The 72089-nt window shown below is 40.9% G+C and overlaps 1 non-coding gene across 1 annotated transcript; it reads left to right on the top strand.

The window, feature by feature from the left end:
- The first annotated feature begins 52327 nt into the window (after positions 1 to 52327).
- Positions 52328 to 52434, top strand: LOC148213166 (small nucleolar RNA R71). Its single transcript, XR_015793048.1, has one exon. It is a non-coding gene; the product is annotated as a small nucleolar RNA R71 (small nucleolar RNA).
- Positions 52435 to 72089: the final 19655 nt, after the last annotated feature.

The following is a 72089-nucleotide window of genomic DNA, read 5'->3' as shown; positions in this document are numbered from 1 at the left end:
AAATTCTTTTACAACAAACCCTCCAGGTTGTTCGATATATATTTATTCATCTAAATCTCAATTTAGAAATGCAGTTTTTACATCTGGTGTATTTCCAAATTTCATAAAGCTGCTATAGTAATTAACATCCTTATAGATGTAATCATCGTCACTAGAGAATAGGTATCAAATAAATCCAGCCCTTCTTTCTTACGATTGCCTTTAGCTACTAAACGAGCTTTATATTTATCAATAGTGTCATCAGATTTTAGCTTTCTTTTGAAAATTTATTTACTTCCAATTGGTTTACTTTCATGAGGTAAATCAACCAATACCCAGGTATTGTTCTGCAAAGTGGATTATGATAGCTTCTTTCCAATAAGGTGCATCCGGAGATGACACATCTTTTTGGAAATTTTGAGGCTCTCCTTCTATCATATAAGTTATGAAATAAGGTCTAAAGGAAGTAGCTTTCTTAGCTATTTTTCTTCTTATAGGTTCAATCTCAGTTTCTTTATCGTTTTGACCTTTCGAAGAGCTAGCCTCATGATTCCTTTTGGTATCATTACCTTTTGGTCTTTCTTCTTTAAAATGAAATACATCCTCAAAGAATTCAGCTTCAATAGATTCCATGACAGTATTATGATTAATATCAGGTATTTATGATTTAATCACTAGGTATTTATAAGCAGCACTATGCATAGCATAGACTATAAAGACACAATCAACGGTCTTAGTGCCAAGTTTTGTCATTTTTGGTAAATGAACTCATACTAAAACACCCCCACACTTTCAGTATTTTATATGAGGGTAACTTCTTTTCCGCACTTCATAAGGCTACTTATTAGTTTTCTTATGTGGAATTTTATTTAAGATAAAATTTGCTGCAAGCAAGTACTCCCTCCACAAATTATGGGGTAACCCTGAACTATTTAACATGAAATTGACTATGTCCTTCAAAGTTTGGTTCTTTATTTTAGCTACACCATTTTGTTATGGTGTATAAGATGTCGTAATTTGATGGATTATACCATTAACTCCACAAAATTAAGAAAGTGATGATGATTCATATTCACTACATCTATCTGATCTGAACACTTTTATTTTCCTCTGAAGTTGATTTTCAAGTTCTGTCTTCTATGTTTTGAAAATATCTAAGGGCTCATCCTTACTAAGTAATAAATATACATAGTAATATCTACTACAATCATCAATAAATGTGACAAAGTATCTCTTACTACCCCTTGTGGGAGTACTTTTTAAGTCACAGACATCACTGTGGACTAAATCAAGTAATTCATTACTTCTTTCCACGAATGAAAATGACTTTCTAGAAATCTTTGACTCAACAAAAACTTCACATCTGTGTCTATTATCAATGTTAAAATTAAGCAATAGTCCTAAACTTACCATTCTTTGTAAAGAATAATAATTGACATGCCCCAACCGATAATGCCATACATGACACAACTCAACAATATAAGCAGAAGAGTTGTTATTTTTTTTTTCTAGATTACCTAGGAGTCGACAGTCCTTTAGCCTTTATGCCCCTATACCTGGGGGTATGCACATTGTCCTCATCTCGTACATACGCAAGGAGTCATCGCTTGGTGGAAGTTGCATCCCATATGGCTTGAACCCAAGACCTCAAGATTATTCCTTGAGGCCCCAATTCACCCAAGTTATCCCCTGGGGACAACGGAAAAATTAATATTATTATTCCTATGCACTTGTGCTAGTACATTCAATTTGAACATGTCATCATTCAAATTGCATTGTCCCACATACATACCACCCTTAGTCATAATAAACTTATCTTACTCAAATACAAGTTTGAACCCATTTTTGTTGAGTAGGGTTCCTAACACAAGATTCTTTCGAATATCTAGCACATGGCACACATCAATGAGGGGAAGTATCTTTTCAGAAGTCCATTTCAACAGGAATTTTCCTCTGCCTTCCACTAAAGCTGTTGAAGCATTTCTGATGTATAGTTTATCACTCCCATCTAGCTTCTCATAACTGTTGAACAATGATTTGTCCCCATAAACATGCCTAGTAGCACTAGTATCAATCTACCAGCCTTCGGTATTAGAGGCCATATTTACCTCAGAGATGACAACAATTAGATTGTCATCTCTCACAATGTTAGCCTGGTTGTTGGAGCTTTGTCCTTTTTTGTGTCTACAGCTTGTAGCTATATGGGCACTATTGCCGCAAACCCAGCAGATTCCACCAATGCGCTTGTTAGCATCATTCCTTGGCCCAAGATTCACATTCTTCGTATCGGATTGATTCTTCTTGTGATGACGCCTTGAAGCTTCAACAAGATGTGCATTAGCTTCAACTTTATGTGGCTCTTTGTCTCCCTTTCTGTTGCCCTCTTCAATTCGGAGTTTCACAGTAAGATTCTCCGTGGACAACTCCTTTTCGCTTGTGTTTGAGATAACATTTGTATTCTCTCCAAGCAGGAGGCAATTTCTCAATCACAACAGCAACTTGGAATGGTTCCATTAATGACCAATCATTCACTTTGCAAATCACTAATGATAATTTGCAATTCTTCCAACTGATTGACTACCAACTTGGTATCAACCATTTTATAATCTAAGAATTTTCTAACAAGAAATTTCTTAGTAACAACATCTTCCAGCTTATACTTCTTGTCTAATGCCTCCCACAATTGCCTTGAAATATCAAAGGCATTGCAATAGAGATTGTACAAGGTGTCATCTAGGCAACTCAAGATGAGTTGCGACATAGAAAGTCAGAATGTAACCATGCTTGCTTGACAGCTTTAGTTCCAGGAGTGATTGCTTCTAGCGAAGTAGTCAGGCATACCTCCTTTAGGATGTAAGCAAGATTCAAGGCGGTGAGATAGAAGATCATCTTCTGTTGCCATCTTTTGAAGTTTTCTCCCTTGAACTTCTCTGGTTTTTCATAAGATTTGACAATGGTCGATCGCATCGTCGCATGAGCGTTGGTGGAAGTGTTTGCAACCATGTTTAATTGTCTTTAGATTGTTGGGTAAATATACGCTATATATATAAACTGAATAACACTAGCAAATAGATTATAACGTAACTAGCTGCAAACAATACAGATTCTGACAACTTGATGATGAACACCAAAAGTTGATAAATATAGTTGACGCATGCTTCAATAGCGCTGACCTAAAGACAATTATTTGCTCTGCACAAGTTGCTAGCAGACTATAACGATCTTCTCAGTAGATATAGCGACCAACTCCAGTAAAATAGTAACTTTAAACTACTTGAATCTGGCAAAACTCTTAGACACTTGCTCTTAACACAAACAATAACAACACCCCAAAAAGAAGAGATAATTCTTGTGAGAGGAGGAGAAACTCAAATGAGAAAACTTGATGTCTGAAATGAGAAAAACTACAAGTATATATAGTTCTCCAAGTAACTTAAACACATATGTAACATTTTCACCTAGGTTACTTATGTAACTTTAACAAAATAAAGAAATAACTTAAATTTTAATAAAATAAAGAAACAAAACCACTAAAATAATAAATAAAGAATAATATTCACAATGTATATGTGAATAATTTCTTTTAGGTTTCACCCTCTTCCGCACCTTAAAATCCAACAACAATTTTATATGTATAAAAATTTAGTACTTTATTTGTGACATACTAAGAAACTATATTTATTTCCTCACATTATTGTCATTTTTCATAGGAAATATTCAAGTCACTCCATTCTTATGCTAATCATTTTTTTTCTTGGCCGTTATACTATTGAAAATATGCATTATATCGAATTATTGGGCAAGTGCCACATAAGTTTAGGCGTAACCTTAATTATCTAATCTTCTTTAACTCGGCCCACGTGGCCCAATAAACTTGTGACATATGGCGTCTTGAATTTATGCATGGTATCTAATAAATTAAAACGATTCGTATACAACTAATCTATTACACAATTAGCTTAACTTCTTAACAATTTACATTATTGTCTAAAGATTGACACGTTATAGGTGGAATCCATTAGGAAAATTACTCATAAGTCCTGCTTTCTAATATATGTTAAATAAATATAAAAAAATCAAATCAAATACTGAATAAATTTAAAATTTGGCCGGATTCCTAATTTTTGTTTTGAAATCCCTAATATCGTGCTTTCATAAAATCCATAATTTTTGTTTTAAAACCTCTGAAATCCCTAAATCTCTAAAATCTCTAATTTGAAACCTAAAATTCCTCAAACACCACCATACTTAGAAGACTACAGTATTTCATTGATTTTTTTTTTTACAAATACTTGAAGGTATATATTATATAACTTAAAATATTTTGGTACATACCATTAAAAGTTTTACATTACATAATATTTTGAAGTGGTATATGTTTATCATACTATGAATTATGAGATAAAAATATATTATGTAATGGTAGCTCGAATATATTATTTCACATAATAGTATATAATAATAAAAACTATATATTATATAACCATTTAGGGAAGTATATGTTTATCATACTATTACAAAAAAAACGTGAAAAAAAGAAGCCAAAAAAAAACAAATTTGGTGATTAAAATGAAGAATTTGGTATTAATTGTGATATGAGAAAAATATGATAGTTTTTAGATTGGGTCTGTTTGGGGGAGAGAATACCCTGGACAGTGGAGGACGGCTATTGGTGTTCCAAGATGACTGAAGAGTCATGCCCAGCTCGAACTGCCGAGATTACCACCACTAGAGTTGACACGTGCTAAGTATGAGGGTCGAGGTGCGACCTGGTCAAGATCCGATCTACCGGGAAGCTCGGCGAGTCCGATGTGAGCAACTGTCAGCGGCGTGATTATCGGGTGTAACCGTTGGTCCCGAGATTACCGGGTGTAATCGTTGGTCCCGAGATCACCGGGTGTAACCGTCGCGAGATTAACGGGATTACCACCCATAAGTAGAGGACCTCACTCCACACTCAGGTATGATTTTAGACCTCGAACTAAACTAGGAATCCGACCTATATTTACTTGAGCGTCGGAGTGTTAACCTTTTTGTGCAGGTCCGCCCAAGTGTACAGATCGGTCTGGAGACCGAGTTCGAGCTACGATCAGAAAAACACTGTTGTGCATATTCGTGCATAAACATTTGGCGCCATCTGTGGGGATTACTATAATCTAAGTCATCCCAATTCTTTTAAACAAACACACGAGCGAAAATGGTTCAACCAGCAAACTCGACCAATACGGCAGATCGAAAAACTCTGGCTGCCAGCAACGCCCACCAGAGGGAGGACGGAGCAGCGGTGGTAGAGGGGCAAGGTCACGACGGCCTAGTAACAGAACCCCTCCGCAGGTCAGCACGAATCACCACGCCTGTTCTACCACCTACGCACCCAAGGACATCCAAGGCTAACCGTGGCCGAGGTGGGACCTCTAAGAAGGTCGCCCGGGGCCCAGCCCCGGCTCCAACGAGTGAGAACTTTGACGCACTCCAGAGAGAAATGGAGGCAATGCGCACGCAAATGCGATCCATGGAGGAAATGTATAACGAAATGATACGAGCTGCAGGCGCAGGGTCTCGATCTGAAAATTGAGTGACGCGCGTTGACATACGCGAACAAAGGGGTTCCCACCTCGGCCCAGTCGAGGAGGAACATCCCGAAGAAAATGAGAGTGAGGGATACACTCGCCAGAGGGTAGACCTCCGTGAGCATCTTAACAACAGGAGAGGCTCATCCCTCCGGAAAGGACAGTCACCATCCCGCTCACACAGAAGCTCCAACTAGCAAGCTGAATCCTCTCACCACCCAGCAACTCCCGCAGGGATGATCACAAGGGAGGAGTTTGACCAGCTGAGGGGCAAGCTCGATGCTCAATTCGAGGCCTTAAAGGCCAAATGTGAGCAGAAAGAAAGGCCACTGAATGATGGCGACGTGGGAGAATCGCCATTCACCTCGGACGTTTTGGAAGTACCGATCCCTCCGAAGTTCAAAGCTCGTACCGTGAAACCTTATGATGGGCGAAGGACCCTAAGGATTATGTTGAGGTCTTTGAGGGCCTCATGGATTTTCAAGCGGCATCAGACGCAATCAAATGCCGCGCCTTTCAAATCGCGCTTACTGGCAGCGCGCGTTTGTGGTATCGGAGACTGCCAGGCAGGTCGATCTCGACTTACAACGCCCGCGTTCGACCTCGAACCTTCCAAGTCAGACATCTAGTCTTATGGAAGGTCCAAACCCATGTGGGTACCGTTGACCCGACCTGGGAGGGGTCGTTTGAAGTCAAGGGAATAGTCTGACCTGGGACGTACATATTGGCCGATCTGAAAGGAGACGTCTTCGCGCACCCATGGAACGCGGAGCGCCTGAAGCGTTATTACCCTTGAAATGCCAAAATGGTTCTCAATGGACTGGTAAAAACTGTTTCAATAGGATTATGATCGGAATAGATGTGACGATTTAATTTCATGATTCCGAGTTCGACCAGAAATTAAATGGGGGCCACGGACTCCCACACGATCAAATTCCAGCAGTCGGTTACAATTCAACCCTCCAAAACCTAAGGTACGAGGTGCGATGCCAAAACCACTGATGAACTTAAAATTCAAACCTTCAAGGTAAAGGGACGATGTGAAAAGTTCAGAATTATCAAGCCCCTGAACCTGAGAGTACGAGGTGCGATATGAAGAACAGCTACGGACTTGGATTTTAGCTTTTTAACGTTTTTAAGTTAAGGGTGCGATGTAAAAAGTCCAGAGTTGGTGCAATGCATTGAATACTAGACAGAGATTCAAATTCAAAATTATAATAATTTTAATGGAAGGCGCGATCTCAAAGGTAAGAGGTGCGAGGTGACATTGGCTACAGTTTAAAGAAAAAGCAAAGAAAGGAGCGATGTTACCAACACCAAAGTAAAAACGAATAAGAGCTTCTTCATTGAATGGAGAGCAGAGCCAAGGCTTGTAGACCTTGCAGCTCTGCCCTAACGCTTACAAACAAAAAGAGAAGAGAAGAAAGATAGAGAAAGGCCTCATGAAGGGTGATCGCCTAAGAGCCTGTTTGAGGAGCGCCCTCCTGAGTGGTGCCGACCTGGTCCTCATCGAGATCGGAGTAGTCAGAGTACAGATCTCTGACGTACTTATCCACCAACGCTTGAGGGCCAGGGGTGCCGCTAGGCCCAGACACCCACTGCTCGGCATACCTCTTCTTCAGACCACTCAGATCGATCTGAAGGTCAGGCATGTCGGAAGTAAGACCCTTCATGAGAAACTTGAAGCCCGCGTCAGAAAAGTCTTTGACAAATCCATCGAAGTCAGGATGTTGCCTGAAAGATTCCTCCAACAGGGCTCCGTTGCTGAGACGCTCCGTCGCCGTCTCTAGCTCGGAAGTCGCGCGCTTCAGCTACTCATCCTTCGCTTCAAGCGCCTGGAGCATGTCGTCCTTCTCCTTGAGGAGTTAGAACTTCTCCTTCTCCAGGCCCTTGGTCATAGCATTGGCAGCTCGGAGCTAGGCCTTTCGTCTGTCCTCTTCCTTCTTCAGCAGCTCGGCCTTGGCCTCCACCTCGGCCTTCAGAATACCCACCTCAGAGTGAGCCCTTAGCAGCTCATCCTTCATGGTGGAGGAAGCAGCCTCGAAGGCAGCAGAGAACTCCTCTTTTTCCTCGCTGCCAGAACTTCCCTCCCATCCAGCTCGGCCTTTACAGCCACGGCCGATTGAATGGAAGCAACAAACACCTGAGAAAAACACCAAGAAGAAAATTAGACCGAGCTACCTGTTAGGTAAATTGAGCAAAAATGAAGAAACCAATCTTACATCAGCGGCGTAGTCAATGGTCCTCTGCAGAACGGACCCCGGTCACTTACAAATTTGGACGCTCTTCTGAGGCAAAGGTCCAAACTTGCAGCCAAGATGCGGGACACCTGGTCCCTCACCATAGAGCTTGACGATTCAATTCTGAACCGTGTTATCACATCGGACGTCCCGCCCATCCTGGCTTCAGGATCGTCCACCCGATCTGCGAAGCTCGCAGGCCCAGGGCCTCACGAGCTCCGACCTCAAAGGGGGAGGCCGTCTTCTTCTTCTTCTTCCTCCGCTTCAGAGGGGCCTCCTCCCTCACCTCATCGCCCAAGGGCGAGACGTCCACCGCCTCGGTCTGACCCCTTGGGCGCTTCTCCAGCGAAGGACCTCCAGAAAACTCCAGCTCGATCACTGGGGTTGGATCTTCTGAGGCTGGCCCTGCCACAGCGGGAGTTGCAGGTTCCGAACTCTGGGCGGCCTCGAGAGCATGGGCTCGGCCCTTGGACTTGCGTTTTACGTTACTCGCAAATTCGCAAACCATGGTTGCAAAACAAAGAACAGAAGTCAGCAAAAAGTTAGAGGAAAGGGGGGGGGGGGTAGCAAGCTCGGCATACCTAGTTATGAGTTCGGCCTTGAAGATTCAATGGGATGAACTGCAAGTTTGTAATCTAATAGCCCGGACTCAAGCAGCAGCTTGTCGGTCACTAAGGTTCCGACCTTCCAGCCCCTCGGAAAGTGCTCCTTGTAATATTTCAGTGTGTCGAAGGAGGCTTGAGTAAGCTCGGGGACTTGCCGGATTAATACTGCACAAGACAAAATCCGAGTTAGACCGGAATAACAAGAAAGAAAGCTTATCATAAAAAGCAAGAACTACTCCGTACCTAGGTTACCAAACCTAGTGGGAACGTCAAATAAGGAACGACCTGACTCGTCCTTTGCAAGCCATTCTTCAGAAGCGTAGAATCACTTCCTCACCCATCCTTTGATGGAGGTCGGCCCCTTAACTATACCTCCTGCGCCTTTCCTTGCGCACATATAGTACCGACCAAGCTTCTTAGCTATCCTTTTCGCTTCGAAGCACGCGAGGAGCTGGTCAACATCCAATAGCTTGGCCTCTTCATTGTCCCGAGCTCGTAACCAAAAAAGGATAGCCAACACAAAAATGACACCCCACCCATTGGGGGCCACTTGAGCCGGAGCCAGTCCAGTTCGGAAAAGAAACTCTTGGACGAAAGCGTGAAGGGGAAGTCTGAGACCGTACTCAAACATTTTGAAGTAGAGAGTGACCCATCCCTCTGGAGGATTGTCAGCTCTCTCCCCCTCTTCCGGAATGCTAAGGAGGATGTTTTCAGGGATAGCGAACCCCCTACGAAGGGATCCAAGGTAATGCTCGGGTATCCTAGAAGGGTATTCCAAACCCTGACCCGAGGTGGAAGCATCACTATCCTCCCCGTCGTCGGAGAACCTAAACTTTTCTATCTCCTCGAGCTCGGACTCTAACCTGCAAGCTAAATCCTCATCGGATCCTAAGTCGCTACTAAAAGAGGACGACATGGAAACTATGTTCGAAAGAGAAAGTGAGAGGGAAGAGACTGAGCTACCAAAGGTTCGAGCTGCCTTCAGACCGAACTGCAAGAATTCAGGAAGCGTAAGGTATGACCTGAAGGATTGGGGGTATTTATAGCTCATCGGAAAAACTTCCCCACCGTACACGTGTAATCAACGAGCGGCTAGGATCTTCCCGAAAATCCGAAGCGTCGGAATATTTGAATATTCCGACGATAAATGTACTGCAACAGTTATATTTTCCCACGAATAGGAAGTTGCCGCGTGTCCAAAGCGAGTCGAATGAACTTCTCTGCCAGGTCGAGATCGAACCAGACAGAGAGGGGGCCAATGTTTGGGGGAGAGAATACCCTGGACACGTGGAGGACGGCTATTGGTATTCCAAGATGACTCAAGAGTCATGCCCAGCTCGAACCGCCGAGATTACCACCACTAGCGTTGACAGGTGTTAAGTATGAGGGCCGAGGTGCGACCTGGTCAATATCCGATCTACCGGGAAGCTCGGCGGGTCCGATGTGAGCAACTGTCAGCGGCGTGATTATCAGGTGTAACCGTCGGTCCCGAGATCACCGGGTGTAACCGTCGCGAGATTAACGGGATTACCACCCATAAGTAGAGGACCTCACTCCACACTCAGGTATGATTTTAGACCTCGAACTAAACTAGGAATCCAACCTATACTGACTTGAGCGTCGGAGTGTTCACCTTTTTGTGCAGGTCCGCCCAAGTGTACAGATCGGTCCGGAGACCGAGTTCGAGCTACGATCAGAAAAACACTGTTGTGCATATCCGTGCATAAACTGGGTCAAATATTTGAAATCCAAATATGTAAGAGAAGGATAAAAATCAAATCTAATCATTTAAATAAAAAATAAATTTAATTAAATAAAATAGTAATAATTGAGGACAATCTTGAAATTAATGAAAATTTAAAATCTTAGAATCCAAATATGTAAAAATTTTAAAACGTAAGCTATTTTGTGAAATACAGTTTCTAAAATGACTCATTAAAAGATTCTCTAAATTAAATACCCCTGTGGACATTTTGGCCCACATGCCTTGATCTTCAAATTGTACACGAGGAAGGCTAAATATAAAAATTAGACAAAAACTTGTACTAACTTTATAATTTTGTCCCTACAAACTTTACGCATTAAATTTTTTTTCAATCAAATGTTATTTCCATTAAATATTTAAAAGAAATATGTTAAGCTAATTTTCAATGGCTCTTTAGATAAGATTGTTCGCTGCTAGTATAAAACCATTAGAATAGGTCCATTTTCTATAATTGCAAGAATATCCGTTTTGGACACGGCCTTCACGAATTTGCTTTTCATTGCAAAAAAAAATACTTCATACCAGTTGAGATAATTGTTTTCACCTATATACCATAGATCACCTGTATTTATTTTTATCTCTATTGAATGTAGAACTTTGTTTGTTTTCTTGACAATCATAACATAAAAACTAATGATATTGAAAGTTTTGAAAAATTAGATAATATTAGATGAAATTAGAAATGCCAAAAAATATTAGCGACTAAACTAAAAGTTTTGCTAAAAAGGAACCTTGTGTGGATCATGTATTAGCTTATCAAGTAAAATGAGTGGCATATTAATGGAAAAAAAAAAGATGAAAGCATTTGAAAATGGCAACAAATCTTTGTAGAATAAACAACAAAAGTTTGCTTTTGCATTTAAAAAATTTTCAAAAGCATTTTTTATTATGATACCGCACACCAATGAAAATTTAAAAAGTAATTTTTAACCGACTGAAAATACATTTCACAATTCTAAACGTCATACTAAACACACCTTATGATTTTTCTATTTCTACTCGTATTAAGGCTAAAAAGCTCTAATATAGTCATATGTTATCCATTAAAAAATTTCAAAATTTCTGTCATGAGGTCACCATGTTTAGGCTTAGAGAGTTAACGAATATCGTGGACTATCTAATTGTAACATGAATAAAAATGTGAGTACAATAAGAAGTACAGCCTATTTAATACAAGTAGAGGAATATTAGAGAAATAAAAACTTTATCCTAACTTTTCAATGCCTTTATAGTTTAATATTTTAAATTTGAATAATGTTGTTTATGCAAGGATATGCACAACATTGCATTTCTGATGGCAGCTCGAACTCGGCCTCCGGACCGATCTGAATACTTGGGCGGACCTGCACAAAAGGGTGAGCACTCCGACGATCAAGTCAGTATAGGTCAAATTCACAGTTTAGTTCGAGGTCAGAAATCATCGTACCTGATCGTGGAGTGAGGTCCTCTACTTATGGGTGGTAGTCCCGTTAATCTCGCGACGGTTACACCCGGTAATCTCGGGACCGTCGGTTACACCCGGTAATCTCGAGACCGACGGTTACACCCGATAATCACGCCATTGACAGCAGCTCACATCGGCCCCCACTGAGCTTCCCGGTAGCTCGGACCTTGGCCAAGTTCACCTCGGCCCTCATACATAGCATCTGTTAACGCTAGTGCTGGTGATCTCGGCGGTCCGAGCTGGGGCATGACTCATGGGTCACCTTGGAGCACCAATGGTTGTCCTCCACGTGTCCAGGGTATTCTTTCCCCCAAACATTGGCCCCCTCTCTGTCTGGTCCGATCTCGACCTGGCAGAGAAGTTCATTTGATTCGCTTCGGACACGTGACAACTTCCCATTTGTGGGAAAACATCACTGTTGCGGTGCATTTATCGTCGGAATATTCAAATATTCCGACGCTTCGGATTTTCGGGAGGATCCCAACCGCTCATTGATTACATGTGTACGGTGGGGAAATTGTTTCGATGAGCTATAAATACCCCCAATCCTTCAGGTCATACCTTACGTTTCCTGAATTCTTAGAGTTCGATCTGAAGGCAGCTCGAACCCTTGGTACGTCGGTCTCTGGCCGTGAAGGCCGAGTTGGATGGGAGGGAAGCTCTGAAGGCGAGGGAGAAAGAGGAGTTCTCTGCTGCCTTGGAGGCTGCCTCTTCCACCATGAAGGATGAGCTGCTGAAAGCTCACTCTGAGGTGAAAATTTTGAAGGCTGAGGTGGAGGCCAAGGCCGAGCTGCTGAAGAAAGAAGAGGACAGACGCAAGGCCCAGCTCCGAGCTGCCCATGCTATCACAAGGGCTTGGAGAAGGAGAAGTTCCAACTCCTCAAGGAGAAGGACGACATGCTCCAGGCGCTTGAAGCGAAGGAGGAGGAGCTGAAGCATGCGACTGTTGGGCTGGAGACGGTGAAAGAGCGTCGTAGCAATGGAGCCCTATTGGAGGAATCGTTCGGGCAACAACCTGACTTCGATGGATTTCCCAAAGACTTTTCTGACGCGGGCTTCAAGTTTCTCATGAAGGGCATTGCTACCGACATGCCTGACCTTCAGATCGATCTCGGTGGTCTGAAGAAGAGGTATGCTGAGCAGTGGGCGTCTTGGCCTAGCGGCACCCCTGGCCCCCAAACGTTGGTGGATAAGTACGTCAAAGATCTGGACTCTGACTACTCCGACCTCGAAGAGGATCAGGTCGGCACCACTTAGGAGGGCGCTCCTCAAGCAGGCTCTTAGGCGATCACCTTTCATGAGGCCTTTCTCTGTCTTTCTTCTCTTCTTTTGTTTGTAAGTGTTAGGGCAGAGCTGCAAGGTCTATAAGCCTTGGCTCTGCTTTTCATTCAATAAAGAGGCTTCTCATTTGTTTTTACTTTGTTGCCTTCTTTCTTCGTTTTTTCTTCAAGTTGAAGCCAATGTCACATCGCGCCTCGTACCTTTGAGGTCGCGCCATTAACTAAAATACTTGAAATTTTGAACTCGGATCGCTGTCTAGTATTCAATGATTTGCACCAACTCTGGACTTCTTAACATCACACCTTTAACTTAAAAACGTTAAAAGGCTAAAATCCTAAGTCCAGAACCGTTCTTCATATCGCACCTCGTACCCTCAGGTTCAAAGGCTTCATCATTCTGAACTTTTCACGTCGCCCCATTGCCTTGAAGGTTTGAATTTTAAGTTCACCAACGGTTTTGGCATCGCACTTCGTACCCTTAGGTTTTGGAGGATTGAATTTTAAGTTCACCAACGGTTTTGGCATCGCACCTCGTACCCTTAGGTTTTGGAGGATTGAATTTTAACCGACTGCTGGAATGTGATCGTGTGGGAGTTCGTGACCCCCATTTAATTTCTGGTCGAACTCGGAATCATGAAATTAAATCATCACATTTATTCCGATCATAATTCTTTTGAAACAGTTTTTACATATCCATTGAAAACCATTTTGGCATTTCAAGGATAATAACGCTTCAGGTGCTCCGCATTCCACGGGTGCGCGAGGACGTCTCCTTTCAAATCGGCCAATACGTACGTCCCAGGTCGGACTATTCCCTTGACCTCAAACGGCCCCTCCCAGGTCGGGTCAAGGGCACCCACATGGGTTTGGACCTTCCTTAAGACCAGATGTCCGACTTGGAAGGTCTGAGGTCGAACGCGGGCGTTGTAGTGTCTGGCCATTCTGCCCTGATATTCCGCCCGGCGTAGCTGAGCCATTGCTCTTCTTTCTTCCAACAAGTCGAGGTTGAGGAGTAGCTCTTCCTCATTTGCTGTAGGCTCGTAATGCTCTACTCTGTCAGATGACATGCCGATCTCAACCGGGACTACAGCTTCGGAGCCAAAGGCTAGGGGGAACGGGGTCTCACCCGTCGATTCTCTTTGGGTGGTCCGGTATGACCATAGAACCTCTGGTAGCTCCTCGGCCCACCTGCCTTTCTTGGAGTCCAGTCTAAGTTTGATGCCTCGCTTGATGATCTTGTTAACTACCTCCACCTGCCCATTTGCTTGCGGATGTGCGGGGGACGAGCTAAGGTGACTTATGCCAAGCTTGCTGCAAAAGTCTTTGAACTTTGCGTTGTCAAACTACTTCCAATTATCTGTCACAATGGCCTTCGGTATACCAAAGCGACATACGATATTTGTCCATACAAAGGACGTGACTCTGGATTCCGTTATGTGGGAGACTGCCTCGGCCTCGGCCCACTTTGTGAAGTAGTCCACAGCAACCACAGCGAACTTGGTCTGGCCTTTGCCCAAAGGGAAAGGACCAATGATAACTACCCCCCACTTCGCGAATGGCTACGGGGCCGAGATGGGGGTGAGCAACTCGGGAGGTTGGTGGATTATGTTTCCGTAGCGTTGACAATTGTCGCAAGTTTTAACGAACTTCTTGGCGTCCTGGCTGAGTGTCGGCCAATAGTATCCTTGTCGGATCACGTTGGCTGACAGCGACCGGGCGCCTGAGTGATTGCCGCACACTCCTTCGTGGATGTCTCTGAGGACGTATAGGCCCTCTTCAGGGGTTAGGCATTTCAATAGAGGTAGGGAAAAGTCGCGTCGGTACAACGCTCCACCTCGGACCACGAACCGAGCTGCTTGCCTTGCCAACTTTCTGCGCTCCCTGTGGTCTTCTGGTGAATTGCCCCTAATGAAGTCCACAATCGGGTCCATCCATGAGGGCTCTGGAGCGTCGATCTCTATCAGATCTGGCTCTGAGATTGAGGGATTATCTAAAATCTCGATGGTGACCGACCTGGCCAGGTCGGTCTCGTACACTGATGCTAACTTGGCCAAGGCGTCGGCATTAGAATTTTCTGCTCGGGGAACCCGGCTTACTTCGTAGGTTCGAAATTGGGCGAGGTACGATCTGACCTTGCCTAAATACTTCCCCATTCGGGGTTCCCTGGCTTGGTACTCTTCCGTGATCTGGCTCACAACCAGCTGGGAGTCGCTGAAGATCTTAACACAAGAGATCCCCAATGGTCTGGCGATTCGTAGACCGGCAATAATTGCTTCGTACTTAGCCTCGTTATTGGAAGTCCGGAAGCCGAACGTGAAGGCATATTCAAATTGCTCGCCTCCTGGTCCGAGCAAGAGGACCCCGGCCCCGCACCCCTTCTCATTGGAGGATCCGTCGACATAGATTGTCCACGGTAGGTAGGACTCGCCCAGCTCGGAGGGTGGTGTGCGCTCAGCTATGAAGTCTGCCACTACTTGCCCCTCCAACGCAGCTCTGGGTTCGAATTGGATGTCGTACTCACTTAGCTCCATTGCCCACTTCATCAGGCATCCAGAAGCTTATGGTTTATGGAAGATGTTTTTTAGGGGCAAGTTAGTGAGCACCACCACAGTATGGGCTTTGAAGTATGGTCTAAGCCATCGGGCTGAGGTGACTAAAGCGAGAGCCAACTTTTCCATCTAAGGGTATCTTGTCTCGGCTTCGGTCATAGCCTTGCTTTTGTAGTAGACCGGGTTTACGCTTCTTCTTGCCTGATTAGGGCCGAGCTGACGGCACTGTCAGACACTGCTAAGTACAACTGGAGCTTGTCCCCTGACAGGGGCTTGGCGAGCAAAGGTGCCGAAAAGAGGTAGCTCTTCAATTGCTGAAATGCTTGTTCGCACTCTGCTGTCCATTCAAACGGCCCTTTCTTTGGTAGGACTTTGAAGAAAGGGAGGCACTTATCTGTCGATCTTGAAACAAACCGGTTCAGGGCTGCAATCCTGCCATTGAGGCACTGAAGCTGTTTCAACGTTTTGGGTGCCTCAATCTCGAGCAGGGCTTTAATCTTTTCGGGGTTGGCCTCGATCCCCCGGTGGTTCACCATGAAGCCAAGGAATTTTCCCGAAGAGGCTCCAAAGGCACATTTAGCTGGGTTGAGCTTCATTTGATATGTCTTTAGAACCTCGAAGGCTTCGGTCAGATCGGAAAGATGCGACTTAGACCGCTTGCTCTTGACGAGCATGTCGTCCACATACAGTTCCATATTGCGGCCGATCTGCTTGGCGAACATTTTGTTCACCATTCTCTGGTAGGTCGCTCCTGCGTTCTTTAAACCGAAGGGCATGACCTTGTAACAGTATAGACCTTGGTCTGTTATGAATGCGGTATGATCTTGATCTGGGACATGCATCTTGATTTGGTTGTACCCAGAGTAGGCATCCATGAAGGTGAGCAGTTCGTGCCCGACTGTGGCGTCCACGAGCTGATCAATCCTCGGCAGTGGGAAGCAATCTTTCGGGCATGCCTTATTTAAGTTCGTAAAGTCTTCGCACATTCTCCACTTTCCGTTAGATTTTTTAACTAATACAACATTGGTGAGCCACTCGGAATACAAAATTTCTCTCATGTATTTAGCTTTCAAAAGTTTGCTAACTTCCTCAACAATTACATCACTCCTCTCCTTGTTTATAGGTCTTCTTTTTTGTTTTACAGGTCAGAATGACGAATCTATGCTGAGGCGATGCGTCATAATCTTCGGGTCAATATCAGGCATGTCCTCATGGGACCACGCAAAGACGTCCGAGTTGGATCTGAGGAAGTGGATTAGCTCCTCTCTGTCGGTGGCCCCCAGCTTAGTTCCTATGCTTACCTGCATCTCGGGACTCAGCAGAGGAACAAGCTCGAGCTCCTCAGTGGGTGCGGCAAACTCCCTCCTCGGCAGGTCGGCCTTGAACTCGAGCGTCCCATTCCTACTGGCGAGAGTTTCGAGGGCGCAGACCGATGAGCCTTTGAGTGCGGAGGCATAGCACTCCCTCGAAGCGGTCTGTTCTCCTTGGACCGTGCCCACGCCATTAGGGGTGGAATACTTCAAAACTTGATGAAGTGTCAAGGGAATGGCCCGAAATGAGTGGATGGTGGGTCTCCCAAAGATGGCGTTATAGGCCGATCTACCGTCAATTACGACGAACTCGGCCATTTGGGTGACCTGAGTTTGGTCCTGCCCAAGTGTGACCGGCAAGTTGATGCAACCCTCTGGGATGACCGATTCTCCAGAGAACCCAACTAGCGGTGTCGGGCTTTTCTTCAATTGCGACCTCGTCCATCCCAGGGCGAGCTAGGTCGGTAAGGACAGGATGTTGGCAGATGCGCCTCCGTCTACCAGTACCCTTCTGACCACCACATGATCGATCAAGGGAGCGATCACAAGTGCATCATTGTGGGGCAGGTGGACCTCCTCCAAGTCTGCACTGTCGAAGGTGATTGGGCAGGTCGGCCTCTGCTCCCTGATGATGCACACCTCGCGCCTGGCTGCACGAGCTAACTCCTTTCTTTTATGTCCAGACTGACCCCCGCTTGGCCCTCCGAAAATGGTATTGATGACCGCAGGTCGGTCAGTACGCCGGGGCGGCATCCTCGAACGCTTCCGCTTTTCCTTTTTCTCTGCCGAGCTGGTCCTGGGCTTTCCCACAAATTTCTTGAAGTAGCCATCTTGAATTAGATCCTCAATTTGGCACTTCAACTCCCAGCAGTCTAACGTGTTGTGGCCGTGCTCCCGATGGAAGCGACAATACTTGTCCTTGCTGCGCCTCTCTCGGGCTCCCCGAAGCTTCTCAGGACGTTTGAGTAGTTTTTCCATTCCAGACTCCTCGATGTTCGTTAGGATCTCAGAAATTGGAATCGTGGTTGGGGTGAAGCGTTCGTAAGGTCGGCTCCTGGTGGGTCCGTTCACCGCCCTTTGAAACTCAGCTCGGCCACTGGAGAAAGATCCCTTGTCCTTGGACTTGAGATCCGCCTTTTCATCTTTTCTACTTCTGCCCCGGTCGATCCCTCATTCTGGTCGGCCGATTTTGGTTCGGAGGAGCTCCTGTCCACCGTTGACGTTGACTTTCTTCGCCTTCTGTAGCACTTCGACGAAGGTGGCCGGGGCCTCCTCTCCAAGCTTCACCGTGAGGGCTTCGTCGGCTAGACTGGTGAGAAAGTAGCACATGGCCGAGTCATCAGAGCATTGTGCGACCTTCAATTGTTTCTCCTGGAACCTGGTGACATATTCCCGCAGTGTCTCACCTTCCTTTTGTCTGATGGTGGCGAGATGGGTCGCTGTCTTTTTGTCATAGTGCCGAGAAGAGAACTGGGCAAGGAACTCCATTCTCAGCTGAGCGTAGGTCGAGATCGACCTGGCTGGCAGTCTCCGATACCACAAACGCGCGCTGCCAGTAAGCGCGATCTGAAAGGCGCAGCATTTGATTGCGTCTGATGCCGCTTGAAAATCCATGAGGCCCTCAAAGACCTCAACATAATCCTTATGGTCCTTTGACCCATCATAAGGTTTCACAGTAGGAGCTTTGAACTTCGGAGGGATCGGCGCTTCCAAAACGTCCGAGGTGAATGGCGATTCTCTCAGGTCGCCATCGTTCAGTGGACCTTCTTTGTGCTCACACTTGGCCTTTAAGGCGTCAACCTGAGCATCGAGCTTGCCCCTCAGCTGGTCGAACTCCTCCCTTGTGATCACCCCTGCGGGAGTTGCTGGGTTGTGAGATGATTCAGCCTCCTGGTTGGAGCTCCTGTATGAGCGGGATGGTGACTGTCCTTTTCGGACAGATGAGCCTCTCTTTCTGTTGAGATGCTCACGGAGTTCTCCCCTCTGGCGAGTGTGTCCCTCGCTCTCGTTGTCTTCGGGACGTTCCTCCTCGACTGGGTCGAAGCGGGAACGCTATTGCTCGCATACGTCAATGCGCGTCACTCGATTTTCAGATCGGGACCCTGCACTGATTACGCTTGTTTACATGCGTAAAAAGAAGGTTTTAGATGCTGTTTTTACTATGTTTCAGCTTTGTTTCGGATTTTTCTCAGGCGTTTGAGTTCCAATTCATGCAAAATTCATATATTATGGTTTGTGGTTGGCTTATATTGTATTTATGACATTTTAGGACCATTTGGGAGTGCAAATTAATCAAAAGAAGCAAAAAGTCGGAAATACCTACATGGGAGGCGCCAGGCGCCTGGGAAGGCTGCTGAAAACAGTTTTTCTTCCAACTTTGCCCTTAATGAAACGCGTCTTCCCATGCGTTTTGGTGGTTCCAACCGATGCATACGTGTAGAAGAAGTGTTCCACTATCAGTTTGAGCACGATTTGGTCAGTCAAAAGAGTTGGAAATGGGTTATTCACCATCGTTTTAGGACCTACCTAACCAATTCTGCACAGCTATAAATTCCAGCAGCTTCTCCACCAAATTCATCAAGCCTTGCTTCCTTCTCTTGATCATTTTTAGTGTTTCTTTGGTGCTTTCTAAGTACTTTTGAGTTGCTTTCATTAGTTGCTTTTGGTTTTTAAATCCCGAGCACTTTACATTCCTTTATTGAGCTTTGTTTTGTTTCCATTTGTACTTAGTTATTTTCTACTTATTCAAATATATAAAAATCCAGCATTTTGCTTATCTTCCCTTTGCCTTTACTTTATTTTTAGTTAAGAGAGTTGTGTTTTTGGAGGAAAGAGCACGTGACACTCCCCCTTGCTTGAAAGAGAAGGGCGAAGCTCTCAATCCCGATAAAAACTCTTCGTTAGTTAACTTTTGTTTTTCACACATGCATTCCACATTCAACCATTTTTCTTGCTGTATTTTCTTCAATATGTCTTTCTAAATTCTCGTCTCTAGTACGGTTATGGATAGTTAGCCTTTTATTTCTAATAAGGGTTGCTAAGAAGTAGTGTTTTTGCTTCCCATTCATGGCTCAACATGTTTTCCCAAAAAGTTAGGATTTAGATAAGGCCACTGTACGTCTTAACAAGTCAATACTGAAAAGGTTGCTTATTTGCATTGTTGAGTGATTAAACCGAGGAGAGGAGCGCCTTAGACATAAGGGTTCCGCTTAAGTAGCCTAGACATAGGACCTTAACCCGAGGTTGCGACTATTTCCATCCTAAAACTAAGATATCTCTCGTAATAGACATATTAGGGAATGTCTTAGGACTTTGAACTTGCTTAGACATAAGTCAAGTGAAAAGCGTAGTCGTTGGTTTCTAAAGTAAAATGCATATTGTCCTTAGCATGTCCTTGATTCTTTGTTGGCTAACTTGAAGTAATTCGGGCTAGGTTTTATCATTATAAGTCCAAATCCCAAATCCAAAACCATTATTTGTGACCACTTCCCATTTTACAAGAATCACTCATTTCAACATTCACTATTCTTTAAAACTTTAGAGTTTGGAAATTATTTAGAAGTCCTCGAGGATCGATACTTGGATACTCCATCCATTTTATATTACTCTGACAGGTGTGCGCTTGCATCTATATAATTGTTACCACGCTTAGTGCGTGCGTTCAGCATAACCATCAGTCATGCACCTGCAACTAGTATCATTTCGTTAAACATTTCCTCCATGGACCGCATTTGTGTGCGCATTGCCTCTATTTCTCTCTGGAGTGCGTCAAAGTTCTCACCTGTTGGAGCCGGGGCTGAACCCTGGGCGCCCTTCTTGGAGGTCCCACCTCGGCCACGGGTGGCCTTGGATGTCTTTGGGTGCACAGGTGGTAGAACAGGCGCGGTGATTCGCGCCGACCTGCGGAGGGGTTCTGTTGCTAGGCCGTCGTGACCTTGCCCCTCTACCACTGCTGCTCCGACCTCCCTCTGGTGCGCATCGCTGGCAGCTAGGGTCCTTCGATCTGCCGTATTGGTCGAGTTTGCGGGTTGAACCATTTTCGCTTGCGTGTTGGTTTAACAGAATTGGGATGACTTAGATTGTCGAGTCCCCACAGACGGCGCCAAATGTTTATGCAAGGATATGCACAACAGTGTATTTCTGATTGCAGCTCGAACTCGGTCTCCGGCCCGACCTGAATACTTTGGCGGACCTGCACAAAAGGGTGAGCACTCCGACGATCAAGTCAGTATAGGTCGGATTCCCAGTTTAGTTCGAGGTCATAAATCATCGTACCTGATCGTGGAGTGAGACCCTCTACTTATGGGTGGTAGTCCCGCTAATCTCGCGACTGTTACACCCGGTAATCTCGGGACCGACGGTACACCCGATAATAACGCCGCTGACAGTAGCTCACATCGGCCCCCACTGAGCTTCCCGGTAGCTCGGACCTTGGCCAGGTTTACCTTGGCCCTCATACTTAGCATCTGTCAACGCTAGTGGTGGTGATCTCGGCGGTCCGAGTTGGGGCATGACTCATGGGTCACCTTGGAGTACCAATGGCTGTCCTCCACGTGTCGAGGGTATTCTTTCCCCCAAACAAATGTATAAATTAAAATGTAGTGGGTATCCAAGGTTTAATAGTTTATAATTTTGTGGGATATGTTTGGCATAAAATCAAAAGATCATGAGATCTTCGAGAGTGCGCATTTTGCATTACAAAAAGAAGCCTTTCTCTTTTCTATTTTTTCTTTTTCCATTTTCTAAAGTTACTTCCACTAAAGATTATCTAGGTAAAAGAATAAAAGGATTCATGCCTCCCAATTAAAGTACATAGTTTCAATTCATTCTAGTGAGATTATTTATTTATTTAAAAATACCAAATTGCGAAAATTTCATACTTTTAGAAACTAAATTTAATAAAAAAAAATTTGAAATTGATGTAGAATGATTATATAAGTTATATAATTTTTTTCTTTTTTTTTTAGTATTTTTTAGTTTGATAACATACAAGGTTTGAAATATCAATGTCAATGGAAATCGAGGTCCTGATTTTACGGAAATGTCGATGAAAATGTCGATGTTGACAGATATTTTGAGGAAAGTCATGAAAATTGATGGAAAATATTTTAATTAGTAAATAAAAATTTAATTGTAGCTTAATTAGGCTATAATTGTTCACTTTGAACTATCATATCTACAAATACGAGTAACTTATGAAAATATCAATATCAATATGTAAATGTAGGAACATAGAATAAAATTGATGGAAATTATTTTGAATGAGTAAATTAAAGTTCAAATGTTGTTGAAATGAATGCAAAAAAGTCATTTTATTTTTCTAAAAAGAAACAAACTGTCAAACTTTTGAGATTGTACAGTTCTCAATATTTTATAATTAAACACTATTAAATGATTGTTGGAGGGCAAACTTCTAGAGGCCGACCTAGTCGAAGAAAGTCACACATACCGCCCTAACAGATCGATACCCAGTACTAAAACTGTAACAACTCAAATTTTCCAATACAATCAGACTAACAATAATGCAGAAACGTAATTTTCAATAAACTTTAAGAACTAAAATTATTCAGTGGAAGCAATTTCCTTACATAATTTTTCTAAACTAACTTAACTAAGTAGGAAGATGACTTTCAAACTCATGCCAATACGCTAAACTCCACTTTCTACCAGAATGATCATTCAATCCTTCATCTGAAAAACATTTAGGAAAGCAAAGATGAGTACAAAAATACTCAATAAGTAATTTCCATATCAAATTTCGAAATTCATTTTCCTTTCAAAACATTCGTAAACAAAAAACGAACAGATCAAAACTTTTAAAGTCCTTCAATATTTAATACAATTTTCAAAACTTTCAATACAAACTAGATTTTCAGAAACAAAATCTTCAAATAAGATAAAATTTCCAATCAATCAAAACAAACTTTCATTATTTCAAAACAAACTTCCATTCATTCAAAACGAACTTCTAATGATTCAAAACAATCTTCCATTCATTCGAAACAAACTTTCATTCGGTCAAACTTCAAATCCTTCAAAACAAACTTTGTTTCAATCAAAACTTTCAAAGTTCCTTCTAAAACATTTGGTACAATTTTCAAACTTTCGAATAACTAAATCCTTCAAACATTCAAAACAATGTTACATTCATTCATACTTTCAAAATTAGAGTAAGAGGTTGCATTATTTGGGTAGCCTACAGAACATATGTAGTTACCCGTCGATAACACCAATCAATCAGAAGTTTCTATCAGAGTTGTCGAATTAATATCGACCAGAACAGAGTTGTCGAAATAATATCGGCCAGAAAAAACATAATGGTTACTTAAGTATGAGGCTATGTGAGTGAATAACACAGACATGAATCTTCATTCACAAGGAATGCCAAACTACAAAAGTGACTTCCCACAAATAAGCCAGAATAGAAATCCATTTATTCCAAATTAGGCTACTACCCCAAATAAGCAAAACGTTCCTCAAAACAAAATCATGCCATATCCGGATAGCTCTATCAAATCAATCAAAATATCTTTCAAATAAAATGCAGAACAAGTACTTACTTTCAATATTAAATTAATTCAAAACATTTAACTAATTTAAAACAAACTTTATCAATCCTCTAAAACATGATTTCAAATATTTCACAAATAAACAAAATATCAATTTCAAACCTTTAAATAAATTTAAACAAAACTTTATCAAATCATATAAGAATACTTAATCAAATCAATTGCCAAATTCGTTTTCAAATCCATAATAAAACTTCAATTTCATATGCAAGATATCAATTTCAAATCTTCCTATCAAATCCAAAATACATTTTAGTTTTTTAAGGGATATGACAAGTTACTTACAATACTTTTCGAAGGGATATGGTAAATCACTTACAATATTTTTCGAAGAGATATGGTAAATCATTTACCTCTTTCAGAAATCCAACGAATCTAATTAACTTTTTCACTGGATAGTTGTCGCACATAAATAACCAATATCCAAAATCAATCCTTAAATCCTATATAAGGATTTAAAATTCAACCAATTACTAACCAAATCTTATCTACCCAATTTTCACATTCAAAACATTTTTTTTTTGCAAAACAATTAGGAAAGTACGAATTTGGGGCTACAAAACCAGATCTGAAAACCGGGTTAGAAAGCCTCTAAATTCAACAGTAACAAACTTTAAAGTTACAACAATCGGTATAAATCAATATAGACTAAATTTACAAAAACTTTCTCAACAAATTAAGCTTAAAAACCTTCTAAACAATTGAAAATTTAGGGATTTTAAATGTGGAAAATTTTCTATTTTATAAAATAAAACTTCCAAGATTTTTCCATAAAACAATTAACAATTTACTGATTTTTATAGAAAAGTCAAATCTGAAAACTGTATAGAAAACCTTTAAAACTTGGTAAAAACATATAACTTTTAATGTAAAAATCAGAACAATAAACTATAGTTTTTAGGATACAAATAGGTAAACTTTTTATGAAAAAAAATCTCAAAATAGCCCAAAAACAGTATCATAAACAAAAAAAAAAATCAAACAAAAAATTCTGGAAAATTGTTAGGGTAAAAAGTCCTTAAAATCTTTTATTATAAAAACAAAGACCTCAAAGCTTTTTTCAATAAACTGAATTAAAGAACTACAGATCAAGAAAAAATAAAACTAAAACAATGAGGAAGAAAAACTTACCGATCTTTGAGAGAAAATACCAAACTCTTTTTCTTTTCTTTTTCTCTTGGAGAGAAAACTAGGTCTAGCAGTTTAAGAAAAATAAAACCTAGGGGTTAAGAGTTTTTATAACAAACCCTAAAGAAACCTTTTTTTTAGAAGGATAACATAAAAAGATAAAGATTTAATAAAACTCTTTCTTTTTATTTTATTTTTATTCTAAGAACAAATTATCTTTTAAAAAATAATTTCCAAAACAAAAAGGTTTATCTTTGAGAAAATAAAAGAAAACAACTAAAAATAAAAGAAAATAATTTCCAACCCGCACAGGGAAATACCCTGATGGGACAGGTAGCTAATCCTTTTACTACTATAAATACACCACCACTCCGCCAAGACAGGTATGAAAATTTGTCTGAAGTTGATCGGTCTAGGCTCGGATTACTAACTAACTTGGGCGTCGGAGTGACTTACCTGTCATTCCAGGTACCTCAAAGAAGCTCACTCCGGATAGCTTGCACCGACCTGCTAGGTCACTCTACAGGACTTAGGCAGATTTTGGCAGCAACAGTTAGCGTCGTATGTGGGAATGCTGTCATTGCCAGATCGCTCTGAACTATCAAGCCATGGGGAAAGATTCCCAACGTTTGAGTAACCAAGAACACGAAGGTCGGGGCCAATCTCTTGACCGCCGAGACCTAAAAGTGCCACCAGGTGCACACAAACCGCCAGCGGTTTGAAAACCAAAAACCAGGACGGATTCGTAGAGGTCGCAGTCCCGAATCCAGGTCGATGTAGCCATTGGCCTCCAGGATGAGATGAACACTATGAGAGCCCAAGTGGCAGCCCAAACTGAGGCCTTATAAATAGCGGGAGTACCGCTTCCCGAACTACCTGAGCTTGAAATCCAGCGTGACCCCGAAAGGGGAAAGGCCGAGGCAACTGGGAAGGACCCAGCGAGATGTGTACGACCAAATCAATCCAAGCTAATTTTGGGAGGGAATGACCGAGCTCGAGAGTGTGACGATCTACACTAGCATCTATCCTCGTCAAATAGTAAGGATCTCCAAGCACACTTGAATTAGAAACACTCAGCCAAGAAGGACGACAGGTGACCAAGTTAGGGTTATTTAACAACGAAGAGTTGTAGTTGCAGTTCGAGCAGCTAAAGAGGGAGTTGCGAGGGGAGATCAAGAATGACCTTAAGAATACCCATGGAAGGCCCCTGTCAGCTGACGACGAGCCTAGGAAGCCGCCTTTCACTCAAGCTATCTTAACCGCGCTGATCTTCTCTGAAGGGAAGCTCTTCAGTTTCAACAAATACGCTGGATCTACCGACCCGGTGGACCACATAGAAACATACGAGTCCCTGATGGACTTTCACGCATATCTGAATGTTATGAAATGTCGCGCGTTCTCCATCATGCTGCAAGGCTCAACCAGAAAGTGGTACCAACAGCTCCTGCCCCACTTCATTTTAATGGAGGCGGTTGCACAAAGCTTTCATCGCCCAATTCGTAGAATAGCAAGAGACCAAACACTCTGCAAGGTATCTCATCACTGACCGACAAGGAAAATAAGAGAGCCTCAGGAACAATGTGAGAGGATTCCTCACAGAGCATATCGGAGTCTCATGCAACGAGGAGTTCATCTGTTCAACGTTTGCCTCAAGAGTGAGGCACGAGAAATTGAAATGGTCATTGGCCAAGAAGCCCGAGCTGACTATGAAATCCAACATCGAGCGGGCAAGGAAATTCATGCAGGCTAGTGAGCTCATCCAATCTGAAGACGACTGACTTGTTCTGTCTAGCCCGTTGCGAGAAAGGAGAGCTCTCGACAACGCAGAAGGTACCCACCCCACCAGCGGTAGCATGACCACAACTCCAACCAAAGGCAGGATCAAAAGCACGATCGACCTGAGCGATTCGAGCGCTTCATGCCCTTGAATGTCTAGGTGGCCAAAATTCTCGCCAACATACAAGTCTCAAAGTTGATCTACTCACCGAATCGAGCCCCATGCGTCGAGACCCTAAAAAATGCACAGATCCAGATTCTACCACTTCCACAAAGATCACGGTCACGACACTTCTGACTGCTATGACCTGAAGAGGCAAATCGAAGGTCTCATTAAAAAGGGGTGTAACGCCCCGCGTTCTCTGACTCGTTTATTTTAAGAGATAAATAGTGTCTTTGGATTTTTCCCTAAGTTGATAACTTTAATTCTGAGATTTTATAATTTGTAAATTATAATTTTTGGCTAAATTAGAATTAAGTTTAATTTCATTGGATTAAGATAATTTAAGTTCCCGACCTGTGTAGGAGATTTTTAGTTAAATCTTAAATTCACAGTTTTTAGGATTTTTTTCCCTAAATTCTACTTTTTCTTTGGATTATTATTCTTGGGTTTTAGAGTTTCAATTAACTATGTTTTTTTTGAGTTGTTGTGGGTTTTATTTGATTTCTAAAGTATAATTATTGGGCTTATTGTTTTGGGTCATGTCTTATTTAGTTGGGCCTCCTTTAAGAATAAGGGATTGGGTTTTTAAGTTTTAAAACAAGTTAAAGAAAAGGAAATTAAAACAAAATAACCCTAGCCCCATCTTGTTCTCCTACCTCTTCTTCTTCCTCCCTTCCGTTTCTTGTTGAAGCCGCCAGCCCCCCCCCCCCAATTCGAATTTTTCTTCTCCGACGAAGCAGCACCGACAACGGCTCCCTCCGGCGACACCAGGTAACAGCAGCGGCTGCTCTTGATCCCATACGGCGACATAGCCCTCCATCGGCGGCACAATCCGTTCCATGTCGGCGAAGCTACACGAAGTAGCGGCAGCGTTCGATTGGTGGCAGAAGTGGCGACATTCTGGCTTCATTTTACTCAGTAGCAGCGTCCCACGGTGGTTTGAGTAGACCCGACGCTCCCACGGTGTTTCAGTGGCGGCGCTTCCCTCAGGTGGCTGTCCTGCAGTGCTAAGCGCGAGTCTGCAAAATTCCGTTAGTTGCCGACGTGATTCCGGCGAGCTTCTACAGCAACCCACGACCAGCAGCACTTTATTAGAATTTCAGCAAAGTTTCGATGCTTACCTACACCAAAACGAAGCTTGATTTGAGTTACCCACCCCCTTCGGCATTGATTCAACGTTGACCCACTCTTATTCGGACCTAAATCGGCATTACCCATCGCTTTTAGACATCGAATCAACAAGCTTAAGGCCTTTTGAACTCAGATTTAGGAGACTGAACCCCCTCGACGTCGACCCACTCCTAACCCAAGGGGTTTTAGTGTGAGTTAGTAGGTAACAACTCACTTATATTGGATTTTGATTTAATTAAAGTGGTTTTAGTTAGTTTCTAACTTAAGTTTAGTTGCCTATGGTTTAGGAAATCCTTTGGCCAACTTAGTAACGTGTCAGGGCACTTGTTTGTAAGTAGTTCTTACTTGGTGCTTCGAGGCACTGATTTGCTTTGCGTTGTTGGAATTGATGCTTAGTGGTACTTCTAAACGCATTATGGATTATGAATGGTTTTATCGTTGTATGGTTGTGTTCATAAAATCATACTGAAATAATATGGGAGAAATCTGTTGTGTTGCGCATGCATGTTGGACATGTCATTTCATTTTTAGCTTACTGTTTTTGGTTCCGGAAGCATGCTGGTTTTATTGTGAGTTGAGTGCTGCATGGGTCATGGCCTAGAAATTATGTAGTAGGACTCTGGTGAGAGTTTGGTCCTTAACGAAGTGAATGGGTTATGTTGTGTTCTGATTACTATAAATATGGATGTACATTTGCTTTTGAAACACAACATTTGATTAATGAAATTTCATATTGAGTTTAGTTTCTCTCAAGCTTTAAGCTTTCTTTGTATTCTTGTGTTTAGCATGCATGTTTAGAACATTCAATCTAGTTTGATCAATTAGGTTGTGGAGAGTTCGAAATCTTGAAGATAGGAACAAGTTCTCTTTTCTTCTTGATCTTTGATCATCTTTTCCAAGCACAAATCTATTTAGCTTTCTTGGGGTTGATTCATCATCTTCTTATTGGGTTATTTTTATTATTGTTGTGGGGGTTCCCTTGTATAAGGGAGTTCTCATGCATAATTGAGTTAGTTCCTTTATCATTTAGTATCAGAGCTTTGGCTCTAAAACAGATTATATCTATTTCGCTTGCCTTTGTTCTTCGTCTTTCTTTCTTTCTTCATCCAATCGTTACATCTAATTTCATTTTTCTTCTTCTAAACAAAGAGACTTATCATCTTTTATTGGCATTTCATATTTGATGCTAATTGTCTCTTGTTTTATGTACTAAAAAAAACAGAAAAAAATGGAAAAAAAAAGTGCCGATATAGCAAGTAGTGAAGCATTGTTTCTTTTGCATTACATGTGAAGATAGTTCCAATGTTTTATCTCTTATATCTATATATTTTCATCAAATCGTTCCTATTCATTTCCATCATATCATTCTTGAACCATTTTGCTTAAAATTCATTCCATTGCCTCTTTCAATGCTTGTTTTCTAAATGCTGGATTTTTGTTAACTTTTGACATTCTGGGATATTTTGAAGTGTTCTTGATTGATTCTCATAAGAATACTACAAGACTTGCTGAACTTTGAGAAATTATAAATCTTAGGGTATTTATACATTCTTTTTTTTTCTTGAGTGCAAACACGAGTGACCTTTCATATTCCAAGAGAGTAAACACGTGAGGGAGTGCTTGTAAAGTCCATTTTTACTTTGTGTTCGTTTTTGCAGCATGGCAAATGAAGAAAATTAAGGTAACATATCGGATGGTAGGATGAGAGAGACTCAACAAAGAGCTATGGAGCGAATGATTCGTATCATGGAAGACATATCGGAACGAATGCATAGGTTGGAGATTCAAAACCAAGCGCAGGAGAGGATACCACCACCACCACCACCACGTGTTATGGATGACCATCATTTATATCCAGAGAATGAAGCTGAGGAAGGTGGGTCTGATCAACTAGAGGATGACGAAGTTACCTTGTTAGCCGCACATAGAAGGGGAGATAGATGTGCTGGACATCGCTTGGATAGAGGGAGAGGTCGTGGAAGACAACACAATTATTAGAGAAGAGGCTCAAGTTGATCGTAATCTAGGGAGCATCAAATTGAAGATTCCAAAGTTCTTTTGCAAGACTAATCCAGAAGAATATCTCCAATGGGAGAAGAAGGTGGACTCGGTATTTGTGTGCCATAATTTCAATGAAGAAAAGAAGGTACAACTATTTGTCGCTCGATTTCAACAATATGCACAAACATGGTGGGATAAGCTAATGTCTCGTAGAAGAAGGAATCTTGAAGCACCAACTATTTTGTGGTACGAGTTCAAGGAGTCTTTGAGGAAGCGGTTTGTTCTAAAAATTTTGAAAGGGACATGGCACAAAAATGGCCAGCGTTGAGACGTGGAAACAAGTCAGTGGAGGACTATTACAATGAGATGGACACTTAAATGGATCGACTTGATCTAAATGAGGACATGGAGTAACTTATGGCGCATTTCTTAATGGCCTAAACAAGAAGATTGTTGACAAGGTTGATCTACAACCTTTCTTTGACATTGAGGAGATGTTGCATTTAGCAATCAAGATCGAGAGACAAATCCAACGGAAGTCCCAACGGTATTCTTCTAAACAATTTTCCATCTCTAGTGCTCCATGGAAAAAAGATAGTAAGAATAGTGATGTTTATCCTGGAAATCGATAGGGGAATGAGAAACCTAAGAGGAAAATTGAGAAAGGGGAGAGTTCAATGAAGGGGAAAGAAAATGTAGATAAACATAAGAATAGAACTAGGGATATTAAATGCTGGAAATGTCACGGGGTAAGGCATGTAAGTAGGGATTGTCCAAACAAAAGAACAATGATCATAAAAAATGGAGAGGTAGTAACTGAGGGTGAAGAAAGCAAAAATGAGGAGAATAAGGGAGAAATAATTTATTCGGAGGAGTCTAGTGATGGTAGCTATGAAGAACCAGTAGTAGGGGATGTGCTTGTATCTAGAAGAGCTTTAAGTACTCTAATTAAAGAGGACCTCGTTGAAGAGCAAAGGGAAACATTGTTTCATACCCGATGTCATGTGAATGGGAAGGCCTGTAGTGTGATAATTGATGGGGGAAGCTGTACTAATGTTATGAGTACATTACTTATCAAACGATTGGGATTGCCTACAACACCACATCCTAGACCAGACAAACTTCAATGGTTGAACAATTGTGGGGAAGTTAGAGTTAATAGACAATGCATTGTTCCATTTCCTATTGGAAGATATAAGGATGATGTTCAATGTGATGTTGCACCCATGCATGCTGGAGAAATTCTTTTGGGAAAATCATGGCAATTCAATAGAAAAACTGTGCATGATGGTTATCTTAATCGATACAAATTCACGAAGAATGGGAGAAAGATAATTCTTCTTCCTTTGTCAACCAATGATGTATTTGAAGAGCAATGTAAGTTAGAGAAAATGAGAGTGGAGGCCGAGGAAATAGTGCAAGAGAGTAAAAATATTTTGAGTGAAAAGAGCAAGAGAGAAAAGAACTTCAAAGAAAAAAATAGTGAGAAAAATAATTGTGGAAAAAAAAAAAGAAAGGAGCTTAGAGAGTGAGAAAGTGCTCAAAGAGATAAAAGTAATAAATGAAAGTTTGATAGCTAGAAAGAGTGAGGTTAGGAAAGCTTTGTTTTCAACAAAACCGATCTTTGTACTTTTGTGCAAAGGACCTTGTTTTCTAACTTATGACTTAGAAACTTCTTTGCCTAGTATTTTTATGAGTTTGTTGCAGGAATTCAAGGACATATTTCCTGAAGAACTACCAAGTGGATTGCAACCACTTAGGGGAATTGATCACCAAATTGATTTCATCCCTGGAGCAGCCATTCCGAATAGGCCAGCTTATCCAGCTAATCCTACTGAGTCAAAAGAGATTCAACAGCAAGTTGATGAGTTGCTTGCCAAAGGATATGTGAGGGAAAGTCTTAGTCCATGTTCAGTACCGGTCATTTTAGTTCTGAAGAAGGATGGTTCTTGGAGAATGTGCGTGGATTGTAGAGCCATCAACAAGATTACGGTAAAGTATCGTCATCCTATACCAAAACTTGATGATATGTTAGATGAATTACATGGGTCTATTTTATTTACTAAAATTGATCTCAAATCTGGATATCATCAAATTATGATGAAAGTTGTTGATGAGTGGAAAACTGCCTTTAAGACCAAACATGGATTGTATGAATGGTTAGTTATGCCTTTTGGTCTTACCAATGCACCTAGTGCGTTTATGCGTCTCATGAATCATGTTTTGCGTGAATTTTTAGGAAAATTTGTGGTAGTTTACTTTGATGATATTCTTGTTTATTCCAAGTCATTAGAAGAGCATGTCGAGCATGTTAGAAAGGTTTTGCTTACATTGAGGGAAGCTCAATTGTTTGCCAATTTGAAAAACTGTTCATTTTGTTTGGATAGGATTAATTTTCTTGGATTCGTTGTTTCTGCAAATGGTGTTGAAGTTGATATGGACAACGTTAAAGCTATTAAGGAATGACCACAACCTAAAAATGCTAGTGAAGTGAGATCATTTCATGGCTTGGCTAGTTTTTATAGGAGGTTCATTAAAGATTTTAGTACCATTGCTGCACCACTTAATGAAATCGTTAAAAATAATGTTCTTTTCAAATGGGGAGAATCTCAAGATGTAATGCCCCGCGTTACTCAGGTTAGCTTGCCTCGAGTTCCGGGAAATTTTTATAACAAAATAGATTTTTAATTTTTTAATTAATTAATTAATTAATTTCATTTTATTTTATTTGATTCATCAGTTATCTTTATTTAATTTAAGTGTGTCATCTCGGTTATTGTGTATTGCTACAGAATTAGTGGTGAGTTAGTCGCGTGTAGTTATTTATTAAATTATGGTTTAGTACGGATTCCGTTATGTGACACTTGTTTTGGGCCATTGGGCCAATTACGAAATTATATTATTGGCTTGTTTTAACAAGGAGGGGTTGGGTAAATGGGTCTTAAACAAAAGGAAAAGAACCCAAGCCCAAAGAAGTTAAAACTTTAAAACAAATAACCCTAGCTCTTGTTCTTTTTCCTCTTCTTCTTCCCCCCTTTCCCTCTCTTGTTGAAGCCGCCGGCCACCCCCCACTCGGATTCTTCTTTTTCGGCGAGCAGCTCCTTTCATGTGACGCGACGAACAGCGGCGGCATCGGAGAAGCAGGTGCGGCGTCGGGATAGCAGCACTGCAGCAGCAGCGTCAGGCTCGGGCAGCAGCAGGCGGCGTTGGGCAGCAGCTGGCGCGGGCGTCGGGCAGCAGCAGGCGGCGGTGCGTGGTCTCAGGAATAGCAGGTGCGACGGCGGCGCGTGGTGGCTATTCACGATGTTTTCCCTCGATTCGACAACTCCAACGACTCGAATAGCTTAGATCCGGGAAGCCCGGTAATTTTCTTTGACCCACCTTTGTTCGAAGTTAGATTTGGATTACCCACACCTAAACGAAATCGATTTGGAATACCCACACCTAAGCAAAATTGTTTTGTAGTAACGGACATCAAATCGAAGCCGTTGGAGGTCGTTTTGGGCGTTTTTCGCTGTTGTAAAAAAAACGTGGACAACAGTGTTTTGGGTGGTGTCCGGCGATCATCTTCATCTGTTCGAAGCCCGATTTACGCTACCCACCCTTTGCAAGTTAGATCTAATTTACCCACACCTACACGAAGTCGTTTTGCGGTAATGAGACCCTTTGAACCCTCTTAATGTTGTTTTCGAAGGCTGAACAGTACATTATATTGCTGTATTTTTCCGTTTTTTGTGCTTAGGTGTGAGTTCGACGCAAACTTAAGGATGTGGTTGAGTAAGTAGCACCATGGGGCGAGTGCGTGCGTTATTTAGCATTAACGGAATGGTTTTGATGCTGCTTTTTAGTTAAAATAATTTAATTGTGCATGTAGCGATTGTTAGTTTTGATTTGTGAACTTCTAGTGCTTTTGTTGCCGTCTTTCTATTATTGAACACTTATGAGGAAACATGCTTTCTATTCTTATTGTTGGAGGTGACTAGTAGATTCTGAATTGTTGTGGTTAAAAGTAACTGGCTCATGACGTATTGCAAACATGTTGTAAATCAAATGCTCGCGTTGTTAAACTGATAATTAGTTTATATTGTTTTAGTTGTGAGCTGTTGGGTGGTGACTTGTTTATTACAAAGAAAAGCATGCTTGTGAACTGTGCAGTGAATTGGAATGTGTGAAATATACTTGTAGGTGGTCTTGGGAGGGCTAGTGGGAGTGGTGAAGGGTGACGGGTGAAGGGACGGGTTGGCAGTCCGTTAAACTATGGGTGGTCTGAACTGAAAATGCATATAAATCGCATGGAGGTTCAAAGCCTTGAGTAGTTGCCTTGGGAATAAATGACAAGGCCGAACGTCAAATTTCTGTAAATGAGTATTTGGGTCTTGGGGATAAATGTCAAGAACCAATACGCTGGGAAGTCATCGGTACCTTGGGGATAAACGACAAGGACCGGTGCACAGTTCAGGCCTTGGGAATAAATGGCAAGGCCGAACATCAAGTTTTTGTAGATGAGTATTGAGGCCTTGGGGATAAATGTCAAAAGCCAATGCGACTTGAGGAGTTAGGCTTGAAAGACTAAAGTAGAGTGGTGCTTGCGAAGTAGTGGTGCTAGGCCTTGGGAATAAATGGCAAGGTCGAACATCAAGTACTGTAAAAGAAGGGGGGACGGTATCTTGGAAATAAATGTCAAGAGTCGTCATGCCTCGAGAAGTTAAACGGGGAGTATCACAGAGGGGTGTAGAGGGAGGTTTAGTACTGTGGGACAAGGGCTAGTGAATCATATGGTTGTAGTCTTGGTAGTTTCGACGCATGGTTGTTGTATGTAAATGTCAAGTTATTGTTTTTTTTTATCTCGCTGTCTATTTAATTGTCTTGCCATCGTTTTATTTTATATGCCGTGACTGTGAGCATGATTTTTGTGTTAGTTAGGAAGGGCTACTTACGGAGTACCTTATGTACTCACCCCCCTTTTTATCCTTATTTGTTTTCAGGTGTGAATAGGGCCGACCGTTGTGATGACGTGGAGGGGGCTTGACTGAGGAGGGATCACTAGTCGAGTTAGTGAGGATAGAGGGAAGGGTCATTTGGTACGAGTAGCATTTGGGATTTATTTTATTGCTAGGTGTGGACCCGAGGAGCGATTTTGTTTTCTTTAGAACTATTTCTTTTTTATGGATGTTATTGTTAAACGCGTCACTGTTGTCGTTGGAGTTTAGGTGTACGATTGTTTTATTTATTTAAGAATTTTAGCCACTGAGGTGGACATTAGATGTTTTTTTTTAAATTGCCCACAGAGAGCGAAGTTTTGACAGTTTATAAAATTGATATTTTTGGTGGAATTATGGGAGTCGAAGCTTTATTTTATTTAAATTATTTCCCAGGGAGTTGGTTATCTCGTGTTTAGAGTTAAGGCTACACATGTGGATTATTTAGCATTACCTTGGATGGTATATAACATATTGGGGCATTACTGTTGGTATCAGAGTCGAAACGTTCTTGTAGACTGAGTTAGTAGCTAGCATACTTAGGAGTAGTGATCTCGGTCGACCTCCTTGTCATCACCAGGTACGCTTCATGCTTGTCCTTCAGAACTTATACATTCCCCATGATTTACTTGTGCGCTGAATTTTTTTTTCTTTCATCAGTTTTTGTTGCCGCTCTGTTTCGCTAGGCATAAAGTGTTCACTAAGCGTACCAAATAGAATGTAGTGGACCTTTTACTACTATGGGAGTTTCAACTGCCACATTCCTGTTAGTCTATGCGTGGAGTATCGTGCTAACGTCTTGCTGAAATTTTGTGTCGTTCATCCAGACAATGCCTCCCCGTCGTAGTATGAGATTGTGACCTGACGCCAACCCCGCTCCCGGAGGTGAGAACGGAGCGGATCCACTGCCCCCTCCTGCTAGGAATCAGGTAGGAGTAGTCCCTCCATTTCCTCCAACAGCAGCTCGAGAGCGGGCATATCCTCTAGTTCCCCCAGCAGTTCGTCAGGTGAACCCCCAATTGGTGTTGCTTGTGGAGGCATTACAAGCAGTGATCAATAACGCAGCAGGGGTGGGCGGAGTCCAAGCTCAGCCACCCCAACATCTTCATACTCCCCAGAGCGAGGCTCGCTTCATCAAGGATTTCAAGCGTTACGGACCCCTAACCTTTGATGTTGAGAGTGAAAGAGCGACCGCAGCGGAAGAGTGGATCAGAGAGTTGGAAGCCCTTTACACGTATCTTGGTTGTGAGGACCAATTCAAGGTGAAGGGTGCGGTTTTAATGTTGAGGGGCGAGGCCCTGAACTTGTGGGACTCAATAGCAGTGGCAGAGGATCATGCAAATGTACCGATTCCGTGGACGAGGTTCAAGGACTTGTTGTACGACTACTACTATCCGGAAACTGTAAAAGACATGAAGGAGGCGGAATTCCTCCATCTAGTCCAAGGAACCTTATCGGTGGCACAGTATGAAAGAAAGTTCGCGGAACTCTCCTGTTTCGCTCTAGAGTTGATTCCCACTGAGGCATTGAAGATCAAGAGGTTTGTTAAAGGCTTGCGCAAGGGAATCAGAGGCCCGGTGGATCTTCAGTGACCCACCACCTATGCTGAAGCGGTTAGGGGCGCCTTGATTATGGATAAGGATGTCTCCAACAAGGCCTCACCCCTACCAGAGGTCGGATCATCTTCAGGTGTGAAAAGGAAGTTCCATCCGACTTATGCCGACCCGGTATTGAAAGCATCCCAGCGCCAGGCTCAGCACCAGGGCATGCCGCCAGTATGCCCCACCTGCCAGAAAAGACATATGGGGCAGTGCTGGACGGGAAGTAAGGGTTGTTTCAGGTGCGGAAGAGAGGGGCATTTTGCAAGGGAATGTCCCATGTCGGCCGCAAATACACAGAGGTTAGGCCAGAGGATTTCCCCATCAGTTTCAACGTAGGGAAATAACCAAAGGGCTCGTGTCTTCGCACTTACTCGCAAGGAAGCGGCGGATGCCAAAACCGTGGTCACAGGTATTTCTTCTCACTTTTTGGGTGTTGTGTGTGAGTGTATGTCCTTATCTTTGCGTTGTGATCCAGGTACCGTCTTAGTCCATGATGTGTCTGGGTATGTATTGTTTGATTCGGGGTCGAGCCATACTTTAATCTCTTCTGCGTTTGTTCGTCAGGCAACCCTCGAATTAGAGCCATTAGGGTTTTTGTTGTCGGTTTCTACACCATCAGGGTCAGTTTTGATTGCTAGTCAAAAGGTGAGGGCAGGTGAGTTATCTTTTGATAATCAGACCCTAAGGGCAAGATTGATCCAGCTGGACATGCAAGATTTTGACGTTATTTTGGGCATGGATTGGCTAGCTACAAACCAAGCCAACATTAATTGCTCGAGAAGAGAGGTCTCCTTCCAACTACCTTTGGGTCGGAACTTTACATTTAAAGGAGTTATGGGTAGAGTCCTAAGGACAGTATCGGCGTTGAAGGCAAAACGTCTGTTACGGAATGGAGCTTGGGGATATTTGACCAACGTCATCGACATTAGTAAGACTCCACCTAGTATTGACTCCGTTGATGTGGTCAGAGAGTTCCCAGACGTGTTCCCCGATAACCTTCCGGAGCTACCCCCCTGTTCGTGAACTGGATTTTTGCATCGACTTACCACCCGGGACAACCCCCATTTCGAAGGCACCGTACCGCATGGCTCCAGTGGAACTTAAGGAGCTTAAGGCTCAGCTGGAAAAGATCTTAGACAAAGGCTTCATCCGCCCGAGCGTGTCTCCTTGGGGTGCTCCCGTGCTGTTTGTGAAAAAGAAAGATGCATCTATGCGACTTTGTGTTGATTACCGGGAACCGAACAAGATGACAATAAAAAATAGGTACCTCCTTCCTCGCATCGATGACCTCTTTGATCAACTAAAAGGAGCAAGGGTGTTCTCGAAGATAGACTTACGATCGTACCACCAGTTGAGAATTAAAGACGCCGACATACCTAGAACAGCCTTCAGGACCAGGTATGGGCATTTTGAGTTTACCGTTATGTCTTTCGGACTCACTAATGCACCTGCGGCATTTATGGACCTCATGAATCGAGTTTTTAAGGAATTTTTGGACCTGTTTGTGATCGTGTTTATCGACGATATTTTAATTTACTTTAAGACAGAAGATCAGCACGAAGGACATCTGCGGCAGGTTCTTACCGCTTTGAGGAAAAATAGCCTGTACGCGAAGTTCTCGAAATGTGAGTTTTGGCTGGTTAAGGTGGCTTTCCTTGGCCACATAGTTACCAGGTAAGGTATTGTCGTGGACCCGGCCAAGGTGGAGGCGGTCAGTGGTTGGCCAAGGCCTCGCACAGTGACCGAAATCCGCAGTTTTCTCGGCCTAGCCGGCGATTATAGAAGGTTCGTCCAGGATTTCTCTCGGGTGGCGGCGCCGTTGACTCAGTTAACCCGCAAGAATGCCACGTTCACTTGGAGCGATGAATGTGAGAAAAGCTTCCAAGAACTGAAGGAGCGTTTGGTCACGGCCCCAATGTTAACAGTACCGGATGGGGCGGGAAGTTTAGTGGTGTACAGTGACGCTTCACGAAGGGTTTTAGGTTGCGTTCTGATGCAGCATGGGAAAGTCATTGCCTATGCCTCACGACAGTTAAAGGTACACCAGCTTAACTATCCCACCCATGATTTGGAGCTTGATGTGGTAGTGTTCGCCTTGAAGATATGGAGACACTACCTATATGGGGAAAAAATTCAAATCTTCACTGATCACCAAAGTTTGAAATATTTCTTCACTCAGAAAGAACTTAACCTAAGGCAGCGGAGGTGGTTAGAACTGGTAAAAGACTACGACTGCGAGATCAATTACCATCCGGGTAAGGCAAACGTGGTGGCCGATGCACTCAGTAGAAGAGCAGCAAGCGTAGCTCCTCTGGTAGTACCTCCTGGACCAGTGTTAGATGAGTTGGACCATTCTGAGGTGGAGTTAGCGGTAGAAGATGTCTCAACAGTGCTAGCTCAACTTTCGGTCGAACCCACCCTAAGACAGCGAATCATCGCTACACAAAGGGGAGGTTCCAGCCTGAACAAGGGTTTCGTTATGCTGGGCCAAGGAGATTTTTCCCTTTCGGAAGATAAGGCTCTACTCTATCAGGGGAGACTGTGTGTGCCAAGAGATTTTCCTTTAAGGAGGGATTTACTAACCGAGGCTCATAATACCCCATTCTCGGTGCATCCTGGGAGTACCAATGTATAGAGATCTTAAGAGACACTATTGGTGGCACAATATGAAGCGTGAGATTGCTCAGTTTGTTAGTAGCTGTTTGACGTGCCAACAGGTGAAAGCCTCCAGACAGAGGCCCACCGGGTTGTTGCAACCTTTAAGTATACCGGTGTGGAAGTGGGATGACGTAGCCATGGACTTCATTACAGGGTTGCCGAGGACGGCTAAAGGTTTCACAGTGATTTGTCGCTTAACAAAGTCTGTGCATTTTATACCAGGCAAAGCCATGTATTCAGTAGAAAGGTGGGCGAAACTTTATCTGCAAGAAATAGTTAGACTTCATGGCATACCAGTGACCATAGTGTCAGATCGGGACTCCCGTTTCAAGTCAACGTTTTGGCGGAGTTTGCATAAAGCACTGGGGACACGACTCGATTTCAGTACGGCGTTCCACCCCCAGACCAATGGCCAAACCGAGCATCTAAACCAGGTTCTGGAAGATATGTTGAGGGCTTGCACATTGGATTTCGGTGGTTCTTGGGACAAACACCTGTACTTAGCAGAGTTTGCATACAACAACAGTTATCAGGCGACCATTGACATGGCCCCATATGAAGCGTTATATGGGAGAAAGTGTAGGTTGCCGGTGCATTGGGATGAGGTCGGTGAGAGAGTCTTGTTGGGACCAAAATTGGTACAAGAAACTAATGGCGCCATCCAAAAGATTAGAGCAAGAATACAGACGGCCCAAAGCAGACAGAAGAGTTACACTGATGTTAGGCGAAGAGCATTGGAGTATGATGTCGGTGACCACGTTTTTCTTCGTGTGGCACCGGTGAAGGGAGTCCTACGTTTTGGTAAGAAGGGAAAACCCAGTCCAAGATTTATTGGTCCTTTTGAGATATTGGAGCGAATCGGCTGGGTCGCTGATCGGTTGGCTTTGCCATCGTCGTTGAGTGCAGTGCATAACGTGTTCCACGTGTCCATGTTGAGGAAATACGTCCATGACCCTTCCTACGTCTTGGATTACGAACCACTGCAGGTAGATGAAACATTGTGCAATAGGGAAGTACCCATTGGGATCATAGCGAGAGAGACCAAAGTGCTGCGGAACCGGGTGATTGACTTGGTGAAGGTCTTGTGGAGGAACCACCAAATAGAAGAGGCTACTTGGGAGAGAGAAGACGAAATCAGGGCCCAATATCCTGAATTGTTCGAGCAACGAACTTTCGAGAACGAAAGTTTTTGAAGGGGGGAAGTCTGTAACGCCCCGCGTTACTCAGGTTAGCTTGCCTCGAGTTCCGGGAAATTTTTATAACAAAATAGATTATTTATTTATTTCATTTTATTTCATTTTATTTTATTTGATTCATCAGTTATCTTTATTTAATTTAAGTGTGGCATCTCGGTTATTATGTATTGCTACATAATTAGTGGTGAGTTAGTCGCGTGTAGTTATTTATTAAATTATGGTTTAGTATGGATTCTGTTATGTGACAGTTGTTTTGGGCCATTGGGCCAATTACGAAATTATATTATTGGTTTGTTTTAACAAGGAGGGGTTGGGTAAGTGGGCCTTAAACAAAAGGAAAAGTGACTGAGGTTATGCTGAACGCACACACTAAGCGTGGTAACAATTCTATAGATGCAAACGCATACCTGTCAGAGTAATATAAAATGGATAGAGTATCCAAGTATCGATCCTCAAAGACTTCTAAATAATTTCCAAACTCTAAAGTTTTAATGAATAGTGAACATTGAAATGAGTGATTCTTTTAAAATGGGAAGTGGTCACAAATAATGGTTTTGGATTTGGGATTTGGTCTTATAATGGTAAAACCTAGCCCGAATTACTTCAAGTTAGCCAACAAAGAATCAAGGATACGCTAAGGACGATATGCATTTTACTTTAGGAACCAACGACTACGCTTTTCACTTGACTTATGTCAAAGCAAGTTCAAAGTCCTAAGACATTCCCTAATATGTCTATTATGAGAGATATCTTAGTTTTAGGATGGAAATAGTCGCAACCTCAGGTTAAGGTCCTATGTCTAGGCTACTTAACCGGAACCCTTATGTCTAAGGCGCTCCTCTCCTCGGTTTAACCACTCAACAATGCAAATAAGCAACATTTTCAGTATTGACTTGTTAAGACTTACAAAGGCCTTCTCTAAATCCTAACTTTTTGGGAAAACATGTTGAGCAATGAGTGGAAAGCAAAAACACTACTTCTAAGCAACCCTTTTTAGAAATAAAAGGCTAACTATCCATAACCAGGCTAGAGACCGGAATTTAGAAAGACATATTGAAGAAAATACAGCAAGTAAAATGGTTGAAATTGAAATGCATGTGTGAAAAACAAAAGTTAACTAACGGAGAGTTTTGCTCGGGATTGAGAGCTTCGCCCTTCTCTTTCAAGTAAGGGGGAGTGTCACGTGCTCTTGCCTCCAAAAACACAATTCTTTTAACTAAAAATAAAGTAAAGGCAAAGTAAAGATAAGCTAAGTGCTGATTTTTTTTTAAATTTGAATAGGTAAAAAATAACTAAGTAACAACGGAAACAAAACAAAGCTCAATAAAGGAATGTAAAGTGCTCGGGATTTAAAAACTAAAAGCAACTAATGAAAGCAACTCAAATGTACTTAGAAAACAACCAAGAAACACTAAGAATGATCAAGAGAAGGAAGCAAGGCTTGATGCATTTAGTGGAGAAGCTGCTGGAATTTATAGCTATGTAGAATTTGTTAGGTAGGTCCTAAAACGCTGGTGGATCACCCATTTCCAACTCCTTTGACTGACTAAATTGTGCTCAAACTGATAGTGGAACACTTCTTCTACACGTATGCATCGGTTGGAACCACCAAAACGCATTGGAAGACGCGTTCCATTAAGGGCAAAGTTGGAAGAAAACCAGTTTTCTCTGCAGCCTCCCAGGCGCCTGGCGCCTCCCATGTAGGTTTTTCCGTCTTTTTGCTTCTTTTGATTAATTTGCACTCACAAATGGTCCTAAAATGTCATAAATACAATATAAGACAACCACAAACCATCATATATGAATTTTGCATGAATTGGAACTCAAACGACCGAGAAAAAGTCTGAAACAAAGTTAAAACATAATAAAAACAGCATCTAAAACCTTCTTTTTACGCATGTAAAGAAGCGTAATCACACCCCCAAACTTAACTTTTTGCTTGTCCTCAAGCAAAACTTAGCAACTTTAATTAGCTTTCTAACACATGGACAAGGTAAAGCGAAAGCAACCGAGATGTTCAAGCATAAATTGTCTCAGGGAAAAGATGTCAAAGCCTACCATTCTATTGCCTTCGTAAGCTTAGTCACTATAAACCAAGTTTGAAATGATAAAAACTTTCTCTTTCAAAATCCTTTTTCCTTTCAAAAACAGAAAACGTTTTCAAATACCTCTAAGGAATCTGCACACTCCCCTTTTTACATTGAAACTTTTACATCTGAAAGACCGGCTACTAGCCCCTGAGGTTTCCACACACTAACATCGGTTTCAACCACAGATACTCGTAGAAAGACTTTGAAACTAACAGCTAGGTCATAAGACAACGACAATGAGAAACACGAAGTCACTTATCACCATCCTTACTGCTATTTTCAAAGTCAACACCCTACCTAAACTAAATGGGTGTCTACAGTAGGACTCGGAAATCATAAATACATTTTCTTTAACTCTCATTGTTTTTACCACTCTTTTCTTTCTAACACAAGTATTTTCCCCACTCTTATTTTCTCTCAACAAGACTCTTTTTACTCTTTTGCAACTTTTGTTTTTGTTTTTGTTTTTGTTTTGTTTTTGTTTTTTTTTTTTTTGTTTTTGTTTTTTTTTTTTAAAGAGAAGTGATTTTCAACACTTTCTTTCTTTCCATCTGACTCTTTTTCAAAAGAAAATAGCATGATTTTTCAAATATAAATAACACTTTATTTTTCTGAAACAATGACTGACACAACGACTGTCCCCCCCAAACTTAAGAGAGACAGTGTCCTCACTGGGAAAAGACTTTTTCATCTGATGAAAAAGGCTTAACAGTAAAAAGGACAAGGACTTCCTATATAAGGGCAAAGAAAAAGCTTAAAGTCTGTAAAGATCAAAAAGACATAAAAGAAAATGAGTTTATCACATAAACGAAGGAAATAGCTCAAAGCTTAGTCAGGCATAGAACATAAAACTAAAAAATCTCTTAGAATCATCATTGAAAATCACATGCACAGCACAGATGCTTCAAAGTAGGCATGTGAAAAGCTAAACTAAGGTTTAAGTGAAGGCATACTTTAAATGATCAGAAGATAAATGATACTAATTTATACATGCGTCAACTGAACTCGGAACATAATAAAACATGCGTAGTAAGGCTAGAATATGCAAACGACGTCATTAACCAAAAGAATAAAACACAAAAAATAGCAAAGAAGGAACCTCCCCTTCATGAAGTTGGAGGTTGTGGACTAGAATCAGTGTCAGTACTGGAAGATGGATGACCAAGGATAGCAGCTAGCGCTGGAGGCCATGAAGGTAAAACCGCAAAATCCAATGAAGCCCTCAAGTTGTAGATATGTTGCACGACTTCTCGAACCTGATCTCGCAGCTGTTGGTTCTCCTCTTGGAGACGACGAATCTCCGCTGTAGGAGACGTCCCAGTACCCTCCCTTCTTTGTAGCGCATGGGCCATAATTCTCCGAATATTCTTCTCTTCCACAACTGGTGCATCTCTCTTAATTTGATCCGCAGGGAGCTGCACACCTTGTCGCAAGCATAAAGAAGTGACCAAGCGTGGGTGATAAAGCTTACCACGTGTCCGGTGGGCACACTCATGGATACTAGTATTGATCAATTCTCCATAATTCACATCTATGACCTTTAGCATGGCATAAACTAGCAGTGCCCTATCCTGAGTGACATGCTCATCATGCTCCGTTGGCAGAATTCTGTTTTTGACTATATATAACCATCCTGCAGCAGCTAGTGAAACATCCTCAGGTTTTAGTCGTACCTTGCCATGAGTAGTCAAATCCCAAGTGGCAGAGGGCTTCCCAACACATTCTAGAGCCTCACCGAGTCGGAGTCACTAACATCTCATTTCCCACAGCATCTCTGATATTCTTAATGTTGAAGGTGTAGTTGATCTGAGTGGCATCAAACCTTATTTCCTGCCCATGCACTATGGCTATATGTGACTGGGGATGGACAGCAGCGTAGAACTCTCTGACTAACTCCAAAGCCTCACATTGTATGGGCTGAATGAGTGGTCTCCATTCTTTATCTCTAGCGGTCTCCCTCCAATCGTCAGGCACATCTCCTAGATTGAGGTAAAATCCCAATTCGGTCATAATCTTACGGGATTTCATTAATGAAGTGCGAGTGGCTAAATTCGCCGCGTTCCATTTCGTCTCGACCTCCTCTCCCTCAGACAAGTCTAGCTCGATTGTATCAATTGGCCCAGGTGCCACTACCTTCTTCTTAGCTTCAGCTGCTTTAGCTTTCGCATCTCTCATTTTAGGTTCATTCATGGGCACTGTCGGCTTCTTAGTCTGAACTGCACGACGTTTTGAACTCTTTTTCTCCCGCCTCTTGTATTAGAACATGTCCCTTAACGTCTGCGTGTCCTCAGGATCTTCTTCTCTAGTAGATTCTTGAGTACTATTCTCCCCAACCTTGGATCTACTTGTATCACACTCAATTGGGTTAACGGCATTAGAAGGAATAGCGTGAGCATCCCTTACCCTTGGTAGAGTAGCCATCGGTGTGATATACTCATCCGTTGCCAACGGAGTAGATCCAGTTGCCCTAGTAGGCAACTCTTGGTGACTACAAAATGCTCCGTTTGTAGGTGTATCCAATGGGGAAGGTTCCTGAGTATCTTTCCTTACCACTTCGTTCTCGGTAGCCTCCGTTTCCGACATATTTGAACAATTACCGCGTGAAACCAGTAGAAAATCATCATTACCATCTCCAGGTGTAATAATCAACGGAGATGAATAAAACTGCTCCTCATCCCTGTTTTCCATTGATGAACCCTTAGGCGTCAGACGCCTACTACTCCCATCTTCCTCAGTTTCTGGGTCCGTCATCACCTCCTTGCTCTTCCTCTTTTCCCCTATCGAAACCTCGGGCTCTAGCCTCTGGCTATGGCTCTTCTCTTGCTCTCTTTCATGCTCAATTTCTGTATCTATTGGCATATTGGTTGGGATTGGCATCATAAGAGGCTCTAAGGGTTTTAGTTGTCCCATGTTGAAGGTACTCAATATGTTAGGGTTCAATTGGGGTGCTTGAGGTCCTCTTTCTAAGAATGGAAGTTGAGGTGGTGGGGGAACCCTAGGTGAAATCATCCCATTATTGGTTGGAGGTACCCAATGACCCATTCCATAATAATGTGGAAGGCTAGGAAATAAAGTAGATGGGTTGGGCATTCCATAAGGATGAACACTAGCTGGACTTTGCATTTGGGACAAGGGAAAATGATAGGTAGGAACCGGGTTAAACATAAACGGTTGGTACATACCCGGATTGATCATTGTTTTGAGGTATATTAAGGGTGGGTAGCTGCTTAAAATTTACATAACCATGTGGACCCATCATGGGAGGTTGTGTAGGAGCTTGGGAAGGAGAAGTAGGGAGTGAAGTGTGTTGAGAAGAAGAAGCCATAGAAAGAAATAAAGGCTAGAAATTTCTGCTTCTTCTTGGTTGTGGCGAAATCGAAAACAATGGTGGTGAGGGAGTGGGTTTTCCGAAAAACAAAAAGGAGGAAGAGAGTTGTGTGGGTTTGTGTGGAGTTGTAAAGCTTAGGCAATGGGTCTATTTAAAGCTTTCCCCAAACTAAATCCTAAATGGAAAGGGATTGAGTTTTAAGTTCAAACTAGGTTTCCTAAACCTAAAAGGAAAAAATAAGTTTAAATTCCAAATAGGATTAGGGAAACAAAATTTGAAGTATTTTTGAGTTTAAGAAGAGATTTGAAACTTAAATCATAAAGGATTAATGTTTGACCCAAAATAAAACCCATAAAATTCGAAATTGAAACCCAAATCACGAAGGAAGCAGAATTTTCGAAATGCTGGAAAAACAGGGCAGGCGCCAGGCGCCTGCATAATTTCTTTTTTTTTTTCTTTTTTTCTTTCTTTTTTTTCAACGTTTTCAAAAACATTCTCTTAATAAGCAAAACTTTTTATAATTAAACCAAAAGAATGTAAGATACTAAAACTTCCTTCCTTTACTTTTGTTCTTTCAAAACGGATAAGAAGGAAAAACGTTTTTCGCAAACATTTATTGTCCTGAAAGTTGAATAGAGGTTTTTCCTCTATCCACTGGTTCCCCAAAATATGGCTTAAGTCTCTACCCATTTACTTTAAAAAAACTTCCCTTAGAATCAACTAGATCCACTGCCCCATATGGGTAGACTTTAAAAATTTTAAAGGGACCAGACCATTTAGACTTAAGTTTCCCAGGAAAAAGTTTCAACCTAGAATTGAATAACAGAACCAGATCACATTCTTGAAGATTGTTCGGTCGAAGACGCCTATCATGCCACTGTTTAGTTTTTTCCTTAAACAGCTTAGCATTCTCATAAGAAAATTGCCTGTGTTCTTCTAATTTCAACAATTGTAACGTCCTTGCTTCACCTGCAGCCGACAAATCAAAATTTAATTTCTTAGTAGCCCAAAATGCTTTATACTCTAGCTCAAGAGGCAAATGACATGCTTTTTCAAAGACTAGCCTATAGGGGGACATGTCGAGGGGAGTCTTAAATGTTGTTCTATATGCCCAAAGTGAATCATCAAGCTTCAAAGACCAATCCCTACGGTTAAGATTTACAGTTTTTTCTAAAATGTTTTTTATCTCCCTATTAGATATTTCGACTAACCCATTCGACTGAGGATGATATGCTGTTGCAACCCTATGACGCACATTGTATTCAGCCAGCAACTTTTGCATAGACCTATTCACAAAATAAGCCCCCCCATCGCTTATCAGACAACGCGGGGTTCCATAACGCGTAAAAATGTGCTTTTGCAGAAAACGAATGACAATTTTAGAATCATTGGTAGCAGTTGTAATGGCTTCTATCCATTTCGAAACATAATCTACTGCTACCAATATATAAAGCTTACCATTAGAAGATGGAAATGGACCCATAAAATCTATACCCCACACATCAAATATTTCAATCTCAAGGATCGGGGTTTGAGGCATTTCATGGCGTTTAGATATATTACCTGTACGTTGGCATTTGTCACAAACCTGGGCAAACTTATGTGCATCTTTGAACATAGTGGGCCAAAAGAACCCACTTTGCAAAACTTTGGCTGCGGTTTTGTGTCCTGCAAAATGTCCTCCATATGGAGACATATGACAAGCGTCTAATATCGCCTCATGCTTTTCTTCTACTACACACCTGCGTAAGATATTGTCAGGTTCTAGCTTATATAAAAAAGGTTCATCCCAACGATAAAATCGAACTTCATTTAGAAATTTCTTTACCTGTTGCTTGTTAAACTCATAAGGAACTATTCGACTTACTAAATAATTTGCTATATCGACATACCACGGAACTGAATCAACTCGCAAGAGTTGCTCGTCAATAAACTGTTCACGTATAACAGTTCCATCATCACAGAGCGGGGATTCCAATCTAGACAGGTGATCAGCAACTTGGTTTTCAGTACCCTTCCTGTCCCTAACTTCAATATCAAACTCTTGAAGTAACAAAATCCACCGTATCAAACGTGGTTTAGCATCTTTTTTAGCAAATAAATATTTTAGAGCAGAATGGTCAATAAAAACAATGACTTTTGTGCCGATCAAGTAAGACCTAAACTTATCAAAGGCGAACACAACTGCTAACAGTTCATTTTCAGTAGTAGTGTAATTGAGTTGTGCACCGGTCAGAGTCTTACTAGCATAATACACAGGATTCAAGATCTTGTTTTTACGTTGTCCTAACATAGCTCCTATTGCATAATCACTAGCATCACACATGAGCTCGAAAGGTAAATCACAATTAGGTTCGATAATTATAGGGGCTGAACTTAAAGCAACTTTCAACATTTCAAATGATTTTAAATAGTCATCATCAAAAACAAATGGTCTATCATGTTCTAACAATTGACACAAGGGTTTAGAAATTTTAGCAAAGTCTTTTATAAAGCGGCGGTAAAATCCCCCATGCCCTAAAAAATTTCTAATCCCTTTAACATTCGTGGGAGGAGGTAGCTTTGAAATGATGTCTATCTTAACGTGGTCTACCTCTATTCCTTGCTTGGAAATTTTGTGACCCAAAACAATACCCTCTTGTACCATGAAATGACACTTCTCCAAATTTAGGACTAGGTTTGTTTGTTCACATCTCTCCAATACTCTCCCCAAATTAACTAAACATGCGTCAAAAGAATTTCAAAAAACAGAAAAGTCATCCATAAAAACTTCTAGAATATTTTCTACCATGTCAGAGAAGATGGCCATCATACACCTCTGAAAAGTCGCGGGTGCATTGCATAATCCAAAGGGCATTCGCCTGAAAGCGAACGTACCAAACGGACACGTAAATGTTGTCTTCTCCTGGTCTTCTGGAGCAATAGTAATTTGATTATAACCCGAATATCCATCTAAGAAACAATAGCAATCCTTACCTGCCAGACGGTCGTGCATCTGGTCAATACACGGTAGAGGAAAATGGTCTTTCTTCATTACCTTGTTCAGTTTGCGATAGTCAATGCAAACTCTCCACCCACTCACAGTTCGAGTTGAGATGAGCTCATTCTTCTCGTTGGCCACCACGGTTATACCCCCTTTCTTTGGTACACACTGTACTGGGCTTACCCAGCTGCTGTCGGATATTGGGTATATAACACCTGCGTCAAGCCATTTAAGAATTTCTTACCTTACAACCTCTTTCATCTTCGGGTTCAACCGCCTTTGACTCTCAATAGAGTTCTTGGCATCTTCTTCCAATAAGATTTTGTGCATGCAAAAGGCCGGACTTATCCCTCGGATATCTGCTATCGTCCATCCAATGGCCTTTTTGTGCTTCTCCAAAATCTGCAATAAAGAATATTCATTAGTAGGTGATAAATTGGAAGCTATAATAACTGGTAAAGTGTGTTATCCCCTAGATACGCATATTTCAAATGCGACGGCAATGGCTTCTGCTCCAACGTGGGTGGTGATTACGCTTGTTTACATGCGTAAAAAGAAGGTTTTAGATGCTGTTTTTACAATGTTTCAGCTTTGTTTCGGATTTTTCTCGATCGTTTGAGTTCCAATTCATGCAAAATTCATATACTATGGTTTGTGGATGGCTTATATTGTATTTATGACATTTTAGGACCATTTGGGAGTGCAAATTAATCAAAAGAAGCGAAAAGACGAAAAAACACCTCAGGAGGCGCCAGGCGCCTGGGATGCCTGCAGAAAAACAGGTTTTCTTCCAACTTTGCCCTTAATGAAACGCGTCTTCCAATGCGTTTTGGTGGTTCCAACCGATGCATACGTGTAGAAGAAGTGTTCCACTATCAGTTTGAGCACGACTTGGTCAGTCAAAGGAGTTGGAAATGGGTGATTCACCATCGTTTTAGGACCTACCTAACCAATTCTGCACAGCTATAAATTCCAGCAACTTCTCCACCAAATTCATCAAGCCTTGCTTCCTTCTCTTGATCATTTTTAGTGTTTCTTTGTTGCTTTCTAAGTACTTTTGAGTTGCTTTCATTAGTTACTTTTGGTTTTTAAATCCCGAGCACTTTACATTCTTTTATTGAGCTTGTTTTGTTTCCATTTGTACTTAGTCATTTTTCTACTTATTCAAATATATAAAAATCTAGCACTTTGCTTATTCTCTCTTTGCCTTTACTTTATTTTTAGTTAAGAGAGTTGTGTTTTTGGAGGAAAGAGCACGTGACACTCTCCCTTGCTTGAAAGAGAAGGGCGAAGCTCTCAATCCCGATAAAAACTCTCCATTAGTTAACTTTTTTTTCACACATGCATTCCACATTCAACCATTTTACTTGCTGTATTTTCTTCAATATGTCTTTCTAAATTCCCGTCTCTAGCCCGGTTATGGATAGTTAGCCTTTTATGTCTAAAAAGGGTTGCTAAGAAGTAGTGTTTTTACTTTCTATTCATTGCTCAACATGTTTCCCAAAAAGTTAGGATTTAGAGAAGGCCACTGTAAGTCTTAACAAGTCAATACTGAAAAGGTTGCTTATTTGCATTGTTGAGTGATTAAACCGAGGAGAGGAGCGCCTTAGACATAAGGGTTCCGCTTAAGTAGCCTAGACATAGGACCTTAACCCGAGGTTGCGACTATTTCCATCCTAAAACTAAGATATATCTCATAATAGACATATTAGGGAATGTCTTAGAACTTTGAACTTGCTTAGACATAAGTAAAGTGAGAAGCGTAGTCGTTAGTTTCTAAAGTAAAATGCATATTATCCTTAGCATGTCCTTGATTCTTTGTTGGCTAACTTGAAGTAAATCGGGCTAGGTTTTATTATTATAAGTCCAAATCCCAAATCCAAAACCATTATTTGTGACCACTTCCCATTTTACAAGAATCACTCATTTCAACATTCACTATTCTTTAAAACTTCAGAGTTTGGAAATTATTTAGAAGTCCTTGAGGATCGATACTTGGATACTCCATCCATTTTATATTACTCTGACAGGTGTGCGCTTGCATCTATATAATTGTTACCACGCTTAGTGCGTGCGTTCAGCATAAACGCCCAGTCAGGTGGTTCCACTATGGACGAAAGTAACGACTTGCATTCTTCTTTTTGTATTTTTTCAATGGAATTAATCACATCTTCTAGTCCTTTTGCTATCTTATCAAGCTCTTCTTCGATCTCTGTAACTAACAAGTGATAAAACTCATCAAACATAACAGGATTCAAGCTAGTTATAGCAGAGCACTCTTCAAAGTCTCCTGGTAATTTCATGGCGTCTAGAACGTTAAATTTAACTTCTTCATTATTTACCCTCATTGTAATTTCTCCCTTCCTCACATTAAAAACTGTATCCCCAGTGGCTAGAAATGGTCTTCCTAAAATAATGGGAACGTCTAAGTCTGCCTCGCTATCTAGAATGATAAAGTCCGCAGGGAAAATAAATTTGTCCACCTGGACTAAAACATCTTCTATCTTTCCCTAGGTCTTATGATAGATCTATCTGCTAGTTGGAGGGTAACCGTAGTAGGTCTAGCTTCTCCTATGCATAATTATTTGAAAACTGATAATGGCATAAGATTAATGCTAGCGCCTAGATCACATAATGCCCTACCTAAGTTTTTCCCTCCTATGGAACATGGAATGGTAAAACTGCAAGGATCGTTACAGTTCATGGGTAGCGGGCTGCCTACAGCTTCACTACTACATTTTGTCATGGCTACCAGTTCATGCTCTCCTATCTTTTTCTTCCTAGAAACTATATCTTTCAAAAACATAGCATAATTTGGCATCTGTTCTAGAGCATCTACTAATGGTATATTTATATGCAATTGTTTTAAAATATCTAAAAATATTCTAAACTGGGAATCATTATTTTTCTTAACTAATCTTTGTGGAAACGGGGGAGTAGGGGTAAAAGAAGGTTGTACTTGTGGAGGAACACTCGGGGTGTCCTCATTACCTTTTCTAATATTTTCTTTTTCCGGTGTTGTTGGATTCTCTAGTATCTTTACAGTTGGTTCAGTGGACGGAATCTGTACATCTGTTGTTGGCATTGTTGGTCCATCATATGCCAGTCCACTCCTAAGGGTGACAGCTTTGCACTATTTTTTCCCTTCTCGTTTTGGTAATTCAGTATGGCCTGGAAAAGAATCTTGTGGTCTATTCTTCAATTTATTGGCGAGCTGTCCCAATTGGGTCTCGAAATTCCTCATTGATGCCGCTTGGGATTGTATCACTGCGTCGGTTCGGGCCATGTACTCCTTCATCATATTCTCAAGATTTGAATTGTTATTTTGAACTAGTGGAGTCTGTGTTCTCTGATTGTACTGTTGTTGCGGTGGCGGGATGTATTGCTGTGTAGGTGGAACATAGGGCTGCTTGTTCTGCTGGCTCTGCCCTTGATTAAGACCGCTCGAACCTCCTTGACCTCCCCATGAGAAATTAAGGTGGTGCCTCTGACCTGGGTTGTAGGTGTTCGAATATAGGTTAAAGTTCCTATTGTTCCAATATCCTACATAAAAAACGGAAGCAGGGTTATGTGGACAATTATCATAAATATGGTTTTCACTGCAAAATGAACAAATGAGATCGTTGACTTGGCAAACAGGGGCAGGAGTGTAATAATCCAACTGCAGAGGTTGTATCGGCGTGGCTAATGGATTTTTATTCCCAACGCCATCTCTTTCAGCCTCTGGTTCATTGTAACCATCTCTTTTTGCATCGAGGTCGCAATGTCCAATGCCAAAACTCCAGCTGGATCTTGCTTCTTTGGTGCTGCCCTAGATCTTTGCGAACACCATAGTTCGTTGTGTGAAGCTAAGTCATTTAGGATGTCGACTATCTCATTGAATGTCTTCTTTGTGAAGGCTCCGTTGGCAGCATTGTTTAGCATCATCTTAGTAGGATGATCTAAACCTCTAAAGAAATGTTCTATCTGGATGCATGCCGGCAAGCCATGGTTCGGACATTTCCTGATTAGTTCTTTAAATCTTTCCCACGCGTCGTGAACAGGTTCACGATCATACTGTCTAAAGGAGATGATCTCCTCTCTGATATCAGCGTGGCGAGTAGGTGGGAAGAAATTTGTTAAGAACTTCTCCACTAACGACCCCCATGTGGTGATGGATCCCGGTGGAAATACATTGAGCCATGCTTTAGCTTGGTCCTTCAAAGAAAATGGAAAAAGTGTTAGTCTAAGAGCATCGTCTGTTATACCAGATAATCGAAATGCATTTGCAATTTGAATGAATGATTTCAGATGATCATGTGGATCCTCATGTTCCTGCCCTCCAAAATGTCCAATTGTCTGCAACATTTGGAACATCATTGGTTTAAGCTCAAAGTTTGCGTAGGCTGGAATAGGGTTGACTATCCTTGAATCAAAGTTCTGAAAAGTCGTGGCGGCATATTCTCGCATTGCCACGTCTCTGTTGTCCGCCATCTGGATATGGTTGAATTCATTATTTCTTGCGTGATCCCTCATATTACCGTTAACAGCAGGTGGATCAACCGGATCACGAGGTGGAATATCTGCCATTGATGTGCTCGTACTCTCTACCTCACTTTCAGGACTGATTTCACCTTCTCTCTCTTTTTGCTTTTCTAGTTGTTTTCGAAGTCTTTCCTCCTTTCGAGTTTTTCGAAGGGTCCGCTCAATCTCAGGGTCAAGGGGTAGAAGAAAAGATCTTGTGCTCATGCACTTTAACTTACCCTTGTGAGATAAACGACCAAAAATATAGAACAAAAACGGTGGATGGAAATTACACCCAACAACAATTCACAAAAATAAAAACTAAAAGAATTTTAAAATAATTTTAAAATTAAAGTCCCCGGCAACGACGCCAAAAACTTGACTGAGGTTATGCTGAACGCACGAACTAAGCGTGGTAACAATTCTATAGATGCAAGCGCACACCTGTCAGAGTAATATAAAATGCATGAAGTATCAAAGTATCAATCCTCAAGGATTTCTAAATAATTTCCAAACTCTAAAGTTTTAATGAATAGTGAACGTTGAAATGAGTGATTCTTTTAAAATGGGAAGTGGTCACAAATAATGGTTTTGGATTTGGGATTTGGTATAATAATGGTAAAACCTAGCCCGAATTACTTCAAGTTAGCCAACAAAGAATCAAGGATACGCTAAGGACGATGCATTTTACTTTAGGAACCAACGACTACGCTTTTCACTTGACTTATGTCTAAGCAAGTTCAAAGTCCTAAGACATTCCCTAATATGTCTATTATGAGAGATATCTTAGTTTTAGGATGGAAATAGTCGCAACCTCAGGTTAAGGTCCTATGTCTAGGCTACTTAACCGGAACCCTTATGTCTAAGGCGCTCCTCTCCTCGGTTTAACCACTCAACAATGCAAATAAGCAACATTTTCAGTATTGACTTGTTAAGACTTACAGTGGCCTTCTCTAAATCCTAACTTTTTGGGAAAACATGTTGAGCAATGAGTGGAAAGCAAAAACACTACTTCTTAGCAACCGTTTTTAGAAATAAAAGGCTAACTATCCATAACCGGGCTAGAGACCGGAATTTAGAAAGACATATTGAAGAAAATACAGCAAGTAAAATGGTTGAAATTGAAATGCATGTGTGAAAAACAAAAGTTAACTAACGGAGAGTTTTGCTCGGGATTGAGAGCTTCGCCCTTCTCTTTCAAGCAAGAGGGAGTGTCACGTGCTCTTGCCTCCAAAAACACAATTCTTTTAACTAAAAATAAAGTAAAGGCAAAGTAAAGATAAGCTAAGTGCTGAATTTTTTTTAAATTTGAATAGGTAAAAAATAACTAAGTAACAACGGAAACAAAACAAAGCTCAATAAAGGAATGTAAAGTGCTCGGGATTTAAAAACTAAAAGCAACTAATGAAAGCAACTCAAAAGTACTTAGAAAGCAACCAAGAAACACTAAGAATGATCAAGAGAAGGAAGCAAGGCTTGATGCATTTAGTGGAGAAGCTGCTGGAATTTATAGCTGTGTAGAATTTGTTAGGTAGGTCCTAAAACGCTGGTGGATCACCCATTTCCAACTCCTTTGACTGACTAAATCGTGTTCAAACTGATAGTGGAACACTTCTTCTACACGTATGCATCGGTTGGAACCACCAAAACGGATTGGAAGACGCGTTCCATTAAGGGCAAAGTTGGAAGAAAACCAGTTTTTTCTGCAGCCTCCCAGGCGCCTGGCGCCTCCCATGTAGGTTTTTTCCGTCTTTTTGCTTCTTTTGATTAATTTGCACTCACAAATGGTTCTAAAATGTCATAAATACAATATAAGCCAACCACAAACCATCATATATGAATTTTGCATGAATTGGAACTCAAACGACCGAGAAAAAGTCTGAAACAAAGTTAAAACATAATAAAAACAGCATCTAAAACCTTCTTTTTACGCATGTAAACAAGCGTAATCAAAAAGAACCCAAGCCCAAAGGAGTTAAAAGTTTAAAACAAATAACCCTAGCCCTTGTTCTTTTTCCTCTTCTTCTTCCTCCCTTTCCCTCTCTTGTTGAAGCCGCCGGCCACCCCCCACTCGGATTCTTCTTCTCCGGCAAGCAGCTCCGTTCAGGCGATGCGACGAACAGCGGCGGCATCAGAGCAGCAGGTGCGGCATTGGGTCAGCAGCACGGCAGCAGCAGCATCGGGCTCGGGCAGCAGCAGGCAGCGTCGGGCAGCACCAGGCGGCGGCGCATGGTCTCGGGCAGCACCAGGTGCGGCAAATGCGAGTGGTGGCTGTTCGCGGTGTTTTCCCTCGATCCGACAAACTCCAACGACTCGAATAGCTTAAATCCCGGAAGCCCGGTAATTTTCTTTGACCCACCTTTGTTCGAAGTTAGATTTGGATTACCCACACCTAAACGAAATCGATTTGGAATACCCACACCTAAGCGAAATTGTTTTGTAGTAACGGACATCAAATCGAAGCCGTTGGAGGTCGTTTTGGGCGTTTTTCGCTGTTGTAAAAATAACGTGGACAGCAGTGTTTTGGGTGGTGTCCGGCGATCATCTTCATCCGTTCGAAGCCCGATTTACGCTACCACCCCTTTGCAATCTAGATCTAATTTACCCACACCTACACGAAGACGTTTTACGATAATGAGACCCTTTGAACCCTCTTAGAGTTGTTTTCGAAAGCTGAACAGTATGTTTATATTGCTGTACTTTTCCGTTTTTTGTGCTTAGGTGTGAGTTCGACGCAAACTTAAGGACGTGATTGAGTAAGTAGCACCAGGGGGCGAGTGCGTGCATTATTTAGCGTTAACGGAATGGTTTTGATGCTGCTTTTTAGTTAAAATAATTTAATTGTGCATATAGGGATTGTTAGTTTTGATTTGTGAACTTCTAGTGATTTTGTTGCCGTCTTTCTATTATTGAACACTTATGAGGAAACATGTTTTCTATTCTTATTGTTGGAGGTGACTAGTAGATTCTGAATTGTTGTGGTTAAAAGTAACTGGCTCATGACGTTTTGCAAACATGTTGTAAATGAAATGCTCGCGTTGTTAAACTGATAATTAGTTTATATTGTTTTAGTTGTGAGTTGTTGGGTGGTGACTTGTTTATTACAAAGAAAAATATGCTTGTGAACTGTGCAGTGAATTGGAATGTGTGAAATATACTTGTAGGTGGTCTTGGGAGGGCTAGTGGGACTGGTGAAGGGTGAAGGGTGAAGGGACGGGTTGGCAGTCCGTTAAACTATGGGTGGTCTGAACTGAAAATGCATATAAATTGCTTGGAGGCTCAAAGCCTTGAGTAGTTGCCTTGGTAATAAATGACAAGACCGAACGTCAAATTTCTGTAAATGAGTATTGGGTTCTTAGGGATAAATGTCAAGGACCAATACGCTGAGAAGTCATCAGTACCTTGGGGATAAACGGCAAGGACCGGTGCACAGTTCAGGCCTTGGGAATAAATGGCAAGGCCGAACATCAAGTTTGTGTAGAGGAGTATTGAGGCCTTGGGGATAAATGTCAAGGGCCAATACGACTCGAGGAGTTAGGCTTGAAGAACTAAAGTAGAGTGGTGCTTGCGAAGTAGTGGTGCTAGGCCTTGGGAATAAATGGCAAGGTCGAACATCAAGTACTGTAAAAGGAGGGGGTGGTATCTTGGGAATAAATGTCAAGAGTCGTCATGCCTCGAGAAGTTAAACGGGGAGTATCACAGGGGGGTGTAGAGGGAGGTTTAGTACTGTGGGACCAGGGCTAGTGAATCTTATGGTTGTAGTCTTGGTAGTTCCAACGCATGGTTGTTGTATGTAAATGTCAAGTTATTGTTTTTTTTTATCTCGCTGTCTATTTAATTGTCTTGCCATCGTTTTATTTTATATGACGTGACTGTGAGCATGATTTTTGTGTTAGTTAGGAAGGGCTACTTACGGAGTACCTTATGTACTCACCCCCCTTTTTATCCTTATTTGTTTTCAGGTGCGAATAGGGCCGACCGTGGTGATGACGTGGAGGGGGCTTGACCGAGGAGGAATCACTAGTCGAGTTAGTGAGGATAGAGGGAAGGGTCGTTTGGTACGAGTAGCGTTGGGATTTATTTTATTGCTAGGTGTGGACCCGAGGAGTGATTTTGTTTTCTTTAGAACTATTTCTTTTTTATGGATGTTATTGTTAAACGCATCACTGTTGTCGTTGGAGTTTAGGTGTACGATTGTTTTATTTATTTAAGAATTTTAGCCACTGAGGCGGACATGAGATGTTTTTTTTTTAAATTGCCCACGCAGAGCGAAGTTTTGACAGTTTATAAAATTGATATTTTTGGTGGAATTATGGGAGTCGAAGCTTTATTTTATTTAAATTATTTCCCAGGGAGTTGGTTATCTCGTGTTTAGAGTTAAGGCTAGACAGGTGGATTATTTAGCATTACCTAGGATGGTATATAACATCTTGGGGCGTTACACAAGAAAAGGCATTTGCTGTTTTAAAAGAAAAATTAAGTTTTGCACCTTTGTTGTCTTTGCCAAATTTTGAAAATACATTTTAAATTGAGTGTGATGCTAGTGGAATAGGAATTGGAGCAGTTTTAATGCAGGAACAAAAACCCATTATGTACTTTAGTGAGAAGTTGAATGGGGCTACTTTGAACTATCCAACATATGATAAAGAGCTGTATGCTTTGATAAAGAACTATCCAACTTACAAACTTGTCAGCATTACCTATGGCCAAAGGAGTTTGTGATCCATACTGACCATGAAAGCTTGAAGCATCTCAAGGGACAAGACAAGTTGAATCGACGTCATGCGAAGTGGGTTAAATTCATTGAATCCTTTTCATACGTTATAAGGTACAAAAGTGGTAAGTAGAATGTGGTTGCTAATGCATTGTCTAGAAGATATACCTTGTTTTCAACTTTATCTTCTAAATTGCTTGGATTTGAGTTTTTGAAAGAAATGTACAAAAATGATGATGATTTTGGTGAAATATTTTCTCAATGTGTGAAGGGAATTGAAGTCAATCACTTCTATATCTTTGATGGTTTCTTGTTTCGAAAAGATAAGCTTTGCATTCCTAAGGGTTTTTAGAGAGAATTACTTGTTAAGGAAGCACATGGGGGTGGACTCATGGGACATTTTGCTGAAAACAAGACTTATGTTTCTCTTAAAGATAATTTTTATTGGCCACACATGCATCATGATGTTCATAAAGTTTGCAGTACTTGCATTACATGTAGAGAGGCTAAATCAAAATCGAAACCACATGGATTGTACACTCCTTTACCCGTTCCGAATACACCTTGGACTGATTTGTCTATGGATTTTATTCTTAGATTGCCTAGATCAAGAAGGGGACATGATAGCATCTTTGTGGTTGTTGATAGATTTAGCAAAATTTCACATTTCATTGCTTGCCATAAGATTGATAATGCTAAAAACATTGCTGATTTATTCTTTAAGGATGTGGTAAGATTACATGGCATTCCTAGTTCTATTGTTAGTGATAGAGATGTCAAGTTTTTAAGTCATTTTTGGAAGGTTTTATGGGGAAAGTTGGGAACTAAGTTGTTTTTTTCTACCACATGTCACCCACACACTGATGGTCAAACAGAGGTTGTTAATAGGACATTAATCACTTTACTTAGGGCAACTCTTGATAAAAATCTTCGAATGTGGGAAGAAATGTTGCCTTTTGTTGAGTTTGCTTATAATAGGGCTGCTCACGGCACAACAAAGTGTTCACCTTTTGAGATTGTTTATGGTTTTAATCTTATGACCCCTCTTGATTTATTGCCTTTGCCACCTACCAAATTTGTTCACCATGATGCTAATTCAAAAGTTGAGTTTGTCAGGAAGCTTCATACGCAGGAAAAAGAAATAATTGATAAGCATAATGAAAAAGTTGCAAAAAGAGTGAATCGGGGAAGGAAGCCTCTAATTTTAAAACCTGGAGATTGGGTTTGGATTCACTTCCGAAAGGAACGTTTTCCAAACCAAAGAAAGTCCAAGCTTCATCCAAGGGGAGTTGGACCATTTCAAGTTTTGGAAAAGATCAATGACAATGCATACAAGATTGATCTTCCTGGTAAGTACAATGTGAGTGCTACCTTTAATGTTGCTGATTTATCCCTTTTTGATGTAGGTGATTTGGATTCTAGGATGAATCATTTCGGAAGTTTCTCTCAAGCTTTTGAATAGGGATGTACATTTGCTTTTGAAACACAATATTTGATTAATGAAATTTCATATTGAGTTTAGTTTCTCTCAAGCTTTAAGCTTTCTTTGTATTCTTGTGTTTAGAATGCATGTTTAGAACTTTCAATCTAGTTTGATCAATTAGGTTGTGGAGAGTTTGAAATCTTGAAGATAGGAATAAGTTCTCTTTTCTTCTTGATCTTAGATCATCTTTTCCAAGCACAAATCTTTTTAGCTTTCTTGAGGTTGATTCATCATCTTGTTATTGGGGTTATTCTTATAATTGTTGTAGGGTTCACCTTCTATAAGGGAGTTCTCATGCATAATTGAGTTAGAGGATATTTATCAGTATAATACATTTGTTCAAGTTGAACTTGAGTTAACTTTTACTTCTCTACTATTTGTGAAAGTTAGATGCGTGTAGTGGATGGTTTACGATTAGTGAAGATTTCATTGAGAAGTTTTATAAGGTTAGATTGTTATTAAATTATTAACTGTGAAGGATTTGAGTTTCGCTAGAACATTAGTAGTGTTTGGGTTGTTTAGTGCAAGTTTTTTGTAAGTGTTATTATTCAGAGTAGTGTAGCGGAAGCTTGGTGAGAGTTTGTCATAGTTTATACGTCTAGTGTTTTAAATTCTCTAGTACGAGTGGGACTTTTTAGGTGGCTTTTAGTAATGGTCCCCGTTGAGATGTTGAAAATCCTTGGGCGTTACAAGGGGTATTTCAAAAAGCATGTTGGGTGAGCACTCAGTGGAGAAGTTAATGAAGTGGGAGCCTCAAGAAGCGAGAAAACCAAAAGGGAAAAGACTCGATCTCCCCCTAAGCGTGCAGATTGGCCTACCATCATCAACATGATCTTCGAAGGTCCGAGTGGGAGCCAAACGGGAAACAAGTGCAAGGTGCTAGCCCGAGAAGCACACAACAACGTGTGCGCAGGCTACACGTAGTTCACCCTTCAATAAATTATGTTCACGGAGAAGGACCTGGAGGGTGTACACACCCCGCACAACAACGCGCTGATCATAGGGATCATCATTTGATTTGTATGAGTGAGAATGACCCGGGTTGCCGACTTAATAATCCTACCATTTTGGGGATAACACCGAGTCGGAAGTTGGGAACATAACTATACAAGATGAAATTCACTTCTTCCCGACTTTAGAGAAGTAGATGAGTGTTCCCTTACATGCTGACTCCAAGACTTGAACAAAGGACCCCACCCTCTCATTGGTCCGAGAGAAACTTCCGATGATTGGTCGAATCATAACGGGGTTGTTCATTAGAATAGCAATGTTATTTAAAGAGCATGATGTAACTTATGGGTAAAACGGTAATTTGACCCAACTAGAGTTGCGATCACTCCAGAAGGATTGACTTACTTGTCATTCATGGTCGTACATCTGTGGACACAAAAATATTATGTAGTGAGAAAACTGCAGTTGCAGATCTTTAATGTAGTAACCCGCAGTTAACGAATGTTGATTAACTCAGTTAATGAGTTTGACTGATTAATCTCGCATCGTTAGAGCTTCTGATCTGTATGTTCTTTAGATCCTATTACTAGCTTACAATAAATAAAATTAGGATCAAGAATTATGAAAGAATTTGAAATGTTCAAATTATATAAGGGAATCTATATAATGTATATTGATACATTATATAAATATATGTTAATTTTCGATAAAGATTCAAAATTAATACTATGTATTTTGAGAGTGTAGGCTAATGTTATGGACGAGAAAAATCCCCATTTTCTACATTTTGAATTCGCTTTTTGAATTCCGTTTAGAGATTCAAAAGAAGAAGATATTCCGATGGTTTTAGGATTTTCCCTAGATTCAGTAGAAGATATCTTATATCCAAAAGGATAAGATATTCTGTTAGTCTTAGCATTTTCCCTCTATAAATATAATAGTGAGTTAAACCCCAGAGGAACGCTAAAAAAAATCTCTCAACTCTCTTACTCTCTCAATATCTTGCAATTGGATCCCACAATCCGGATTCTCGACCAAGAGATTTAGCGAGGAAGATCAAGTAGTGTTATCTTATTGGGTTTACATGAAAAAGAGTTTTCAAAGGTAAAATCCAACGTTCTTTCCTGTTTTATATTTTTATGTGTTTTAAATTTCAAAAGAAATTCAATAACGTGTTCTATTGATTCCGTTCCGGGGTTCACATCCCTTCATAAGCGACCTGGAAGGGAAGTAACTCCAACACTCGTGGAACGTCGAGTACCTATGCATTTACTACCATTAAGTGATCCTAATCGACCTGTGTAGAAATACCTGTGTAAATTTACTTGAGTAAGCAAAAAATGTTAATGCACCTCTTGTATTCTAATTCTACCAAGCTATATTTAAATGGGGGCATGAATCATGCCCAAATGTAAAGGCGCGAGAAAGTCACGCAGACCGACCTGACAGGTCAGTACCCGATACTCAGATGCGGATATGGACACCTCAAGCGCCCCATCTTGAAGGCAGGGTTGGATTCGGAAGCCAGTATGGACCGATGGTCCTTGGCATGACACTGATCCAAACATGGAAATACCCTGATGAGACAAGTAGCTGACTCTTTCAATACTATAAATACACTACCACTTCACCAAGCCAGGTATGAAAATCTGTTTGAAATTGATATGTCTAAGTTCGGATTGCTAACTAACTTGGGCGTCGGAGTGCCTTATCTATCTTTGTAGATACCTAGGGGAAGCTAGCTCCAGACAGCTCGCATTGTCAACCAATGATACCTAGGACTTCAGCAAATTTTGGCATCAACAATGATGAAAATTTTTATATTCTAACATTTTTAATATAAAATCAAGTGTTTTTTAACAGAAAAACATATTCAAGATGTTTATTTCTCCTGATTATGATTGCATCAATACAATTACTAAAAGAAAAAAAAATCTTCCACATGCTAATTTTATATATGTTATAGATTACGAACTAATTTTGGGTTTTGGATCGTAGTTTTTAGAAAACAGCTTGTTTTCTAATCAATTTAATTTTTTTGCTTCTTGCTTTCTTAAAATCGTTTTTGAAATCCTTAGAGAAAAAAAAAAAAAAAAAACAGGTTTCTATTTTTTTTCTTCTAATGCTCAACTTTCTTTCTTTTCTTCTTCTGTTTTTTTTTTTCATTGACATACTTCTCTAGAATAATTTTTTTCTAGCTCCTAAATATTTTGGGGAAGTTGCAATAATGGAAAAATAAAATTAAAGAAAATGACAAAGTTTAGAATCTACAATTTAGTTTTGCAATTATAATTTTTTTTTTTTGGAAAACGTGGAGGTTCAAATAATAAAAAGTCAAATTTATCTCCGTAACACTAATATATCTTGATTATTAATTTTCCACTGATATACTTGATATACCTCTAATTTACTACTGATATACCATTGATATACAACTGATATACCACTGATATAACTATGATATTTAGTGACATAACTTCTTTTATGATTGTATGATTTACTATTTATTGATTTACCACTTATATATGTGTATTATATATTTGATATACCTATAATATACCGCTTATGTAATATTGATATACAATTTATTTAATTTTGATATAACAATGATATTTGCTGATATAACTTATAATATGATTTACGCCATTGGGTTACCACTAATATATGTATGATATAACTATGATTTCTATTGATATAAGTTCTTATATGATTAGATGATTTGCCATAGTGGATTCAGTTGTAGGGCTCGATTTCGGCGTTTTCTGAATGGTTTTTTTTATTGTTCATTTGCTGATTTTGTTTGCAGATGTGGTTAAGTGTTCATTTAGAGATTTAGGGATTGTGATTTCTGTGGAACAAATACGATAATGGTTCATTTGTGTGTGGGTCTGTGTAGGTCTTTGTCAGATTTGAGATTTGTATGTTTTTTGACCGTGGAATATTGGTTTCGTTAAGGGTTTTTGGCCGAGGAAGCTCGAGGTTTGCGTTATGTCGAGATTTTTGGTATCAAACGCGGTCGTGGTGCGACCGTGAATTGTGAAAGAATGAAGTTGCGTTCTGCCATAATTCTCGGTCACGTTAACGTCCGGGGTGAGACTGAGAATTGCAACAGACAAAGAATTTCGAGCAATTTGGCACGAGAATTGCTTTATGTCCAAATTCTCGGTTACGACCACGACCACGGTCTTTATTGAGAATTTCGACGAAGATATGGTTTCAAGGTTTTTTTTCTTGTTTTTTTGTTATCGTTCCTTCTTTTGTTTGGCATATGTATTTGTGGTTAGTTGTTTACTCAGTTTTACATATTCTTATTTTATTTCAGGTTTATAAAATTTTGATGGTACCTAAGATCCCTCTCTCTAGCTATCGTTCCGCCAATTTGACCTGTTTATCCCACTTAAGGAGCACGGTCAAGGCTATTAAGAGTAAACTAACCCCTAAGCAACTTAGTATGTATAGGAATAACATTTTTGGTCATTTGCTAGATGTGGACCTCGTACTTAACAGGCCATTTATAAACAATCTATTGCTTAAGGAGGTGGAGGATAGTAGACACGACGTGCTTGGTAATACGGTATCTTTTGGGTTGAGGGAATTTAATCTGATTACAAGCCTAAAATATGGTAGGTGGCTGATTCGTAAGGTCACTTTTCCCACGAGGCTTAGGACACTATATTTCGACGACAAAGTTGACATTTTACTAAGTGAGTTGGAGACGAAGTACCTACTACTGTAGTTTGAGAATGACTTGGATGCTTTGAAGGTATTGATGACATTGTTTGTAGACCTCGTGTTGCTTGAGAGAGAGAGAGAGAAGTCTTAAGTTTGACATGAGCATGTTAGGAATTGTGGATGACCTAGAAGTGTGTTGTAACTATGACTGGGCTGAGATGCTTTTCGAGAAGACTATAAAAAGTCTAAATCGTGCCCTGGCTAAGAAGGGGAAAGATGAGGGATTTAGGAAAACATACAGTATGTACAGTTTTCCATGGGCGTTCCAGGTATTTGCACTTATTGTTCACATTTTACTTTATATTATATTTTGTTCATTCCATGTGACGTTGTACAGTCATTGGTACAGGTGTGGGGATACGAAACGATGTCCTCATCGATCGGACAGGTTGTGCATCCTGTAAAACCGGATGCTGTCCTACATATACTTAACTGGAACTGCAGACATTCACCTGCGTGGGTTGTTATGGAGAATGAGATATTTCAGTCCACATCTATAAGATTTGGACACAAAAATATATACTCATCTCGTATTTATTTTTCATATAAGGTGCCCTCACTCGTACACCTATGTGCAGGCTAAAGTGGCTGTCAGACTGTTCAAGATGGAAGCAGAGCAAAGGTTCATGGAAAGGGTATTCGACCCACCATCTGCTAACGATTATATTGATGAGGAACAAACATGCGACCAAGTGTTGCCTCCAATGGAAGGTCGTGACATGCAGCATGATGCCACCCATGTTGATCCTGATGTCCTGACGATGCATGCAGAGGTAAAGGGGAAGATGAAGACGACAAATGGCTAGAAGCGTCGGTGTAAATGCAAGTCCAGTTTTAGGATCTTACTGAGTAAGTGGCTGCTATGGATACGCGGCTTGCCAGTGTAGAGAGGTAGTCTCTTCTATGGATGATCGTGTTGTTGGCATGGAAGGTGATTTGAAAAGCCTTCGGAAGTTCTTGAATCGTCTAGTTAAGGTGCGTACTGTAGTAATACTTTCTATATGTAAATTAGTTTTGCTCTGACATTATGTTTGCTGCATATAGGGTCTACCAATTGATACTTCGGTTATTAGAAAAAACATTGGTGAAGATAGAGATGGCAATGGTGACGGAGATGCTGCAAGAGCTGGAGGTGCTAGTAAGAGTCTGACAAATAAGACGGACATGTAGTGGTGAAAATGAGGTGCAGCAAGATACCTACTTAATGGAAACGGAGCCTACCAAGCGAAGAGGTGAGGTGGGGGATGCTTCGAATGAATTGAAGGCTATAGAAGCATATGGAGATATTGGTGGGAATTTGAATGAAACGAAGCCTGTGGATGCGAAGCAGTCTAATGCTGTGGAAGCAGCATATGCATTAATAGTGGACGCTATTGAATCAGTTGGCGAGGTGCAGGGGGTTGCCGTAGATCCCGATGTCGAGGGATAGTGCATGAGGTACCACTTCCATGGACACCCAAGGTAAATACGAATTATAGTGTTTTTATGTATTTCATTTATGAACGAGGGTTTAACTTACTAACTATATTGTTTTCAGGACCAAGTCATGGAAGACTTATCGGACACGGAGTTGGATGAGCTCCTCGTAGTCTAGTCACAATTGCCAGAGAGCTCATCGAACATGGCACACAATGATTCACATGACGTGTGCATTCTGTCCCAACCGTTTCATCCCCCTCCATCTCGTCGAGGGAAATGGAAGAGGAAAACACAATAGAAGCTTCGAGGGTCCTTCGAAGTTAAGGTGGGCGGTAAACAAAAAAAGGTCATGGTTTACAATTCGCTAGTCGAGATCCCGAAGGAACAAGACTCAAAATTTCAAAAGTGGCTAGATGACGCCAGTAACTCGTGTTCAACACAGAAGACATGTTATGCAAACCAAGGAAAACAATAGTTTCGGGATATTCGAACACCACAAAAATGGTGTTCGTGCGAGGTACGATCGTTTTCCATACTATATATACCGTATCGTACTAGCGATAGATATATGAATGTTCGTACCTTAAATTTCACTGAACATAAATATGTGATTGGTCTTCATAGGTAATCAATTTGTTGATCATGTTCGTGCATAAGAAGCTCGAATTGTGACCGGACTTATGTCGTCGCAAGTTCACCACTGATGACTTAGTACTTGCGGTAAGTTTTCTTATTCAGTAGTTGTTCAATAAATATATGTCTGCCTTTTATTTAATTGTCATACTGGTTACAGAATTTCCTTAGACGAACAGACAGTGTCTATGTCTGCATGCAATCTCATAACGCCATTGCTTCGAGGGTTGCATTGGATTATAATTGGGAGGGAAGAGTGAAGACTATGCTCATCTACATAGATGGTACTCACTCAGACTACGAGACATGGTGGATGGATGTCGATGTCGTATATCTACCCTACAATATCGGTGGAATGCATTGGATAATGGTTTACATCGACTTTGACAAGGGTGGGCTTATCGTGTGGGACTCCTTCATGGCCATGACACCACTACCAAAGTTGGAAGAGGAGTTGAAGCTCATGATAACTATCATCCCGACCCTTATTTGTAGGTCCGGCGTTCTGATAGAGAAGACTGACATATCACTCACACCATGGCGCATCCGTAGAGTTTCATCAGCACCCAACAAGAGGGAGATGATGACTGTGGTATCTTATGTGTAAAATACTTCGAATATGATATGAATGAGTATAGCTTGAATACATTAACACAGGCTAGGATGCCTACTTTTGGAGGCAATTCGACGTGCAGCTTTGGGTAAACAAATCCATTTTTTGAACGGTACAATTGTAATAGTTCAACGCACTTTGTTTCGTACATTTCAATGCTACTATTGTAATCGTTGAACCATTTGTTAAATGGTAGTATTGTGATGAATTGAAATCATTCGACCATTTTTGTTTCGTTTGGGCTGATGTTTGATGCTATTTCTTTTAGTGTGATGAAGTAGATGTACTAATGATTATCATATTTCATATATTTCATGCCTAGTCTTTGAGATACCTAAAATTTGATGAAAAAATACTGGAAAGACGTTCGAAGTTGTTGAAAAATACAGAAACCCCCCGCCGAAGTATACACATACCCCCGCCGTGAATCATTCTTATAAGTTCCATGACCTGTGCAACCCCGACCGTGGTCGAACAAATTCACGACCGTGCATTTTTACAGAATACCCACTTTCTTGCGTATACACCCCGGTCGTGGTACGAAAATTCATGGCCGTGTATTTTTATAGAATACCAATTTCCCTTAGTACCACCCCGGTCGTGGTCAAAAGTATTCACGACGGTGTTTTTTTTTCAGAATACCAAATTCGTTGCGTATCCACCCCGACCGTGATCGAAATAATTCACGACCGTGTTTTTTCCAGAACATGTTCATTCAGCCCTAATTTCGACCCCAAGCATGTTGAAATATATTTCGACCGTGTTATTTTGCAGAAGTGAGGAATGAAATATATCTTAACTGATTCTTTTGATTCATACAAAAGTGATAACAGTACAACATTGTACAAAGCTAACTTTTACATGTCTCCACCTGATCGCCAGTTATGATATTTTGCATTGGATGGAAAACTACTCCCTTTAACTCTTGTATGCGACTCATTAATAGGTTGACCTTCATTCTCAAAATGGTTTTCAAGCACATCCTCGTTCTCAAACTATACTCCAATATCCTCATCCTCAACCTCATCCTCAGTATGATATTCATCATAATCATACTCATCATCGCTCTGAAGCTTGTACTCAACCTCATTCTCATACAATTGTCCATAGTATGGAGATTCGTCGTCGCCTAGGTTACATGGGACAACCGGGTGGGGGGGGGGGGGGATCCTACAAAGGAGAGTGAATAGAAATTTAAGGGTCAACTCCATGAAGTACACTATGGTTACTTTGACTACATCATCATCGTTCTCAAATAGTGCTTCTACATACATTGTCTCCAATTGTGACATTTGGAGATCAACTTTGTCCTTGAAGTATAAACTCCTAAGCCTAACAAGGGACGATGCTCACCTAATAGACCTCCTTCCATACTTCAATCTAGTGATGAGGTTAAATTCCTCCGAACCGAACGAGACCTTATTTCCGAATAGGTCTATACTAATAAAGTCTGGTCTACTATCCTCTAACTCTCTCAATAAAAGATGGTGAATCAGGGGCTCATTTAATACGAGCTGTACGTCTAGTAAGTGGCCGAAACATGTCTTCCTAAACATACTATTCGACGGGGGACTAAGTTTATCCTTAATAATCTTGACTGAAGCCCCTATGTGAGACATACATGTTAGATTGGCACAATAGAATGGGGACTCTTTGGTACCATTTCCATAGCTTGGTAGTATGCAAAAAAAAAAAAAACAACAACAACGTACATAGATACATATTCAAACAAATAAGCACAAAGTAAAAAACTAACAAAACTGCAAATTTTAAAATTTGATAAATATCTTGGGCTAAATCATGGCCTAGTTCGTGCTTGGGATTTAATGGAATGCAGTTCTTTGTGCAAAACTAGACTCGAGTTTTGAGCATTAGGATAATTTTGTGGGTACAGTCTTGCACGGGTTCGGGCTCGAGATTGTATTCACAACTAAACTATGGATTATTGGATCGATATGACAACCGTTGAGGGGGGGTGGGGGAGGGGGAGGTGAATAGGGTTTAATTAAACTTTATAAACTTTTTTACACTGTGGGTCAAATTTAAACAATTATTTAAACTTTTTACAAATAAATAATTTTAACACAAAATTAATAAATAAATTAGAAGTACATTTCAAAGTACCCTAATTAATCCAAATGTAAACATTGACCATAAACATGAATAACAAATTCTAACAATTAATTTCATGCAATTTATAATAAAGAAAATTAATTGCAAAAATTAAATAAAAGATTATTAGAGAAAATGACACTGAAAATTTTATAGTGGTTTAGCAACACCGGCCTACTCCAGTTTCCAAACTCTTCTTGAGTGTTCAACTAAGAAACTTGACTCTTTTAACAATTTGATTCAAACCAGTACAACGCCTTTTTTTCCCATAACAAGAAGAAACCTGATTCTTTCCATGGTTCAGGATCAAATCGTTACAACACTCTTTTTTGAGCTCAAGGGCAACCCTTACAAATAATATGAGATTTGAAAAGAACAAGATTACAACTCTCTCAAAGAGCGGATTTACAAATATAACTCACAAATTTTGTAAGAAAAATTCTTACAAAATAAAGCACTCAAATGGCTAAGAAAAATAAAATTGGATAGCTCAAAGATTTCTCTAAAAATAAATCTCTCTCAAGTCATTTAAAGAAACATTGGAGCTTTTGGAGAAAAAGAAGCATGAAAGAATTGGATAGAAAATTGTTCTGTAATTTTGGGAGAGAAAGATTATATAAATAGAGGGAAAAAAGTTGGAGAGAAATTTAAGATTCAGATTTCAATTTGGGTCATTGGATCTTTAATGATTAAAGATAAAAAATTGAGATTTAATTGAATAAAATAATATATATATATATATATATATAATTCTCTTTCTCTAGCGGCTCTTCCAACTAGGGATGTTCAAAGGTTGGGTTGGGCAGAGTCATTGGGTTTCATCTTCTTGCGGACGATGCGTGGGATCTTTGGTGATTAAGAGCCATAGCAGTGACGGGCGACGCCGGCAACTATAGACATTAGTGTGATTCTTTAGATGACAACAAACTTTTGAGGTGACGACGTGCTTCTTTGAACGCGGCTTCAACGGTTACGAACAATGGCAGCAACACCGACAATTACAACAATGGCATGCGACGAACTACGGTGAAAGCGATGTCATGCAATAAGGGGCAGCAGACTATGGCGACGAGCGACAAATGGCGAACATCTAAAATTAAGAGAACATAGAACCAGACAGTGAGATTTTGAGAGAAATTTAGAAGGTAAAATTGAAGGAGAGAACTATAGGGACGAGACGAGAAGGGAAAGGTTGAGGTTGAAAGAGAGGGAAAGGTTGAGACTGAAAGAGAGATGTGAGAGTGATGAGATAAGAGAGGGAAAAGTTTCCATTGATAGAGAGAGAAAAGTGAAATTGAAAGAAAGAGGTGAGAGTGATGAGATAAGAGAGGGAAAAGTTTCCATTGATAGAGAGAGAAAAGTGAAATTGAAAGAAAGAGGTGACAGTGATGCTCTTCCTTACAAACCCTAAACCATATATTGTTTTTCCAAAAAACCCTAAACCATACATGGTTTTTCTAAAAAACCCTAAACTTATAAAAATTATATATATATATATATATATTTAATAAAATCGGTTCGGTTTGGGTTCAACCGATTTTTTTCTTTCTATACTCGAGAACTGAACCGAATTTTTCCGTTCAAATTTTTTTGAATCCAATCCAAACCATCAAGTTAGGTTGGATTGCTCGGGTTCTTTGGGCTACCTAAACACCCCTACTTCCAACAGTCTTTTTTATGGGTTTTTGGGTTGAATAGTCATTTTCTCAAGAGAGTATTAATTTTTACCAAATTTTTTTAAATTCATATTTTTTAATCTTGGGTAATGTAACGCCCCAGGATCTTATATATCATCCTAGGCAACGCTAAATAGTTCACCTGGCTAACCTTAACTCCAAACACGAGATAAGCAACCTTCCTGGAAAAATAATTTAAAAGAAATAAAGCTTCGACTCCCATACGTTCTATCAGAAATATAAATGTCATAAAATGTCAGGATTCGCCCTCTGTGGGCAATTTAAAAACAAAGAGAAAATATTTCATATCCTCCTCAGTGGCAAAATTCTTAAATAAATGAAACAATCGTACCCTTCAACTCCAACGACAATAGTGACGCGTTTACTAGCAACATCCATAACAAATAAAGTAGTTTCAATGAATACAAAATTTCTCCTCAGTTCACACCTAGCTATAACATAAGTTTCAATGCTACTCGTACCCAACAACCCTTCCCTCTATCCTCACTAACTAGGCTAGTGATCCCTCCTCGGTCAAGCCCTCTCTACATAATCACCGCGGTCGGCCCTGTTCACACCTGAAAACATATAAGGGTAAAAGGGGGGGTGAGTACGTAAGGTACTCCGTAAGTAGCACTTCCTAACTAGCACAAAAATCATGCTCACAGTCATGGCATATAGAATAAAACGATAGCAAGGCAATTAAATAGGCAACGAGAAATAGCAGACAATAACTTCACAATTACATACAACAACCATGCGTCGGAACTACCAAAACTACAACCCATGATTCACTAGCCCTTGTCTCATAGTACTAAACCTTCCTCTACACCCCCCTGTGTTACTTCCCGCTTAACTTCTCGAGGCATGATGGCTCTTGACTTTTACTCCCAAGTTACCGCGCCCCCTCCTTTTACAGTACTTGATGTTCGACCTTGCCATTTATTCCCAAGGCCTAGCACCACTACTTCGCAAGCACCACTCTACTTTAATCCCTCAAGCCTAACTCCTCGAGTCGTATTGACCCTTGACATTTATCCCCAAGGCCTCAATACTCCTCTACAGAAACTTGACGTTCGGCCTTGCCATTTATTCCCAAGACCTGAACTGTGCACCGGTCCTTGCCGTTTATCCCCAAGGTACCGATGACTTCCCAACGTATTGGTCCTTGACATTTATTCCCAAGACCCCAATACTTGTTTACAGAATTTGACGTTCGGCCTTGTCATTTATTCCCAAGGCCACCACTCAAGGCTTTGAACCTCCAAGCGATTAATAAACATTTTCAGGTCAGAACACCCATAGCTAACGGAATATCAACCCGTCCCTTTACCCTTCACCCTTCACCACTTCGCTAACCCTCCCATGACCACCTGTAGGTAAATTTCCCACATTCTAAATCTCTGCACCGTTTACAAGCATACTTATCCTCGAAATAAACAAAATACATCCAACAGCTCACAACTAGGACAATATAAACTAAAAGTATCAGTTTAACAACGCGAGCATTTCATTTACATCACAGTTGCAAAACGTCATGAGCCAGTTACTTCTAACTACCACAATTCGAAACCTACTAGTCACCTACAACAATAAGAACAGAAAGCATGTTTCCTCAAAGGTGTTCGATAATAGAAAGACGACAACAAGATCGCTAGAAATTCACAAATCAAATCTAACAATCCCTACATGCTCAATTAAATTATTTTAACAAGAAAAACAGCATCAAAATCATTCCGTTAATGCTAAATAACACACACACTCGCCCCCTGGTGCTACTTACACAACCACGTTTTTAAGTTTGCGTCGGTCTCACACCTAAGCATAAAAACAGAAAAATACAGCAATTTAAATGTACCGTTCAGCCTTCATAAACAACTTTAAGAGGGTTCAAAGGGGCTCGTTACC

This window comes from Momordica charantia (genome assembly GCF_013281855.1).
Source record: "Momordica charantia cultivar OHB3-1 chromosome 1 unlocalized genomic scaffold, Mcharantia_2.0 BLBB01000001.1, whole genome shotgun sequence".
Taxonomy (NCBI): domain Eukaryota; kingdom Viridiplantae; phylum Streptophyta; class Magnoliopsida; order Cucurbitales; family Cucurbitaceae; genus Momordica; species Momordica charantia.
Note: the sequence above shows the minus strand (reverse complement) of the source record. Positions and strands in the feature narration are given on the sequence as shown.